A 70,643-nucleotide genomic window follows, 5' to 3' on the forward strand; every position below is an offset into this window, starting at 1 on the left:
TGTGCCCAAGTCTGTTTCTCCCTTGGTCTGAGTGTCAAGCTTACGTATCTTAGTCCTCGTCTCCATATTTGTTGTGTTTCCTGTTTAATTTGATAGTCATATGTCCTGTGTTAAGTGTAACCAGTTTTGCATTAGTGATTGAACCACTCTCAGTAGCTTTAAAAATGGTGAAAGGATTAGGAGGGATTGATAGATGGGGTATAAAACATCAGGTGTCGCTCTATGCAGATGGTTTGCTTCTTTATGTGAATGATCCTCTACTAAATATCCCACACATTTTATCAGTATTAAATTCTTTCTGATATTTATCGGGATATAAGCTTAACATCTCCAAAAGCGAATACTTTCCAGTTAATCAAATGGCTGCAGACATACCTACATCAACTATACCCTTTCAAATGGCTAATTCGGGGTTTAATTATCTCAGAATTGCAATTTCACGATCTCTGAGATTAATGCGGGAACAGAATATTACTTTACTTACAATGAAAGTTAAGTCTGATCTTCAAAGATGGAACTACCTACCGCTGTCTTTAGCTGGTAGGATTCAAATTATTAAAATTAATGTATTACCTAGATATCTATATGTATTTCAAAGTTTGCCCATTTGTCTGCCTAATTATTTCAGAACTATAAATGACGCTATTTCATTATTTATTTGGGCCGGTAAACGTCCAAGGGGTAGTCGGTCGCTTCTTTATGGGGATAGATCAGCTGGAGGTGTCATGATCCTGGGCCATGTTGGCCCAGCATTCTTAGTTTCATGTATTTTTGTATTTTGTTCCTTATTTGACTTCCCCTTGTGACTTTTACCCCCTGTGTGCCCCTCTGTGTATCTGTGAGCCCTCGTTTCCCCTCTGGTTTTATTCCATGTTTTCCCCAGCCCGTTATGTCTGTGCTCTCCCCGTGCTCCCTGTCTCCTCCTGTCTGCGCCTCTGTGTACTTCCTGTTTTACTTTGACAGTCTCCCGTCAGTATGCGTCATGTTGTGTTGCTCCTGCCCTTTCTTGTTATGATTATCTGTGTCAGCTGTGTTCCCCGTGTGCTCCCACCTCCCTCGTTAAACCTCTGTGTATTTATGTCCACGTCTCCCTCTGTTATGGCCGTGTGTTTCTCTGTGTGCTAGTGTATTGCTTCCCAGTGTAGTTTCTTATCAGTTTGTTTCGCCGTTTCCCTCCAGCAATAAAGCTGTGTTTTGAGTTCATTCCTGCCTCTGTGAGCTTGCGTTTGGGTCCACTTCCTGCCTGCCACACAGCCGAATCATGACAGGAGGATTAGGATTGCTTAATTTAATTGGGTATTATTGGGCATCTAACATGTATAATACATTATTGTGGTATACGTCTCCCTATACTAATTGGTGCCAGAGTGAAGCAGCCTCCTGTTCCTCGTCATTACTTGCTTTAGCATGTGATACCTCACAATCATCCCTATTAAACCGGTCTTCCAACCCAGTTGTTACTGAAACATTAAAAATTTGGTCACAAATAAGATGACACTTTGTTTGGCTCACCCTCCCTCTTGCAAACCCGATCTGCAACAATCACTTATTTGTTCCAGCAAAGATGGACTTAAGATTCTCTGTTTTAGAACATAAAGGACTTGGTACTGATGATCTATACGTAAATGAGGTTTTTGCAATTTTTAACAAACTAGTTACTCGCTTTAATTTCAATAAATCCGATTTTATTCGGTACTTCCAGGTGCAAAATTTTGCAAAGAAATGTTCAACCTTTATTTCCACAAATCCCAACTTCCAGTGGAATAGACTTGGTTCTCAGAGCCAAAACTTTGTTAAAGGGTCATATTTCTTACCTTTATAAACTAGCTTCTCCACCTAGTGAATCTCTTTTAAACAGTACCAAGATGAAATGGGAGTCAGAACTCCATATGAGTTGTTGTGGGAGGGAGTGGAAGGGGCCATTAATTTGTCTTGTAGTTGTGCCAGACTTTCATTAATACAATTTAAAATTTTCCACAGATTACACTACAGTAAAGAAAAACTGTCAAAATTTTACCCAGATAAATTTGATGATAAATGTAACAGATGCTCACAGATACCTTGCAATCTTACTCATATGTCCTGGGCGTGCCCTAGGTTGTCTGAATTTTGGCATCAATTCTTCAAAATAATTTCGGATATAAAATTGATTCCGACTCCACATATTGCTATATTTGGCAAACCACCAAATAACCTTCATACTACAGCTATTCAAAATAACCTTATTGCCTTTGCTTCTCTCATCGCTAGAAAAATAATTTTGTTGTTGTGGAAATCATCTCAGCCACCATTAATTAAAGTCTGGTTACAGGATATCTTAGGACTCTTAAAATTGGAGAAGATAAAATTCTCCATCAGAGGCCAATCCGATAGATTTTTTACTCACTGGAAACCATTACTTAAATACTTAGAAAAGTAGAACTCTCTCTGTAGTCCACCATATGACAGTGTACAAATTGTTCTGCTATTCCCGGCAGTGGCTGTTCTACCTTATAAGAATACTTTATTTAAAGATATTCCAGCATTATTAATTTGTTTCAACCGCTGTGCAAGTAATCACTAATATTAATATTAATATTGTTACTACTGTTAATATTTGTTAAGATTTATATCAATATTTATTAATGTTAATATTAAACTATAAGGATACGCACTACTATCTTATTGTTGATTTCTTGTTCTTGCTTCTTTTTTTTTTTTTGTATATTTTGTATGGGTTAATTCAGTTCCTCTGTAACATATTCATTTTTACATTATTGGCAGGGAGTGGGGGTATTCAGGTACTCATCCCATTTATGGTTTTTTTGTATGCTATAAAAAAGAAAAAGGAAAATATTATTATTTCTATATGTACCTATGTGTATTATGACAGTTTGGTATTGAAAAATAAAAGAAAACAAAAAGTGTAACCAGTTTTCCTTCCTCCGTGTCTGGCCATGACTGATTAGTCCCAGCTGTGTTCACACCTGTTATCCATCTCCTCGTTATCCTTCATGTGTGCCCTCTGTTCTTTGTCATGTTCTCCATAGTAGCTGTGCCATAGAGTGTCTTTCATGTTCTCTCAGTTATGTCTGGTTATGAGTGCTTCAGTTGCCAAGATCTGAGTTCAAGTTTAGGTTTTGTTTGCTTCTTTTAGTGTTTTGTCTTGTACTTTGCTTTATGTAATTACTACATCACAAAAAGCTGCCTCTTTAAGTTAATATTTTGTCTCAGAGTCCTGTATTTGGGCCCTACTCTAGCCTCCAGCACAGCTTACCATGACACTTAAACTGTGTTTTGTCTGCTGAGCTGATCTTGAATGATCAACTCTCACAACCAATTTGGTCTTTTATAATTACAACAAAACAAAAGTCCTGCCAATGTCACATAAAAGGAGGGAGCGATACCTGATAAAAATCAGTTCTTCCCAAATTTCATCACAACATTGACTTTGCGACAAGAGGGGACAACATGTTAGACCTTGTTTACTCAAACATTCAGCATACAAGGCTTCACCCCTCCCCCAGATTGGACAATCTTAAATACACCACTGATCTATGCATCAAAACTACAAAAATCACCCCAGTGATTAAGAAGTGTCACTGTTTCCTGCCTCAATGACTACCGGCCGGTGACACTTACACCCATCATCACAAAGTGCTTTGAGAGGCTGGTATTGAGGCACATGAAAACTCACCTTCCACTGAATCTGGACCTGCTACAGTTTGCCTACCGCCCAAAATGCTCCAGAAATCATGCCATCTCGTCTGCTGTTCACCTTTCTCTCTCCCATCTCAACAAAAAGGACACTTATGTCAGATAGCTGTTTAATGACTTCAGCTCAGCATTCAGCACTGTCATTCCCCAGAGGCTGGTAAAGAAGTTGGACCTACTGGGAATAAACATCACTCTCTGCAACTGGATCTTGAACTTCCTAACTGACAGGTCCCAGTCTGTCTCCATAGGAAATAACACTTCCAAAGTCCTCAGACTGAGTACACCCATATGGAAAAGATATATATAAATCTTATAAGGTTTTTATCTGTCTTGTGTGAAACTTGTATGAAAAATATATAAGACTGAAAATACATATAAGATCCTTTGAAAAATTATATAAATGAAACTTGCATGTTTTGGATACTTCTTAAAAAATATATGACATTAACCCAACACATATTATCCTAAGAAGAAAAATGTAATATCATACTTATATGAGTTAGACAATCATGAGTGAAACTAAACTATTGTAAGTTTTATATAGAGAGCAAAAGATTTACTTGTGTTATCACAAACGGGAAACAACGTTTTTCTTTTTTTTTTTTTTAAAACACTTTATTTAAAGTATACAAATTTACATATATAATTTACATACAATTACATATACAAAAACATGATCACATACTACGCATTAAGGAAAAAGGAAAACAAGGAGGAAAGTCGAGCATCTGAGTTCACAAAACACTTTTAAAACTTACAGTTTCAATACATTCCAGGGGAAAACACTTCCAAGTTTCAGGTCCATTGTTCTCCTTCTCCGCAGATCTGTAATGATATGTTTACTCACCACATCACTACGTATCATCCTTTGTTCTATCACTCCTTTGGTACGGGTTTTCCAAATATGGGTGTTTATTACACACATTATTAACCAAAAGAGCCTCCTTTTGTCATCACCCATTTTTCTTTAAACAAACCATATTTAACTGCTTTAATGTTAGCATCAACATCATAACCAATTTCTGTCATCTTCTGCCTTATCTCAGTTGTCCTATAACAGTCCAATAGAAGATGTTCCAAAGTCTCATCTTCATCACAGTCTACCATAGGGCATTTCATAGTGGTGACAAAACAACTCCACTGAACCACTGCCCTCACGGGGAGGCGCCCGAGCGAGATGAGCCATACCACATCTCTTATGCTTTCGGACAATAATTTGTCTTGTATATTTTTAACTCTCGAAGGATTCTCGTCTTTATCTACATACTTATATTGAATCATACCTTCATTTTTAATTCCATTAATTTGTTTATAAATATTTTTCGTATTATCTTGAAGAATATTTAGACTATAATGTTCCCATTGGCTTGATAAGTCTCCATACATAAGTCTGTGGTATGGTACGCCCGCTCTGGCCCTGCTTCTTTTTTTATGCCACAATTCCTCCCTCCCTCGAACCCACGGGGCACCCCGAGAAATTGCACTGTGGGTATTTTTAATAAAAGGGATTCGCAAAACAATCTCCAAGTCTGGGGCTCCCAATCCTCCGTGCTTCTTACTCTTGTACATAAATTTTCTCTTAGTCACTTCGCGATTGGATCCCCAGATAAATTTAATGCACATTTTACTTATTTTCATTACGGTTTTCCTCGGAGGAGGAAGTATTGTGGCAAGGAAAAGAAGTTTTGAAATTATGTGTGATTTTACAATATTAATACGTGTTTTATAATTTGTATCTTTATTTTCCCATTTCATAATTTCCATTCTGATTTCATTTTCTTTCTTATTCCAATTTAGTAAACTAGAGTCAGTATTGTCAATCCATATTCCCAAAATTTTAATCTCCCTACATAAGGAGATTGTCATTTTAGGTTGTCTGGTCTGATGTCCAAGCCACACCCCTTCAGTTTTATTTTGATTTAGCTTGGCACCTGATGCCTGTTCGTAGTGGTGTAATATCTCCATAACTGAAGACAGTTCACTTTGATTCCTAATTAACACCGTCACATCATCTGCATATGCCAAAGCTGCGATTTTATGGGATTTATCAAGGATGTATCCCTTAATCCGTTTATCATTATTTATCCTTTTCAATAAGGGATTAATTGCAAGGACATATAACGCAGCACTCAAAGGACATCCTTGTTTAACCCCGCACTCAGCACTAAAAGGGGATGAGAGCTTTCCATTTACCTTAACTTGCACTAGGGACTTTTTATAAATTAATTGAATAATGGAAATAAATTGATCCGGGAAATTATAAGCTTTCATTACTTGCCATAAATAGGAATGGGAAACAGAATCAAAAGCCCTCCTTTGATCTAAGCCTAGGATGCAGAGCTCTGAATCCTTTCCATTATAAATAATTTCTCTTAACATACATAAATTATCCCACATCGGTCGTCCCTTAATTGCGCATGTTTGTTCTTTTTCAATGATAATATCTAATACATCCTCTTGTCTAGTCATAATTATTTTGGCAAAGATTTTATAGTCTACATTCATTATTGTCAATTGCCTATAATTATTAATGTCTTCTCTATCGCCTTTCTTATATAGTAAACACATAACTCCTTCGTAAAATGATTTACCCATTGTTCCTCTTTCTATTCCTTCATTAAAATACTGAGTTAATAATTCAGACAGTTCTTTGCTCACAAGTTTGTAAAATTCAGAGGGGAGTCCATCCAGACAAGGTGTTTTATCGGTACTAGGTTGGTTAATTACTGACTCTACTTCCTCTCTTTTAATTTTTCCAAGCAAAGTTTCATAAATGACAGAATCTAATGGTTCGACCTCACTCAAAAAATTGTTAATAGCATCACTGTTTGTATCTATGGATGAAAACATCTCCGAACAATAGTCCCTAATAACTTGTCTTTTTCCTTCTTCTTTAAAAACTGACTTTCCATGTTTATCTTTAATTGAGACAATAAAATCATTCCGACCTTTCTTTTGATTATTTAGAATCATAAAATCACTGTTCCCGTGAAAGTCAGTACGTCTCAACATATTAAATAAAACTTCTCTATTAACTCGATCAATGTTCTCTTTAAGAGACGTCATTTGATTTTCCTCCTCTTCTTCTTTCTCCTTCTTATTTCTTAAGTATATATATTTACTCACATCTTCGTTATATTTTATATTCTTTGCATGATTTAATTCTCTCGCCTTAAATTTAAAAAAATGACACATACATCGTTTAAGGAGCTCCCAAAGTTCAGAGAAAGAAGTAGTAAAAATCTTAAGATGCAATATTTTCTTAATTTCAGATTTAACTTCAGGCACAATCAACCCGTCTGTTAGCAAGGATGTATTCAATTTCCAGTATTTCAGAAATTCGTGGGTGCAACACGATACTGTCGCCATAACCACCATATGATCAGAGAAATCCGTTAATAGTGTGTCATATTTCCGACCTTGAACATTGGATGATAAGTAAATTCTATCAATCCTTGTTTTAGTTAATGATTCAAATCTAGTATAATGTATAGTATGGGGATGCAACAGCCTGTATAAATCATGAAGTGCTGCTTCCTTACAAATTTTAACCAACAATTTACTTTCTCGCAGCTCTCTAAATTCAACATTGGATATTCTGTCAGTCGCTTCAGTAACAGTATTAAAATCTCCACACAAAATTATATTAAAACCAGTCTCTAACAAATACTTAAGTTTTTTCAATAATTGGATCTTTTTCGTTCGATCAGGTGCATTATATACATTAATAATACGTAACCTTTGCCCGTAATAACAGCAATCAACGAGAAGGAGTCGTCCCGATATTATGTCTCTTCTTTTGATTATATTCACAGTATCTTTTTTAAAGAAAATGCCCACTCCGTCAGAGCTGTCTTCCCCTATCGATATTATTGAATGACCAGTAGTCCACATCTTATTTAGTTCATCTATATCTGCGCGTGTTTTTACACGGGGGGTGATGATGACAAGAACAGAATTAGTAGTGTAAAAGAACCCAATGATCTTAAACAATAGTGCAATGATCCTGCTTTAATCAGTCTTAATATCTAATGGTGCCAGCTTTGAAATTTGCAGACGATGCATGGAGAGGTTCACTACATTGACTACGTTTACATACAGCCAATATTCAGGTTATGGTCGAGTTAGGCTCACTATTCAGGTTTCTGAAACATTCGGAATAACTCATTCACATGCATGAGACGAGAGAGTCACAGAGAGCCAGACGGCACATACACAAAGTTCCTCTACTCAAAAGACCAGGATTCCGTGGGAATAGAACATGTGCAAAACACAAATCCATTTTCATTTTGATGGCGATATGCCGATAGAGGTTTTATATGACCAAATATTTTGGTGAGAAAAGGGTAACTCCAAGACTTATATTCGGATTTTTGCCGGTATTTTAATGCTATGTGTGACCGGGTTATTGCTAACATTCCAGTTTTGAAAGGGTTATCGGCTGCATGTAAACGCAGTCACTGAAATACATCAAATGCAAGAACATTCAGAATGTAAATACTTATCTACCATTATTTGTTACTTTGAAGTTGGACAAACAAAATGCACCATAAAGGAAATGAAACTCCAGAGAAATCTAAGGCCTACAATAGTATGTCATGAAAAGACCATTCATTCATCTGGATATAACTCAAAAAAGATCAACTAGAGTCCTCTATTTGGTGGAGGCCTTTCTTCATCAACAATAATATATGCATAAATGTTAAGAAGATATTCTTCATATGTGTGACCCTTCTTTTTCATTGTTCCTTTGTTATCTTTAAATGCCAGAAGGACAACTGCAAAAACATGCCATAAAAAGCTAAAACCTTACTGTAGATGGCATCCAATTTATTTTTGTCGAGCGGTAGACGTGCATCTGCTCTGCCTCGTTTTCCCCCTCGAAGATTGCTCACTAGCAGTATTTCCACAGGGAAGACTGCTGTGAGCAGGTGCCTCACAAAGGTTGTAGCTGAATTAGCATTAGTAGCAAAGGCCCAGGCCAGTTTCTCTACCATGACTCCAGTCCCAGGATAAATCTCCACCTGTTCCAACAAAAAGACATTTTGATCAATGTAAGAGACTTAAAGAACAACTACATACCTTTCCAGACTTAAAACTCTGTTTCTCGTCTAGTTTTGAAGGCAGTGACATTTATGTATATTCCCGGAGCCGTTGTTCACCTGCAATGTCCGGATGCTAAGCTACTGGATTTCAAAACTTTTTTCTGCATCACTTGTTACTCGCACAGGCATTCGCATGCAAAAGTGAAGCTTTTGTAGAAAAATTGTAGTTTGCCTCTGCTCCACCAGTGGCTGGCTCTAAAACAGAGTCAATCCCCATAGACTCCTTTGTTAAGAAGGGAAACTTCACAGCAGAAATACAGTCAATGAATTTAACACTTGAATTAGATCCATCATACTTCTAAGTAGAGTACCAATTTAAAAGTTTGGACATATTTTCCCATTAAGTCTAATAGGAAAGTCTGTCCAAACTTTTACTGGTACTGTGTTCAAGGTTCGATCAACTGTAAGTAGAAAGACAGTAGATCCAATTTATGCACGTCATCCATTTATTCTTTAAAATTCCATTACCTTTGATGACTGGGATTCCTTTGTTGATAGAATGACAGATGCTGGTGTTGAGAAGGATGAAGTAGATTTGGGAGGGGGCAGCAGCGAACCATCTGATGATGAACTGGGCGTGGACTGCGGAGAAATCTGGGGAAGCTCCAAACTGGATCTCTTAAGAGGTTCAGCCAAATTAATCACCTTTTTCATCGTCTTCATAAGTTCTGGCACATCTATATATAGTAAATTAATAAAAAATGATTACCAGAATGGTTTATACATAGGCTAGAGTGACTTTTTCAAATATATTGGCTGTTTAATTGTTAAATTAGTGATAGGAAGTGATACCTTGGACAAGCAACTCCTTCAGTTTATCATTCTCTTTTTTCAGGTCTTGGATCTTCCGCTTTAGATCAACTACTGTCTTTTTTGGACTTTTTTCACCATAAGCGACTGAAGGTGGTGAATGACTGTACATTGCAAGGAATTCCTGTGCAGGGTCTTTCTTTGAAGGAGCCTTTGACTTCTGGACATGAAAAAAGATAGCGAGAGAGAAGAGGAATTTACATAAAACAGTCAAAGCTGCCATAAAAGTTATGAATCTAAAGTGTAAAGACAACAGATTCAATAGCTGTGCCCCAACGTGTAGGGTGCATACTTCAAAGAGCTGATTTCTTAGCCACATACAGTACCAGTCAAAAGTTTGTACAATTTTACAATTAAATATAATGGGAAAGTGTGTCCAAACTTTTAACTGGTACTGCACATCACAGAACTGCAACTAGGCCTGTTCGAAAGATTGGGCTCATTTGAATACAGTTTAAAAAAAAAAAAGTTTACCATTCTTCAATTTAGGAGGCTACAAGTGATTTTTTCCTTTAACAAATCCTGACAATCATTGTATACAAATGACCTTTGTGTGCAGTAGAATAGGGGGACCACTGGTGGAGTTCCTTTTCTTAAATGTAAATACGTTTCAGTTTTAAAATTATATCTGATCTGAAAAAGGTAAAAATCAGTAAAATATATATATTTTTTAGGGAAAGAGCAGTACTACAGTCATTGCTTGGTGACAGAAATGGTGTGTAACATAATAGAAAAATGGTGAGGATGTTCAGACATAACCAGGAAATGCTACTTGCAGGCTACACTGTCCCGTTTCATAAGGCTGTAGCCTGCATAGACTCCATCCAATGGTAGATGTACAATACAATAGTGTCAACTTTTTAAAGGAGCCATCACCTAAAATGTTTTATTTTCCACATGAAAACATGTATATAATGGTTTCCTAATGATTGACACTAGCCTAGAAGCCAATATTTAAAGATGGAGTGTTTAGATAACACGGATACTACAAAACGGTTCCAAGTGAAATGTCACCTTGAGTTGCAATGGCTGCGACAGAATCTGAGTCTCATTTGGATCGGAGTCATCAGAATCATCCTGATAGTTTTCAGGATGGACAGATACCCTCTTGGTCAGGTCCGCTGGTTCATTTTCCTTCAGCAGTGCATTAATTTTCCGAGCTGCCTCAAAACAAGTAGCTAGAGCACAAAGGAGGAAACAAAAAGACATTACAACAATCTGCTTATTACTCCACAGGTGTTTTTTTTTTAAATCACCAGACTATGTTGTGTTTTCAGGTAATTGCAGTAATGAGTGTTATTTTTTACTGCTGACTAAAAACGCAACTGAACACTGGAATGGTTCTTCGACCTGTGTGAAAGAGAGAGCTAACAAAGAAAAGAGAACATTTGTATATGGGCTAGAGAAAGAGAAGAAGAAGACCGCAGTAACAGTGCCTAGTTTTGTGTTGAGTTGTGATTCACATAGTGCAGTTAGCAAAAAAAACAAACAATTCCTATTTCACAGAATTTCCATCCATGTGAAACATAAAATATACAACTATTCAACATCTAAAAGCAACCATCTCATTAGTCAGGGGTTAGGGTTAAAAGGAGTAGGAGCCACGTTTAGGAGATTTACTGTGTTAATATGTAAACCTTTACTTAGAACAGAGTAAAGACGAGTGATAAAATACAAAACTGTTGCGACTTTTTAAGATTAACAAAGCATCATGTATATTAAGTAAACATGTAGTACAGTCTTCAGCTCCCTGGCCAAATGAAGTAAGCACATGACTTGAAAGCGTGAATTCAGTTTTTCTTTAGAGAACTACTTTCAAGTAGAGAAGGACATTCTACATTTCAAATCATATTAACAATTACTTACCAGAGACAAAAACAACAGTGCCCCTGTAGTGTGGCCACCCTCCTCGTTGTTTCTTCCCATGGCGCCATTCAATAACGGCCGAGTAAGTGGAAATGGGATTCCCATGTATGGAATCAGAACGATGCCACCTTGAAACGAAACCGAAAAAAATATTGAAACCGAAAAAAAATATTGTAACTGAAATAAATGTACTGAAAATTCTTGTATTGAAACCGAAAAAAAAATTGACAGCGAAAAACAATTAATTGAAACTGTAATTATTTTGTTTTCGCTTACAATTTTTTTTTTTCAGTTTCAATCCATTTTTTTTCGGTTTCAATCCATGTTTCGGTTTCAATCCATGTTTCGGTTTCAATCCATTTTTCGGTTTCAAACCATTTTTCGGTTTCAATCTGCTGGCACTGTTTTGGCGTCCGGAGGCGCGCTTGAGGGGGCGGGGATTCCGACCCGCATAAATTTGCATACATTATAGAGTCCGTTGCTGTGCTGACCAAGCGGCCATTTTTCTCTTTTTGCCTCTTTCAATAATGGCTGCATCAAGTTCAAGTGGACCCTCTAAACCGCAGGTAAGTAATCATTTTCCGTCGTCTTTCTTTGCTATTTCACTCGACTGGACATAGGTGTAGTTTTTATTAGCTAAATCTGGTGAATTTGTGGTAAAATGCCAACATTAGCCTATTCGTTGTAGCAAGCTAGCTGGCAGCTAAAATTTGCTAAATTCAGTGATGCCCCTGTCTCTTTTGTAAATAAACAAACACTTTAACTTTGAAATGGATTCTGCTGTACAGGGATTTGACGTTCAAACTGCGAAAGTATCTACAAGGATGCCAGAGCCTTACTCCTGATGGCCAGTGGTGATGATAACTTATTAAGCAATGGCAGATTCCAGACACATAACGGTAAGATAAGTGTAGGGTTGGAAGTAATGTCTTTATGGCAGTGTTGCAGGTCACCTGTTTTTTTTTATACATCTTTGCTTGCCGTACTCTTTAAAACAAAATAGTTGCCTGTCTGTCAGTGTAAAAAGGGTGCTGTGCCAAGCCATTTGTAACTAAATTAATTTTAAATATGAATATTCTGCTCCAATCTGGACAAAAAGTTTTCACATATTTTGCATTTTTAAATCACAAATGTATTTTAAACTAAAATTCATTAAAAGTCTTATGAAATGGACGTACTTGTTTATGTAAATGATTTAGTTTGTTTATCTTCCTGTTGCGTTCATGTACGTATGCATAGATTATTATGTCATTAGTGCACAATTAGCAAATGTATCAATTTCTGTTCCAGGTACCATTAATAAGGAGGCAGTTCTATGAAAGATTGCTAACAAAGCTTCATGGAGCTCTACAACGCAGACCTGTAGATATGGACTATTTGCATTATGTCATCAGTCATGAATTGAGACTTATACGGTCATTTGGTAATATTTTAGCAGTACCACAAGATATTCTTAATGCCTTATCCAATCTTTTGAGACTGATAAATTTTCAAGACGGAGAGAGACACCCACATTCTTCTCTTGTTGATGTTGTATACACAGCGAGAGGACAACGTAAACTTAGTATATCAGAAGAATGTTTGCAAAGCCTCATCAACATGAAATTTTCCATTCCCTGTATAGCTCGGCTTCTGGGTGTCAGCAAAAGGACATTATTTCGTCGGATGCAAGAATATGGACTTTCAGTGCATGCATCATACAGCAGTGTCACAGATAATGAGCTGGACAGCCTTGTTAGATCAGTTAAAATGAGACTGCCACACATCGGCTATCGAATGATGATGGGGGAACTGCAGGCCATGGGATACCGTGTCAAATGGGTGCAAGTGTCTGCATCGATGCATAGGGTAGATGCTGCAGGAATCCTAGAAAGGATGGCATCTGTCGGCTGTGTTGCAAGAAGAGTGTACTCTGTAAAAGGTCCCCTCTCATTGGTCCATGTAGATACAAACCACAAACTCATCAGGTTTGTGTACAGTATGTGTTTGTATGTTCAGTACTCTGGATACACTGTAACTATTTTCATTTCTGATTTGAGCATAAGGCATTTTACGTTAACAGTTAGAGGATCCAGGTAAATTTCTATTTCTACAAAGTAAAAAAATTCCTGTTTAGTAAGCAAAGAAACAAACAAGTTGATAAATTCTGACTTGTGGACAAATGTTATACTTGGACGTGTGCGTGTTTCATATTTTGCTTTTTTTTTTTTAGATATGGCATAGTTATATTTGCTGGGATTGATGGCTATTCGCGAAAGGTAAACAATATTCCATTGCAATCACAATTTCTTTCCTCAAAATTAATTAACTACCCTATAGAGAGAAAGTGGCGTATTCTTCTTCCACTCCTTTGACAAGAAATTTACGTTCATTAGCGTTGAGTTGTCTTTATCTTACTTTAAGAAAGTATATAACTGTCAGGTGTTCTTAGTTTGTTAGATATTGTATTTGTTTCTTCAAAACAAAATCATTTATTCATAAATTATTTTCCAGATAATGTACCTTGGTGCTGGAAATAATAACAAGGCATCAACTGCATTAGGCTTCTTTGTGAGCTCTGTTGAACAGTTTGGCTTTCCTTTAAGGTAATGTACAACCTTGATACATGCTATATTATTAGTCAACCTTCTGAAAACTTGTTTGTATTCTATTTTGTCATGCAGAGTTAGAGGAGACCAGGGTGTCGAAAATGTTGGCATTGCCCACTGCATGTTTACTGTTCGTGGTTGTGGCAGAGCAAGCTACATTTCAGGAAAAAGTGTTCACAATCAAAGGTAAGTTATATACAGGACTTAGCATATATATATATATATATATATATCTTGTAAACCCAAATCATCACATTCACCAGCGTTTTATTCAATATTTATTTATTTATTTTTAAATACATGGGTCTTTTATCATTAGTAACTCAAAAACAGGTACAAGTCTGGATTTGTAAACTACTGTGTTCTTTTGATATTTTTTATGTTGTAGAGTTGAGCGCATGTGGCGTGATGTCTGGATGGCTGTAACCAGTGTTTATTATGAGCTACTTCACAACCTTGAGGAAGACTGCCTGCTCGACCCCTCCAACAGCCTCCACCTGTTCTGTGCTCAGTACATCTTTGTGGAACGTCTGCAGAAGGACCTTGACACTTTCAAGAACGGGTGGGATAATCATGCCCTGCGAACAGAACAAAATCTTACGCCTAATCAACTTTGGACTATTGGACTTCTTCAAAATCCTGTGGCTGCACCAGAAAACACTGAGGTACGACTATAAAATGTGCTATTACAGATGTTTTATAACGCTTATGTTTTTGTACCTTGAAATTCATGACATGCATATATTTAACATGTGCACCTGTCTTTGTTTTTAAAGACTTTAACATACCTTTGCAATTGCTGCATACTATAGTTATACTGTTCATAACAAAAGCAATTGAATTTTCAGGACATTCAAGAACATTTCTCTTTGGACCTTGACTGTTCGAGACCAGAGAGTGGTGGTGTAGTTCTTCCACCAATACAGTGTCCTCTGGGGCCTGAGGAGATGGCAGGACTGAGGGCAGCCATTCATCCTCTTAGTCCCTCCTTTGACAACGGAAGAGACCTTTATGAGAGAGTGCTGAACTACATCATAGTTCATTCAGTAACACAACAGAACCCACTCAGTTAGCCTTTCTCATAGCATTTGACCACATTATTTGTATTGTAATGACAGAATAGCAAATCAATCAATCTTAAGATGTATTTTCAGATTATTTGATGAATGTATCTTTTTTAATTGCATCAAATACTGTTTTTACTGTTTTATAACTTAATGTTTAAAGTAGCCACATTCAGTTAAGCATCTCATGTCTGATGTTTTTGTAACTGGGTTGATTAAATTTGTTTAACATGTCATGTCAATAAATACTCTAAACAATTAAATTATATCATTTTAATGACTGAAAAAACAATTCATCAAGTGTAAGAATATTTATTTTCAGCAAAACAGTTGCGATATCACTAAATTTACAATTCACAGTGGAAAACTTTTCAGTAACAAAATAGTACTACATACAGAAAATATATTTAAACAAAATTCACTTAAACTTCTTCAGACTTACAGAATTTAATTTGCGAACAAGTTGAATCTTAGACTCAAGTTTTTATGAATGCAGTTTTCTGAATGGGCTCCTCCGTTTTGTGAACATAGTTTTTAACATTATAAGAACAAAAAGTGAAACAACGTGGAAAAATAATCTAACTGTAAATATTTTTTCTTTTTTTACTGTGTTCCAAGAACTGAAATAGGTTTAAAGGGTTAGACAAATAGTAGAAATGCAGTGCAATACTGCATAACTTGTGATGGCATGCTATTTGAGTGTCAACTACACACGGCTGAAATCTCTCCCCATTGTGACAGCTGTTGTCATAACTTCTGTGAACTCGGTGTATGAGTTCATGTGTGCCACAGGAAAGATGATTGTGTTTGTGCAGGCACTTACAAGTGGGTAACATATGTAGTGTCCAGGCATCGTATCTTTGCATTGATGCTCAAATCTTACATGTATTTTAAAACTTGCCCTTTCTGAAGGAAGGCATGGTTTGTGTCTTTGTCCAGTTAACCACTGCATAATCGCTGGGACAGACATTCTCGGTGGTTGGTGTTTGGAAATCCAGTATTCTTCCTGGTCCTGGTCCTGGTCCTGTAGGACTTGGATCCCATACTCACAGCTCTTTTTGTCTTTATCCTGATCTGAAGAAGCAGATTCGACTTACTTTAAATCTTTAACTGTCATACCACCAAATTTATTAATATGCAAAACCAATTTTGTCATTTAGACCTGTGGTAGATTGTATAAAACATCAAAACATATAAACAAATCTTTACAGAGATTTCAGTTCCGTGATGACAATTTTGCAGAGTACAGTACGTTTGAAAGAAATGTTACAACACTGTATTTGTAACAGCTGTTGTGTTAATGTTGTTTTGATGATAATACCAGTAACTGGCCGACGGCACAAACCTGAGCTTTCAAGGTTCTCCAGGAAGTCTTGGAAGAAGTTGATGATGGCATTTTCTTTGGCATGCCTTGGACTTCCCCTCTCACTCAGGTCAGGCTCAAGGATGCTCATTATGTAATCAGCATCCGGCTAAAGAGATTTGGGGGGGTGGGGGGGTGTTACGTGTTGTGATTTCAAATAAACAATAACAAATATAGATTTTCTTCAATAGTCATTAATCTGAGCAACCTAAATAAAGGCTGAAACAAAAAAGTCCTCACAGGGCTATTACTACATCACATGTATTTTTAGAATCTGTTGTAAAAACTAAACAACTGAAATAAATAAAGACATATTTACCGCTGTATCATCATTCTCATCTCTGGGAACAAACAGGTTTGAACAGAGACTTTCGTGCCTTCCAATCACCTCCAGAAGGTTGTAGATCTTCATGCCATTTCTGATTTGCTGTAGCATTGGAGTCAGACGCACCGTAGCATGCACAACAATTGATCTATTTAGAAAAGCAAACACAGTCATTAGTGAAACTGATGGGGTATGGTGGTCTAAACCAGGGTTTTAACTTACAAAATATTACTTTCAAATGTTTCTGGTTGGTATATTGTCTATTAAAATATACTACCTTATTATACTGTCCCGTTTGTCCAACTTCACAAGTCCTCTGTAACCACAGCTCACAATGTCTTCAGTGAGGTCTGTCAGGTTGTCTGCCACTTCCACCTGAAAACATACAAAAACAAAACAATAAATGATTTCAAGTTTTTGAAATTATGTAACTATACACACAGTATTGGGAAGGTTACTTTTAAAATGTATTCCACTACAGATTATACAGCTTCTCCCAAAGACAAGAACCAACAGACTTAAAAACTCCTTTGTCCCACACGCCATCAGACTGTTTAACTCCTCTCTGGAGGGGAAACAGGAGGACAAAGGAGGGGGGAACAACTAAGCTGTAGTGCCTCTTCACTTCACTTCACTGTGCAATACCTTTTGTGCAATACTTTTTGTTAATAATCAGCGGTGCAATAGACTCCATACTTGAAATGTGCAATTCACTTGTATTTTTATTTTTATTCCTATTTATTCTATTTAACCCCTTTGTATATTTTATCTATCTATCTATATATATATATATATATATATATATATATATATTAGGGGTGCAACGATACTCGTATCGATATCGAACCGTTCGATACAGTGCTTTCGGTTCGGTACGCATATGTATCGAACGATACAACATTTTTAATTTATTTTATCAACTTTCCTTCTGACGATGCTGTCTGTGTTGAGCGCTCAGTGGATCTGCGCTCGACAGTGCAGCCTAGGCGGAGTAGTCGAACACAGATTCACTGAGCGCAGGGCAAGCTAGCTAGACAGAAGTTAAGCTCGTTGCAACATGGCAAATTGAACCTCCCCCACCCTCATTCAGATCTGGCGTTTGGAACTATTTTGGTTTTCATGTGACGTATGACCCTGAAGGTAAGCGTGTCATGGACAAAAGTAAAACAGTATGTTGGATGTGCCAGCAATGCTCAATTGGTGGGAACTAGTGTGTTAGCGCAGTTAGCTCGTTAATGTGTTGCCGTCTTCCAGCCCCACTCATGAGGCGATCCGCGGTAGCTCGTTAACGGAGATTTGCCGTGTTGTGACCTTAACGTCATTTCAGATTAACGCTGACAGCACTAGTGGGAACACAACCAATATGACTGCACATTTACTCCGACATCATCCTAGTGCAAAGACAAGTGGAAGCAGACAAAAACAAGCACGCATGCTACAAACTTTACCCGAGTCATTTAGACAGCCGTTAGCACATGATTCTCCTTATGGGGACCTGATATGTTTAATATGCTGCTGAGAATATAGCCCAGAAGAAGCGTATAGTATAGCTTTTATTTTGGAAAGAGACATTTCTCCATAATAAACTCTCTTTTCCAAAGATGAGTGATTCCTCAATCAGATACAGGGCTCGCAAAATCGCTAGCCCGACGTCCTAGGGCTTTTTTCCAGTCGGGCTACCAAAATCTATCTCTGCCCTGCCCGTCGGCCTATCGTAGGAAGGAAAAATATATGTCAATGCTTTTGCATTCTTTCGGAAATGTAGCTGGGTAATTATGTCATTGGCATCGGCCACTGTCAATATGTGACATACTGAAATCGCGTTTGAGTTTGCGCTTGTTTTTTGCTTTCACTTTGCAATCGCGTGAACTGTGTATAGAGAGCGACAGTACTGATTGGTGAGTGATGATAATTTGCGCACCAATTCCTCTGACATCGTCTTATCAATCGTTAGCTTACTATGCAAACATGACAAGTGAAATCTCCTGCAGCTTAAACATGTGAGAGGTTGATCGCGCAGAGAATCGCTGAGCGTTATGTTAGTGCGTGTGTAAAAGCAGCAGGATATATATTTTAGTTCTGCTGAGCCAAATAAGACAGGTCAGGGTGAAGAAGTGACAAAACGGAAAGGTTATGACAAATCAGACTATAAGGCAAAAAGAAAGTGCAGCTTTATGGTTTCATGGACAAAAGAATTTCTGTGGCTGCAATATGACGAGCTAAATAACCAGGGCTGCACATAAGTGGTCCGCAGGTGCGCATTCGCTGTCAAAATAAAAACCCGCACAAGATAAGAAGTTGCAACGCGTGTTTGCGTACATAAGATTTTAAGGAAGAGGACAGACATTTGTTTAGAACTTTTAAAGATGTCGAAGAAGCTCCTTTAAACAATTACTGTGATGTTCCTCCACCTCCAAAGAAATGTCAGAAGGAGTCCGAACCACAAAAGAAGCACGTATTCTCGGAAAAGTGTTTGCAGGAGGTGAGCTGGCTTCAAACAAATGATGAACGCACAGAGATGTGGTGCAGAATGTGCCGTGAAAATTTAATAAATGACAAATTAATAAAAAGGCATGAACATTTTTTTTGTATCGAAAAAATATCGAACCGTGACACCAAAGTATCGAACCGAACCGAACCGTGAATTTTGTTGTATCGTTGCACCCCTAATATATATATATATATATATATATATAATATTCTGTAACTCTGTAACTTCTGTCGGTGCTGTGCTTTTTTGGAAACCAAATTTCCCAGAGGAACCCACCCGAGGGATTAATAAAGTTTTATCTTATCTTATCTTATCTTATTACATGCCCCAAACTGTATTTTTTAACATATTCCGTTACGTTACTGAATGAGAGTAATGTATTCTGAATACTTTGGATTACTTAATATATTATCATGCTGTTTACAACTACATAAATGTGATTTATTACTCTTACTGAAGGTCCGCGGCTCCGAACCATAGTAAAGGGACCTCTGGCTAATATGTCAGGTTCTGTGTCGGGCTCGTAGCAAAAAACTAGCTTTACTTTGTTGTCTGGGTCAAATTTGCTAGTGAGAGACAGAGAGAGGCGCTGAAAGGCTGCTGCAAAGGAACTTATTGTTTCAAAACACAAACACAGCGTACAGTCGTGTCTTAATAGCTTACTTACAACTGGGCTCGTCAGGCACTCTTTTTGGCTGCAGTGGTTATTATTATATTTACATGCTTCCAGCTCCCGTTTCTGCTCGATGACAGCTCATACTTTTCCACTCTCCTTTTTTCTCCCTCCTCACTCTCACAGACACATAACGAATATGGCAGTCCATTCTCCCTGCAGCACGGACTACACTGCCCATGAGGCTACATTCTTTAGGGCTATGACTGTAACACTCTGCCTATTAGCGTAGCACAACAACAACAACAAAAAGGCCTCTCTCACCCAGGAAACACACAGTCGCAGAGAGAGCACGCGTCACCCTGTAACCATGGCAACCATAACACTGCTGCTGTGTAATTCATTTATTTCAACAAAGTAACTGTATTCTAAATACCACCTTTTTAAACGGTAACTGTAACGGAATACAATTACTCATATTTTGTATTTTAAATACGTAACGCCGGTACATGTCTTACGTTGCTCCCCAACATTGTATACACACACAAACAATCAGCATTTTTGCACTAGTCTGTACAAACACAGCTCACCTTTTCGATTAGAGACCTATATTCAGTGTCATCCACATCATCTTTGGTCAGCTGAAGAACATCAAAGTTTCCTGTTGCAAGAAACTGATAACACCAGCTTCTCAGGAAGCATGGTGGTGGACCTCCCTGTGCAAGGCTCACTGAAAACACTTCTCCTGCAGTTCTGCAAGATACAAAGAAAAATTTAACATGCTTCATATGCTACATAATCCTGTGAAATGTATAAAAACAGACAAACCTGTAGAAACTATTTTCTAAATCACTGATAGAGTAGACAGGACTCTTTCCCTTCTTGCCACTGCCTTCAAACAGACGAGTCTCAATACCATGCATCATTTCTACATAGAGATACAGAAAGACAAAATAATTTAAAGGGTTAACCTTATACTGTATCTTAATTTGATTTGGCCATATTCAATATCTGAACTGTAAGTACAATGTACATAGCTATACCAGTCAAAAATTCTTTGCTTAATGCACCAGTATCAATTCCTGCTTCTCCGATAAAAGTCACGTGGAGTTTGTTGACAGGGGAAGCCTTCTTCTGTCGTTGCCACTGAATGAAGCCTCGTTGAACAAGATCATTGCGAGTGATGCAAATCCTAAAGTCTTTGCTGGTATCCACCTGACTTGAAAGCCACTGTAGCACATCTGCTTCACTGAGAATATATATAAAATGATTATCGTTTCTTAAAATGAAAGCAAATGTATTATAAACAAAACCAGATAATCTGAAAGGGCAAAGAATATAAATCATACCTGACTAAATCAGTCAAAGGATCTGTTCTGTTGCTTGGCACACTGCACTCAGAGTCAGTACTGACATAAACGTCTGTCATGTGAGTGGAAGTGTCCTCAGGTCTAAAAATTATGAACAATTGCAAAAATATATGTGATGTAACTTATGATGTCTTTTAACTGATTTTACTGGCATTTAAATTGGGTCCTGAGCTTAATAGGTACGGTGTTTACATTGTGTGTTTCAAATATACTGTAAGCATTAAAATGTGGACCAAGTAAGTATTTACTGTAACTACATACTGAGCTGAAAACTGTAATGGCTTAAAAATTTTAAAAAGGAATCCAATGTAAACATAGGAAAATGTGTTTAATATGTATAAATTTGAACGAACCTTTCACCACACAGGCTTGCATGCTGGGCAATCTCATTCACTGGAAAGCAGCAAAGACAGATTGGGCATTCTTTCATGTCCTAGAGAAAAAAAATATTGTTAAAACGTAAAAGAAACAATGATTTGTAAATATGTGGATTCAACATTATCACCTGCTTCATGTCAAGAGGCTCTCTACAAAAACTTGGTGAATTCATGACAGACAGAAGCTGGACATCCGTCTATAAAGTACAATTGTAATTACTACAATGTATTGTACATTAACAAAAACAGAATAGTCACACACACAAAAAAAGCCTTCTATAATTACGTGCACAAATATCCCAAATATTTATAGACTGTTAATAAGGCAATATTCCACAATATAACATAAATTCACCTCATCTTCCTCTTCTGTTGACTGAGACACACAATTGTTGACATGGAGTGCTAGGATATGCAGAGGCATACTTTCCTTGCACACCTGGCAAGAAGCCTTTGGCATGGTTTGAAATTCAGCTGCATCTGATGGAAGAGGAGTAAGATCAAGGTCCTGCTGCAGCGGAACAACATACAAGAGGGTCTTTCCTGCACTGGAAACGTTGCGGATCAGTCTTCCTGTGTAGCCATTTACATCAGGAGGAATTGCTACAAGTTTCCTCCTACCTTGACCACCTAAATACACAGATTGATAGAAAAAACATTGTACAATTTTCAACTTTCACCAGCATCTAAAAAAAAAATTTTCAAAGAGGAAAATTATGCACCTGATGACTTGTGCAACAACCATCCTTGCACTCCATCCATTTTCGGATATTCTTGAGTGATCATTTTATTAATCTAAAACAGTACATAAGGGGACACAATTGGTAAAACTACATAATTAAGAAATATTTTTATCAGTGCTAATATATGACCCAAACCAACTATCATTTGCATGTCTATCATTATGATTTGATATAGAACATGTTTTTTTTTATGTAAATGCATTTCTCTTATTTAAGTTTAACTACATTACCATTGTATGGCTCATATCATCAGTCACGATGAGGGATCTCTTTCCCAGCCCTGCTTGGCTCAGCTGCAGCTCCTCAGTAGCAGAAGGAGTGTTGGTGCAGCCTTTATTCACTAGATATATATATACACTGAATGGCTTGCTGGACTTAGGCCGCAGCGCGCTACTTTGGAGTGGGGAAAAGCGATTTTTCCCCCTTTTTTTGGTAAAAAATCCTGGAAATGACCTATATGTGAGAAGAAGAAATAATTTTCAACATGCAGGGATTTTTTTTTTTTTACTAATCCAAAATATTAAAAGTATAATGGTTCAATACAATTTCTAACCTTGCCATCTCCGCCTGCACTGTATCTTTTGGGGTCTGGGCTTGTCCAGACTCGTGCTCATGAGAGTGCTCAGCATTTGGTATACATGTGGTATTAGGTTGCTGAAGACTTTGAGCTAACCTGTTAATTATATCTTGTGCCGCCGTTATAACACGGGCCTCTAACTCCTAAAAGAGACAGGGGCATCACTGAATTTAGCAAATTTTAGCTGCCAGCTAGCTTGCTACAACGAATAGGCTAATGTTGGCATTTTACCACAAATTCACCAGATTTAGCTAATAAAAACTACACCTATGTCCAGTCGAGTGAAATAGCAAAGAAAGACGACGGAAAATGATTACTTACCTGCGGTTTAGAGGGTCCACTTGAACTTGATGCAGCCATTATTGAAAGAGGCAAAAAGAGAAAAATGGCCGCTTGGTCAGCACGAGCAACGGACTCTATAATGTATGCAAATTTATGCGGGTCGGAATCCCCGCCCCCTCAAGCGCGCCTCCGGACGCCAAAACAGTGCCAGCAGATTGAAACCGAAAAATGGTTTGAAACCGAAAAATGGATTGAAACCGAAACATGGATTGAAACCGAAACATGGATTGAAACCGAAAAAAAAAAATTGTAAGCGAAAACAAAATAATTACAGTTTCAATTAATTGTTTTTCGCTGTCAATTTTTTTTTCGGTTTCAATACAAGAATTTTCAGTACATTTATTTCAGTTACAATATTTTTTTTCGGTTTCAATATTTTTTTCGGTTTCGTTTCAAGGTGGCATCGTTCTGATTCCATACCCATGCTGGTCCATCTTGGAGTCATCATACCCCCGTATGTTAACAGTTTTTACTTCACTAAGCTTTCCATAGTCCTCCCCTTCACTCCACTGCACCACTGCAAACTTCCTCTCCTTGTGTTCTGTAGTAAATGAAGGGGGGGAGGAAAAAAATAATTGCTATTTCCTAGCTAGAATGCTACGGGCTATATGCCAATAAAGGCTTTTTCTTATCAAAAAATATTCTATTTGACATGGTTTCTATAGGCATACTTTTCCCGTTTGAACCATTTTAATGCCACCAAGTGCTATGTCGCATGCATAATTCTCTGAAGAGAGCATTTCCACGTTGGTCACTTGTTTCTATGTGACCCGTAAAACATCAAACCACTTTTAGCAAGCCATTAGCTTAAGCTAAATCATTCAAATTCGAAAACATTTAGGCGACTTGCCTCTGATATTAGTTTTATTCGTCTCCGTAGTCTCCATTTTTGCAAGACACACTTTATTAGACCGATTTCACGCTTGTTGTTAAATTACGTAATGAAGCCGTTACCTGATGAGGACCGTGTGAGGTCTCGCGGTGAAAGCTGGCCACCTGTACGCTGCAGCATGGCCCGCCCTACTTTGCCTTTGATTGGTGTATCCTCATATTTGACCTTACACTTAACCAATCATGGCAGTCACAGCTGAAAACAGTTTGAGTTCATGCTCTACGTCAGTATTTCCTCACAAGTGAAATTGACTGGATGCGGAAAAACGTTCCTTCACGTACTTTGACCAGATGGAAAAAACGGTATATGCACCTTTGCCAATAAGTTAATACAGTTGTCAGTTTCTGTCATTGTTATGAAAGCTACAAGAATTTATTTCTTTTTTTAGAAAAATTGACAGAGCTTTGACTGACATCGGACAGCACAACCCACAACAACAAGTAAGTGAATGTATATCATTAATGTCTTATCAGCTACCATAGTAGCACTTGATACAAAGTGTTTGGGTTTTAATAGTTTGGTTAAGTGGAACCTTTCAGTTCTAATTTGACACCCATAACGTGGCTTATATTTTTGTGTTGTGTGTACTAAGCAGGTTAACAAACGAATAATTCCCTACACTTACATAGATATTTATTTTAAATGATAAGTTATGCAACATAATTTATTGTGTTTGCCAAATGACTGATGAATTCTGTTTAGGTTAGTTATGATAAGAAGTATTTGAGAATCTAGACTATATTCATAATGTTTCTGCATGGAAAGTAATCTGAAGTGCTACTTAAGTAATTGTGAGATGATAAATATAATAAAAAAAATTAGTTTTTTACTTAGAAGCCAACCTCTTTCATTGTGTTTATTTAAAGGTCAATAAAAACATTAAGAATAATAACAATGATAATAATAACAACATGGAAATTTCATCCCGACTGTTTTCAAGGGAGCTGTGAAAAATGTATCTTAAACAAGTTGTTCATTTGTATCATTTCAAGGACAACGGTGAAGATGACAGCCAGAGAGAAGGAACTTTCACAGTTCCAATGGTAAATAAAAATACATTATTATAGTCTCTCTCTCTCTCTTTCTCTCTCCTTTTAAAAGCAACATACAGAAAAAAGGCCACAATAAAGCATTACTTTCATTCTTATGTCTCTTCTAAGCTACTCCATCACATTGTAAAAGTGAAAAGTACATCTCACCATTAAGCTGTTTAAATATGTCAGTGACAGACTCACTACTTGTTTTGGAATATATCATTCGGATATTTAATTCATTTATATATTCAATACTTGGGTTGTATTCCTCACAGGAAAGTGAAGATGCTGCCCAAAGAGATGAGCAGATACCAGAACCACAAACGGTTTCACTGGTAAGAAACAAATGCAAGATGTGTTCCCCTTCTATGGCTCTCTTTAGAGTAGTTAATTTGAAACTTCTCAGGGAAACAATGAAGATGCCACCCAAAGACAGGAGGAAAGAATAGAAATGGTCACAATGGTGCAGGTAAGACTTGCGGTTAATTGCATTTTTAACTATGACAAATGACAAATGCGTCTAGCGAACCTCGCACCGTCTGTTTCCTTTTACGTCCGCCGAGCACACATAATAAGACGGCTCCGTCGGGTTGAACATCATTCGGCTTTGCTCGTTCAAAGAAGAAACTGTAACCATGAGTGGAAGGGGCAAGGGTGGCAACGTTGCCTGAGTTTATCCCTTCCCTTCTGCTTGTAGCCCTTGTGTGTTTAAACATGCCCCCTTATGTCCCTTTACCCTATGCCTCTAAATTTGGCAACCTATGGGTAAGGTTGAAATACGGTGGAGGCAACGATCCACCCTCTCGCGATTATGTGGCGGAGGAACTCCTTTTCCAATCTTCTTGGGTAAACCCGCAGGACATCTATTCTTTCATTTCGTTACCCAATAGAAGAGAGTTTGAGTTGTGCTTCCTTCAAGAAGCCCCCTTACGACGGTTTTTGGAAATTCACCATACCAACTTAAATCACCCTAAGTGGAAGGAATGGTCTGTAGAATCTCCAGTCCAGCTAGAAGTCACAACAATTGTGGTGAAATTTTGGACAGGAAGAGTTCCAGACCAGGATATTGAGCTCTATCTACAAAGGTACTGTGAAGTCTTACAACCTCCTATTAAGCCGGTTGACAAATTCGGCCTATGGTACGGAGTAAGAAAATTCAAAGTACGAATGCGGAGAGATGAAGCAGGTCATATCGTTTCCATCCCTAACTCCATCTCTCTGGGCCCTTTTAATGGGCGTATCATATATCCTGGACAGGCAAACAGATGTTTTGTCTGCCAAGCTCTAGACCATCAAGTAAGAGACTGTCCTACCTGTAAGTGCTGGAAATGCGGGGAGTTGGGTCATAAAGCAAAAGAATGCCAAAATGACAGCGAGTGTTCCCTGTGCGGACTGAAGGGACACACCTTCTTTAAATGTCCCAAATCTTTTGCAAATATAACTAAAGCCTCCCAGCAGCCCTCCACGAGTGCTTTTCGCACAAACCTTTTATCCACCTCAGCGCTGCCAATAGCTTCAAATCCAACCCCGCTACAAGAAAGGCTCACATATGGAAATGTGTCCTTAATAAATCCATTGGCTGTCCCTGAAGATGTTTCAGGACAAGAACCTAGTAATTGTACCACAACAAATCTTCCAGGAGTAATAGAGCCGCAGACAGACAACAACAACATAGGGGAGGATTTGATGCTCTCAGGACAACTCGAAGAAAGAACAGTAAAAAGTGGAGAAGAACCGGAAGACCAATCCTTCTCACAAACCTCTGATGTGGAGTGTGAGAGCGATGACGAGCGAAGGGAAAGCGAGGAAGACAATTCATCAGAAAGCTACCTAAGTGCCAGTGATAGTGAAGAATCACCCATTTCGACTCCTGTGGAGCTTTCTTCTACGGATAATTCAGCAAGACGAGATGATGCGGATCCACAAACAGGGATTTTTCTAAATAAACAGCATCCCGCAATGGAGGAATTGGTCAACAAAACAACGAAAGGAGGTAGGAAAAGAAGTGTCTCGATGACGTCTTATAGCAGAGATAAGAGAAAAGACGATCGATCCAGCCCTTCGCAAGGTAATGTTGAATCTACAATGTTCCCCCTCTCTACTGAATAACCTCCTACTACATAAAAAAAAATGTGTATTTTTAAAATAATAACATGGAATGTTAGAGGGTTACAATCAGAAAGATATAGAAAAAAGAAAGTTGATTATTTATTAAAGCTAAATTATGATATTCTATGTCTACAAGAGATGAGACTGAAAAGTGACAATGATATATCTGCACTAACTCAAATGTGGTGTCCGGGGCACTCAATAATTTCAATCGGAGAGGATAGTGCAGATGGAGTTGGTATCTTTTTTAAAGACTCAAATGTGAACATAATAAAACGAAGAGACATTATCCCTGGAAGACTTCTTTTAGTTGACTGTTTTTATCATGGAGAGAAGATGCGGATCATCAATGTTTATACTGCACCTGAAAGGACAAAGAAAATGAGGCTGTTAAAAAAAATAAAGCAGCTCCTGGAAGTAGGTTTTAATTTAATAATATGTGGCGATTTTAATATTGTAACGGAAGAAAGTGATAGAGTTGCTACAACGCCTTTTAAGATCAGTCGTGAAGGTAAATTTTTAGCGCAAGTTTGTACAGATGCTTCCCTTAGAGATCTTTATAGAGTACTACATCCCACAAAGATTCATTATACTAGATTTGACACAAATGTCAAAACTAGAATAGATAGGATCTATATTTCTTCTTCAATACGCGCTCTTAATTATGACACCTTTATGACTGATCTATCTGATCATATGATTGTTAAAGCTACAATGCAGTGTGGTCTTGACTATCATAAAAGCTATTGGAAATTAAATACGGCATGTTTGAGGAATCTAGTGCTAATACAAGAACTAAAATGTGAAATTAAAAAAATATTGCAATTAAGAGTTCTGGTAAGTTCTGAGATAGAACTGTGGGATTTGCTTAAAAGCCGATTGAAAGATTTCTTCAAATTCAAATGTCGGGAGTTAAATCATGCCAAGAATATGAAATATAATGAAGATGTAAAAACATATATACGTCTAAAATCTAAAAAAAGAAACGAAGAAGAGGAACATCAGATGGATGAGTTGAAAAAAGAAATAGAATTGGTAAATAATGAGTTATTATTTAATATGCAGATAACAGCAGGGTGTGATAGAAATGGAAACACTGACTTTGCGATTGTCTCTGGTCAGAGGAGACGTGGTAGCAACTTTATCCCCTCTATTAGGGATGGAAGCGGAAAATTAACCGTCAATGAGAGCGAGAAAAGACATGCTGTCAGAGAACAATGCTCATCCATGTTTTCTGCATTACCTTCAGACAGTAATGCTTTACGATCATTGTTAAATGTTATTGAACCTCTTGAACCTTCTGTTTTTGATCCACTGCTTGGGGTGATAAGAAAAGAAGAGGTTGCAGCTGCTATCGAGCAACTGAATAACAATAAAACTCCAGGGCTAGATGGTCTCCCAGCTGAGTTTTACAAGTTGGGTATAGAGGAAGTAAATGAGCTTTTGACCTCAGCTTTGAATTCAGGGCTTGAAAAAGGAGTATTATGTGACTCTTTCTATGTTGGTCTGATGTGTTTATTATATAAAAAAGGAGATAAAAGTGATATAAATAATTATAGACAATTAACAATAATGAACGCTGATTACAAAATATTAGCTAAAATAATAATGAACAGATTAGAAGATATATTAGACAAAATTATTGTGAAGGAACAGACATGTGCTATAAAGGGTCGCCAGATGTGGGATAATCTGTGCACCCTGAGAGAGGTAATATACTCCAGAAGAGACTCTGACTTTTTTATTCTTGGCTTAGATCAAAAGAAAGCATTTGATTATCTCTCCCATTCGTATATATGGGCAGTTATGAAAGCCTACGGGATGCCGGACAGTTTTATCGCCATGGTAAAATTGTTATACAAAAAATCCATCATACAAGTCAAGGTAAATGGAAGTTTGACTGAACAATTCCATGCGTCGTGTGGAGTGAAACAGGGATGTCCGCTAAGCGCTGCTTTGTATGTTTTAGCCATCAATCCTTTATTGAAACTAATTAATAAAGACACTAATATTAAAGGATACTGTTTTAACGATGGCTATAGAGTGACAGCTATGGCTTATGCCGATGATGTTACGGTTATCATTAGGAACCAGGACGAGTTGGACAGGTTACTTTTTCACCTCAAACAATATGAATTAGCATCAGGGGCAAAATTAAACCCAGAAAAAACAGAAAGCGTGTGGTTTGGTTCCTCATTACAAAAGCCGAAAATAAACATACAAGTTAATGATGAAATGAAAGTCTTGGGAATTTGGATCAACAAAGGGGACCCCTGTTTGTTAAACTGGTCTAAAAAGGAATGTGAAATTAAAGAAGAAGTAGCTAAATGGGAAAATAAAAATACTAACTATAAAGCGCGAGTTAATATAGTTAAAACCCATATAGTATCCAAACTTCTTTTCCTTGCCACCGTTTTTCCTCCTCCTCATAAATCACTTTTACTTTTAAACAAATTGTGTGTTAAATTAATATGGGGAACAAACCGTGAGGTAACGAAACGAACCTTGATGTACAAAAGCAAAGAGTGTGGTGGATTGGGTGCTCCAGATCTCCGCATCACTTTGAGAATTCCGTTTATTAAAAATGTTTTTAGCGCTCTTAATAGGGGAACTCCGTGGATTAGAGGGAATGTAGCACAATGGGAAAAATTAAAAGGTAGGGCTAGATCAAATATACCTTATTATAAGCTTGTTTTTGGTGATGCTACAGAACAATGGAAAGATTTTAACATTAACTGGACACAAGTATGCACTAAACAAGTATATAATACAATTAACAGTAAAAATAATGAAGGACAGATAAAATATAAGGGCGTGGGCGTAGAAGAATACCCGTTAATAGTCAAAAACATCTATGACAAATTAATATCTGAAAATATGAGAGATACGGTGTGGTTGATCTCGGTTGGACGCCTCCCCGTTAGAGCGGTGGTTCAGTGGAGCTGTTACGTTACCACCAAAGAATGTCCAATGTCACGATGTGCCGAAGATGAAACCCTTGAACATTTACTGTTATCCTGTTATAGAACAGTAGAGATTAGACAACAGATGACTAAAGTGGGGTTTGAAATTGAAAACAACATACAAGCTATAAAATATGGTCTGTTTAAAGAAAAAATGTACGACAGTAAAAGACGCCTCTTTTGGCTCATCATGTGTGTCATTAACACCCACATTTGGAAAACCAGAGCCAAGGTGGTCATTGAGCAAAAAATGATAGATAGTGTGGCTGTGTGTAAAAATATTCTTGCAGACCTGAGAAGGAGGAAAACTTTAGAGCAAAAAAAGAATAGCCCTTTACCTTGGGATCTTTTAAAAATATAATTAATGTTAAAATGTTTGAGTACTTTGGGGGGGGGGGGGTAAGTTAACTTTTGTATTAATGTATCTATTGTAAATTATTATGTGTATTGCCAAATATTTTGATGCAAAGTTTTTATGTATTTTTGCTTGTGAATTTGCCATGAATTTTGAAAATAAAGGCTTTAAAAAAAAAAAAAAAAAAAAAAAAAAAGCAAGGGTGGCAAAGGACTCGGTAAAGGAGGCACCAAGCGTCACCGTAAAGTTCTCCGTGATAACATCCAGGGTATCACCAAACCCGCTATCCGTCGTCTAGCTCGTCGTGGCGGAGTGAAACGTATTTCTGGTCTGATCTACAAGGAGACCCGCGGTGTGCTCAAGGTGTTTCTGGAGAATGTCATCCGTGATGCCGTCACCTACACTGAGCACGCCAAGAGGAAGACTGTGACCGCCATGGATGTGGTGTACGCTCTCAAGAGGCAGGGCTGCACTCTGTACGGCTTCGGTGGTTAAACTCATTCGCCATAATCCAACAAAAGGCTCTTTTAAGAGCCACCCACTTCACTTTGAGAGCTTTATTCTGTGGTGGTGGTGTTGTTATTCTCACGGCTTGGACGAAAAACCTGAAAACATTAGTAAAATACTTGCCAGCATTTCCCCACCAACCTGAAGTAGTATGTTATAACATAAAGAATTACCAACTGAGATTCCTAACATATTACCCTCTTCAGTTAGCTAAAGGCTGTAAGATTGAGCTTTTTGTAATGCGTGATTTTCTTCACGACATTACAATAACTGAAATGACCACAACCTGAACTTAAGGGGTTAAAGACCTATTCAACACCACGGTTTAATACTCACTGAGAAAAGTCATAGACCAAACAAAAAGGATAGAAATTACTTATTCATCGGTTTATTTGTAAATGTCTTCCTGCCAGAAATCCGCTTGAAGCAGAAGTGCTGATTTAGTAGGTGTGTTGTGTTGTGGGTTTTTTTTTTTTTTTTTGTGACTGCATGTATTTGGAAGGTCTCACTGTTATTTATCAGGTGACAGAGGCAGCTCTGCCATGTTGTAGCTCGGACAGAGGTGAAGAGGCAGGTCACAGGTGACTGACTGATGATTTAGATTAACTAGTATTTATTATAATTGTCCGGCGATTTTAGTCATCCCAGTATCCTCTGCTGAGGCTGAAAGAAGCTTCAGTGCTCTCACAAAATATTTTAGCGTTACACATTTTAACCGCCTCTGTAAACTAATATCCTGGCCTGCTCGAGGCTGCCGTTTTCTGACAGTTTCAAAATTAGAAATGCTACTCTGAGAGAACTAATAGTGCTGCCTGTTGTGCAGGTTTCCAAAACGTTATTCATGGTTACATACAATTTTAGACTGATGTGGGCCAAAGCCTAGCATGTAACGTTATTATGACGGACACATTTTGAGTTTACTTGACTTTCAGTGACTTACAGGTTTCTTTGAAAAATACTATAATAAATATAAATTTTGTAACAGCAGTCAGTGAATTCCATGTTGATGCTAACTGTAATTTCTGGAATAGAAACAGCATGAATATTGAAGTGAGCATAAGATTCAATTATAAAAACAATACTAATAAAAAAATAATAAAGGAGCGATCTCTTGGTTTGAGTGAGGTGGCTCTTAAAAGAGCCGTTGTTGGTAGGAGAGCGTGTAGCGCAGTTAAGCTCTCTCTCCGCGGATGCGGCGAGCCAGCTGTATGTCTTTGGGCATGATGGTGACCCTTTTGGCGTGGATGGCGCACAGGTTGGTGTCCTCGAAGAGTCCGACCAGGTAAGCCTCGCTAGCCTCCTGCAGAGCCATGACGGCAGAGCTCTGGAAGCGCAGGTCGGTCTTGAAGTCCTGAGCGATCTCGCGGACCAGGCGCTGGAAGGGCAGCTTGCGGATGAGCAGCTCAGTAGATTTCTGGTAACGGCGGATCTCTCGCAGAGCCACGGTACCGGGCCTATAACGGTGAGGTTTCTTGACGCCTCCGGTGGCCGGGGCGCTCTTACGAGCAGCCTTGGTGGCCAGCTGCTTCCTGGGGGCTTTGCCGCCGGTAGACTTGCGAGCGGTCTGCTTGGTTCTTGCCATTATTCCTCACTTTTCTTTCCCTGTGATAAGAGCAGAAAATGTAGCAAACAGAGGAGACTCGCTGCTCTTAAAGTGTGTGACGGGCTATGACGCGGTGCCGCTCCGGCTCGTGATTGGTGACGGGCTCCACGTGGTGCTCAGCAGCGTTCAGAGGAGCACCGCCCCGCCTCGGTGTGTGCTGCTCATTGGAGAAAAGTGCATTGATGTGCGCGCTGCCGCAAGCCTCTCTGCGATTGGTGCGTGCTGAAGCTGCCCGCGCTCTGCGGAAATATAAGCGAGGCTTTGAGCTGATCGGACCACATTTCCTTTTAGTCTCGATACTACGAAAAGAAGTATCTGTCAAGATGAGTGGTCGCGGAAAAACCGGAGGTAAAGCCAGAGCTAAGGCTAAGACCCGCTCATCTCGTGCCGGGCTTCAGTTCCCCGTGGGTCGTGTCCACAGACTGCTGCGCAAAGGCAACTATGCGGAGCGCGTGGGAGCCGGCGCCCCCGTGTACCTGGCAGCTGTGCTTGAGTACCTGACCGCTGAGATCCTGGAGCTGGCTGGAAACGCAGCCCGCGACAACAAGAAGACTCGTATCATCCCACGTCACCTGCAGCTGGCTGTGCGCAACGACGAGGAGCTCAACAAGCTCCTGGGTGGAGTCACCATCGCTCAGGGTGGCGTGCTGCCCAACATCCAGGCTGTGCTGCTGCCCAAGAAGACAGAGAAGCCCGCCAAGGCCAAGTAAACGCCAACCGCTCAGGTTCACTAAAAACAAAGGCTCTTTTAAGAGCCACACACTTCTCTCGAAGCAAACATCCTTCTGTCTGTTACTGTGTCTGTAACAACTTGTGTACAGGGAAATGTAGATTATGCATCTTGATTTATTATCAAATGTACATTCATTCATGTCATCTTACATAATCAAATCCACCTTCAAAATATACTATCATGAGTGCTTAAGCAGTGTCTTTTATTCACAAGACAAAAATAGAGGGTCTTAATATAAACTCAAAATAAAACAAGCTCTCATTCTCTCCTGCTGTGTGGTTAAGGCTCGTGCCTTGTTCAACCTCATTGCTCATCTTACTATTTTAGAATAAATAGGATATCACAAATGATTAGTTTCATAACTATGACTGTAGACTGTCATCATGGTACACCTGCTTGATAATTAAAGCAGTTTCTACGCTCATGGAAACAGAACACGTGGTACATGACACATGTGGCAAGATCACAAACCTTGTCAAACACAATAGGAAATCATAACAACATGATGAGGAGGAGAGGGACAGGTGGAGTTCTTTGGTGCTGCAGGAACTATCCAGGTACAGAGGGAGGAAAATGTGGAGCTGTTAGCAACATGTTCAGCAGCACTGCTGCTAAATTTGGGACATTTTGCAAAGTCACTTACATCTACGCTTAGTCAACCCCTGTTTTAAGGACAGTAGTGGGTTTGAGCAGGATTCGAACCTGGGCCTCCTGGTCTCAAGGCAGCTATTCATCCCATTGTGTTCTCAAAGCATTTCATGCGACCTTAAAGCTCTCAAGAATTACATTAAGTTGCTGAACCCTGACCTCTGACGTGGAAAATTAGTTGGTTTAGCTATAAACTTTGGTGTGTAACTCTGTATGGAGGGAAGAAAGTATTGACAGTGGGGGTCTGCCTGTCGTAAAATGAGTAAAAGCTGCCTCAGCCAGATAAACAGGGAGCCACAGTTACTAGCCTGGGGAGAGGACCCCCCCACCCCCAGACTAAACAATAGAATTAGAGGAAAACTACTGAGGAGGGGGACACAGGGCAGCCCCGGACTCTCCTCCGGCTGGGATATCCAAAGAATTGGTGAGGTCAAGAAGTAAACCTCGAGTCTATATTTTGAAAAAAAGGAATTCCCAGCATCCTTAACTCTACAGAGCTCCATTAGTTTAAATGTACACAAATCAAATTGGTTATGAAATCAGTAATGAAATCAATACATGCTAAAATAAATAGCTGTATGGGTTCAGCTTGGAGTAAAATGTGTCCTTGAAATCACCTAATATCAGCTCACTTGGCCTAGATTTAGTCAGGTAAGGTTGAGTATTTTTAGTGGATTATATTGGCTAGGTATCATTAACCTATACAGTGTACTTCCACTAAAACAGCCAGTGTAGGCTTTCAAAATATAAAAAATGGAACTCAATATTTCATACAGAGATAATAACATGCAACTATAAATGTAATACTTTCAGTCGTATTTGTTGTTTTTTGAATATAATTTTTTAAAATGTAGGTGATAACTTTTAAAGGTGTATTTCTTTTCTTTCTTTTCTTTTTTACCAAGAAAAATCTTCTTTAAAAAATTGTGGAGGAAAAGCATCCCGAGGGAAACCTGTGGGCTTAATATAGTGAACCACATCCTCTAAAGCAGAGAACGTCACAAGTTCAAACTGAATAAAAACAGCAGTGGAAGGGACAGAGGCAGAGGGGTCAGAGTCAGGAGTTGTGATAAGAGCCCTGGTGGTGACAACCTTTTCAATAAAAAAGTTCAGAAAATCATTGCAGATATCAGGAGAAACTTCCAAAAAGACATTCAATGGAGTATTAAGAACCAATGTCAATGGTCCTAAAGAACACACGTGGGTTATGACTGTTGCAAGAAATAATATTTGCAAAATATTCATTTTTTGCCTCTTTAACAGTGTTCTGGTAGCGATGCCAGCAGTCTTTTAGAATTTGAAATGATACATGCAGTTTATCTTTTTTCCACCTCCGTTCTGCTTGACGACATTTCCTCTTAACAGCACGAGTGCTCTCATTAAACCAAGGCTCAGGTTTAGCTTTGGGCTGCCTAGTTTTTGAATATATCTATCTATCTCTATATCTATCTCTATATCTATCTCTCTATCTCTCTCTCTATACATATAGAGATATATATCGAGAGAGAGAGAGAGAGAGAGAGAGAGAGAGAGAGAGAGAGAGAGAGAGAGAGAGAGAGAGGTCTAAATACATATGTTTTCAATTGTGTTATTGAAGTGATCTAGGCAGATTTTTTGGAAGTTCAGTTATATATATATATATATATATATATATATATATATATATATATATATATATATATATATATATATATATATATATATATATATATATATATATATATATATATATATATATATATATATATATATATATAAACATAAATAAACCATTTTTTAACATTAGTAACTCCTTGTGCATAATCTTTGTTAATAAATTAATCAAAGCAACAAAACAAGCTGGAAAGTCGGTTGGGAGCCGAAAGAGCCGGCTCTTTTTAGTGAGCTGAGCAGAATCTCTGAAAAAGCCGGAAATCCCATCACCAATTAACACCACCCAGTGACGACCACATCCGCGATTCAAGTAGTTCACTACATAATAAATCAAATGTTGGACAGTAGAAAGTGTGCTCGTTAGTTTAGTGTGTGGCTCTGAAAAGAGCCGTTGGATTTGACATCTGATAGCCAGTTTATTTGGAGCTCGTGTACTTGGTGACGGCCTTGGTGCCTTCAGACACGGCGTGCTTGGCCAGCTCACCGGGGAGGAGCAGGCGCACTGCGGTCTGGATCTCCCTGGAGGTGATGGTGGAGCGTTTGTTGTAGTGCGCCAGGCGAGATGCCTCGGCAGCGATGCGCTCGAAGATGTCGTTGACAAACGAGTTCATGATGCTCATGGCTTTGGAGGAGATCCCGGTGTCGGGGTGGACCTGCTTCAGCACCTTGTACACGTAGATGGCGTAGCTCTCCTTCCTGGTCTTTCTCTTCTTCTTGCCCCCCTTGCCGGCGGTCTTGGTCACGGCTTTCTTGGAGCCCTTCTTGGGCGCGGACTTGGCGGGTTCAGGCATTTTCTCTCCTCGATACTTTGCAGCAACGAATGAGCTCAGTGACCGAGAGCAGCGCTTTTTATACAGGCTGTATGCTAATACCACTGCGCGGGCCCTCGGATCTCATTGGTGGAGCCGCACAGTGGGCCGGACGTTGTGTTGGAGGGAATTTGTGAACTTTGCTGAAACAAGCGCGCATCTAACAAAGACAGTGTGATTGTTTGATTGTGTCCTCGTTTGCTGACAGTCATTTGTTCTAAATGAGCAGTAAATGTAGAGCTCTGTGTGGCAGATATGGATGTGTTAGTATCAGTATTATCTTCAGCCAACAATGAAATCATTTTAATTACAATTCCGCCTGATTTTGTGTCTCTGTGTTTTTCTCTAGCACCCATGTAACGTGATAGTCAGCACACAGCTTTAAAACTTCACTGAGTTTTAGCTCTCAGTGGAGGTTAATTTACTTCACTGTTTTATTTACAACTAACTTGAATTTAAATTAACATTAAAATACTTTTTTATACACGGAGTAAAGATGGTGGAAATGTGCAGGACGTAGGATCAGTGTCTGAAGCAGCATGTTGTTTGGTATATTGAAAACTCCAGCCTCCAGAAATGATTACATCATCTGTTTTTTTTATATATATATATATATATATATATGTATTTATTCAACTTGGGGGTGCATGTGCAGATTTCCGAGGACACAGCCACGTCAGACAATTCTTTTGTAATGGAAACATAAACACTCATATCGCCGGTAAGTTATCGCAGTCCTAAATTCACAGCAGCTTCTGCAGTAACCTTGGTAACCACAGACCCTGAGCGGATGGATTAACACAGGTCAGACTTTGTGAAATACCCTTCATGTCTCTTCATGTGTTGATGATGTCTGCCTGGGTGTTACCCTGATGACCATCAGTAATACAGTCATACACGCAACTTTATTCCTTTTTCATGTTGGCTAAAAAACAATTTTACATAAATGATATTTTAAAAGAACAGAGACACTCTAATTGCTGACCTCAAATGTGTACGTAGAGTCTGTGTTTGAAGTTTGTTTTTCTGCCTAGTCTTTGCTCTCAAACCTTTAAACAGCAGCGTGTTTGCAGCTGAGATAACAAAAACTCAAACTGTCAGAGCAGGTTTGATCATTTCGGTTATGCATCAGCTGGAATCGCCACGTTTTCACTCAGTGTTATACAGCATGTATTGAAATATTTGTAACTATGATGTGATAAATACATTTAACAGAGTAACACATTAAACAGTCACATTATTACATTACTGAAACATGTAATGTGATTACAGTCTGACTGCTGGAACAGAAGAGTTTAAATATGAGAGAAACACTGCTTTGCTCTTGTCCTGCTCTGAGTCACAGTTTGATTTGAACTGTTGATCCATGAAATGTCGTTGCTTACAGTCAAGGGCCACCATCAGCCTGCAGGCCACACTTTGAGAGCTTTAACTGTCACACATGGAGCTTTAATGTTTTGTTGTTAAGATTAAACTTTGCTACAGTGTAATCACATTTTTATATCCTTATATTTTATGTTTATGTCAGTATTTAGTTGTGTCTTTAAACAGTGATTCAGTGTCAGTTTCATTGTTCTCTATGGAGTTCAGTATTGTGAATAAATGTCCTGGTGGGGATTTGCTCCTACATTATAGATACAATAATGCACAGGTTTACATGTGCAGTATTACAGAGGAGAGGCATCACAGCTACAAAAGCCTCACCAAATACAGGAAATTACAGGATGTCAGAGAAATTAAATCGAGATGAATAAAGTTCCTTTTTAAGAAATTCTACAGGGTGGGCCATTTATATGGATACACCGTAATAACATGGGAACGGTTGGTGATATTAAAGTCCTGTTTGTGGCACATTAGTAAATGTGAGGGGACAAACTCCTCAAGATGGGTGATGACCGTGGTGGCCATTGCACTTTAGTGATTTTAGTTACCGCCTGAATATCAAAACCTTGAGAAGCTGTTTTGTCTTTGATGGTGTAGAAATGTTTACGTCATGTTTATCGTCACACGATGGCGCCACTTTATCAGTAAACTAAAGGGAAAACCCTGATGTTGGTTAAACCACATTGTTTTAAACATTTATAATTATTGTCATGTTTACAGCGTGTAGAAGATTAGTTAGTTAAAATGCTATGATAACATTTCATAACTTTATTAATATATTAACTTAACGAAACTCTCAGCAAGGTAACAAATGGATTTCAGAAACCACTCCACGTTTGAGCTTCACTCAGATAAAAAACGAGACACTCACAGTCATTACTATCTGTCTGTCTGCTCCAACCACCTTTCTGTAGTGAGTAAAAGAGAAAGCTGTTTAAATTTTGAGATTTCGGTTTTTTATCACGGCTGTGCAATGCTTAAAGGTGTCATGTCACTGCAACTCTAACGCAGAAAGTAATGTGCTCAATTACTTATTTATTTCACTTTAGGAGGGGGGGGGTTTATTGGAATCGTCACTTTGTGTAGATAACTCAAACATGTGAGAGTAGTTCCAACATTTGTCTCTGGCCTAAAACTCTTCACTCAGTCCTCTCACTGAAACTGATCGGTGTCGTAGGTTTAATTGGTGCATTAGATTTACAATTATTTTAAACTGGTTTGTTAAAACGGATGTTTTTTATTGTGTGATGTATTGTTTTTTGTTTATTCTTTGATCATTATGGTTGTGTTTTGAAGCTGTTGTTGAACTTTTATTTTTTTCATGTAGTTGCAGTTTGCCTAGTTTGCCCATTCTTTCAGGCTAATAGATGTACACGACCCGGAGGGCATCACGTGAAGAGGACTCTTATTTTATTTTATTTTATTTTATTTTATTTTATTTTATTTTATTTTATTTTATTTTATTTTATTTTATTTTATTTTATTTTATTTTATTTTATTTTATTTTATTACTGAGACCTGGTTTATTTGCAGTGTGTGGCACGCATGCGAACTGACTGTAGTGTTTCTGAAACAGGGTGTGACTATTTGCAGTGCAGTGCAACAGTTTTTCATTGTTGAAAGCAGGGCAGGGGTAGGTCAGTAGGTAGAGTGGTGGCCCCATGATCAGAAGGTCGAATCCACTGAACAGCTACCCTAAGGTACCCCTGAGCAAGGTACCGTCCCGTCACACCGCTCCCCGGGCAGAAATGATTAATGAATATTGCCACTGTACATAACGCCTCTGCTCTGAGCCATAATGCAATGAATGTCAAAAAACAGACGGCCTCTGAAAAAGACACATTCATAACTGTATAACTCTGTCAAACAGGTACAAACACACATAGCCGGTGTTTGCTTTGAAAAATTGGCCCCTGTTTAGTGGTTAGAAAGTTATTCAGTTTCAGTGCAGAATGAAACTGAATAACTGCAGAGACTGAATCTTGTTCCAGATCATGCTAAACACAGAAAACAACAAATGATCCTTTTTTTAAATTTAAATTCTTATGTATGGTCATAGGAATCTGAAATTGATCGGCAATAAAGAGACTATTCATTAATTTTACACAAAAACAGTTTCAAGTTTGTTCCAGTGATGTGATCTGTATTTCTTCTACAGCTCCTGTGAGAAGACAGAAAACATCCAATGGCTGTTGTTTGTCCTTTCTATAAAGATTTGAAAACAGTTCAGAATATTAGAATGTAATAATGCCACTAATATTATAGTTATAATAAGTTATAATAGTTATACTAATAATATATAACCCCTCTTCTGTTGCATTGTTCCAAACGAGGGTGTGTTACTTTTCATCCTGAAAAGGAGACCTAGACATGTCTCTTTATTCTTATACAGTTTTCGTTAGTAAAGTTTTACAGTGTTATATTAATATATACATATATAAAAAAATTGTTCTTCGTACATTAATCTTTTTTTTTAATTCCCCAACTACTATTTGGCATAAATAACATTTCACTTTATTTTGTGTGTGTTATTCTGTGCCAGATCTGTCTGGTTCAAAACCTAACGTCATGTGCACATGGAGGAGGAGCTTATATGTATATCAATATAGGGAGATAGTTATGCTTTTAAAGTTATGCTTTTATGCAGTTTAAAGGTTCAGTCTCTTCATTAAAATACTCTCTTGTTACAATTTCTTCTTTTTTCTGCTCCTTTTTACAGACTTATTGTGTCCTGAGTTGTTCTTAATCTTCAATCAGTGATTTCCGGGTTCATCACAACCACATCGACATACAACCCCATTGTTTATCTAACAGTGCTCTCCTGAACTAGATTCACTCTTGCTAATCTAAATGAGACTGCCACTGCATTATTAAGTGCTGTCAGGCAACATTCAGTCTTACTAGGTCTAACTAGATGACAGTGTTTCTTTTTAACTTGCAATCGCTTTGCCTTTTATTCCAGTTTAGTTTTAGCTGGTTCGTTATGTTTAAAAATCAAATGTAGAGTAGATTTTGGTAGATATCAGTTTCATCAGTTTCCACAATGACACATTCATGTTCCAAGCACTCGTTTAAAATGGTGGCTCCTCTCTTCCTGTTTCTGCCATGGTGATTTGTGGTATCAGTTTCATTGATGGCATTCTTTCTCATGCACAACGTTAACTCAGGGTGAAGATATTCAGAGTAGATTAAACTAAAGTTGATTAGCTTTTCCGAAGTCAAAAACATACTGCAGGTCTTTAAGGTGGCTGTAATAAACAATTTTTAAAAAATCTCTTGACCCAGCTTAAAACGTGCCATAGGAATTAAAGGTCTGAATTGTACAGTCCAATTTCTTCGTGTAGTCTTCACAAAATAAGGTTAATTATGGAGTCCTACATGGTTTCAACAAGTAATTATGTCTCTGTAATCTGTGTGTTGCAGGGGATTTGTGCACACACACATAAGGTTCTGTAAGAGAGTGAAAAGAAAGTCACGAATATGTTTAGACATATGTTTGCACAGGAAATAAAAATCGTCAGATTTGTAAAGGTAAACTTAAAAAACTTTTGATTAAATCACAATTCAGGTTTGGATGTACACATTTGTAAAATAGTTTTCAGTGTGGACAAATTGCTTTGTATTGTATTGTATAGTATATATGTGTCATGAAATGTTACACACACTGTACACATTTGTGCATATTAGCTTATGAATAGAATAACAAATTACTTCCTCCTGGGAGTAATGAAGTAATGTACTGCATTACTTATAAGAAAAGTGTTCTGTATAATACATTACTTTTTTTGAGTAATGACCCCAACACTGATCAAAGAGGGGAAATATCTCTAACGGAAACATTTAACTACTCAACATGCAATTAATTTGCATGAATGTAATGAGTTTGATATGCTGTTTAGAGATTGTGGTGACAGTGAGCCAATGAGAATTGATAAGAAATCACATCGATAAGTGATATCGATAATGGAATAGGAATTGTTAAATTCCTATTAATTCCCATTGCTGGCTATCAGGTCCTGGAGGGATGAACTGGTTAGCTTGTGGCAGGTCGTAGGAGGGAAGGTGGTTTTGGGACAAGATTTCTGGGAGGAAGAGAGAAGAGAGATTCTTTGGGCCCCTTGGAAAACAGATTTAAGAAAGACCAGAAACACCATATGGCAAACAGAAACAAACCCCTTTAAACTAGGAAGCACACTAGGAGAGCCATGATTACTAATTGGCTAAGCAGACGCTTTGGCGAAGAGAGGATTCCTGAACTGGTTCTTATGAACTGGCAGAAATCCTTTCACTGACTGCTGCAGGTGGATTGGAGTTAGATCATACACTGGCCAATATGAACTTAGCTGAGAGCAGCAGGCTGTGTAAAAATGCGTTTCCATGTTTGCAGTCAGGTGATTTGTATTTGGGCTTTAAGCATTTTCAAACTGTGAAGAAAGGAAACACTTCAAACTAAAATGTAAATAATCACATTTTGATATCCAAATATTGCAAGGCTTGTCAATACTAGCCAAGTTTGATCATTTACCTGCTGTCTTCATCCTTAAAGGAAAGGTATCCACATCAATCAAACATTTGAACAAACAATCTTGAACAAATACTGAATGTTCAGTGTTCGTCATTGTAAACACAGCAAAAAAATTCACACAAAATACCTAACAACAAATTAATAATGAAACTATTAGTTGGCACTATTGGTTTTGAAAAACAGTGAGAGACGGTGAGTCAGGTAAAAACTAACTTCTCAAACTAAATGTCCCTCCTGCTGATGCAGCCTTGAAGACTGCTTCTCTGTCAGTTTCATGTTTAAATCTCACTAATGTCTTCCCCTCGGTAAACACCAAAGCAGACACATTTTGTTCAAATGCTTTGAAAATAGGCCAGATTTGTATCTGATGTTATGAGATGCAATTATAGGTTGTGTTTAGGACATGCACACTTTAGAAGTAAGTTGTTTGTCTTAGACGCTATTGGACGAGCGGTGTTAAGTTTATTTATAATCAAACTGTCTTCAGTGGTAAATGACTTAATTTGCTCTTTTATTTTTTACTGTATGCATATAATTGAAATGCATTTACATTTATAATATTAAAGCAGTAAACACAAAGTATATTTTATTAAAGCAATAATAAACAAGTTAATCTACATAGAAAGGTCATTCAGTTCAGTTCAATTCAGTCAACTTAAGACATTTCACACTTTACGGTGAAGACCCTAAAATACTGGAGACAAAACTTCAACCCTCAGCAGCCTGAGACTATCACGGCATAACTAAGGTTCACGGTCAGCTGATCTAATGAAAATAGCAATGAAAATGTATGCATGCCTCCTAATGATATTACCCAAGGGAAGCATGTATAATGTATATAGAACTTATTCAATCAGTTTGCAGCCAGAATGGAAGAAGTGCAGCTGAGAAAGGTCTTTTCACATCTGGTGTAACAGATCAACCAGTTAATCCAGTTAATCCAAAGACACAAAAGGAACACATGAATTAGTCAGGCATCAGATATTTTGTTTTCTTTATGTTCATCCTCACTGTAAATCTGTTTCAAACTTACCAATGCACCAAATTTAACTTTTGAAAACATATTAACTTATTACTTATTATTCTCCTTCACAGTGAACGTGTTAATTATTTTGTTCATATTTTCAGAGTTTTTGGTCTCTGATGAAAAGAATTATATGCAAAAAAGTAAAAGTGCTTTGAAATGGATATAAATATATACACAGTAACATTAGAAAACTGTTCAGAAGACCAATTTGGGTAGGCAGGTTTGTGTGTGTGGGTAGGTGTGTTTGTAGGGGGGAAATGTAAAAATGACACCTAGTGTGTTTGAAAATGTAAAACCAAACAACAAATTTAACGTCAAAATCTAAAAAAAATATGTTTCAGTCAGAATTGAGAACTTGACATAAACAAATGGTCATATAAAATAAACTTACATTGTATTGTAAGTCTATTGTAGCTAAATACTTAAACATATTGTTTTAAGAGTTTGTATTTAGTGTGTTTAAAAACATATGTGTCGCTTATTCACTATGTAAGCTTTGTATGGTTTTAAGGATTTTGTAAAAAAACAAAACAAAAAACTTTAAAGGATACGTATTCTGGTCATTTCCAGCTTCATAATGTTAATTTTAATTTCAATTCAATTTTATTTGTATTGCACCAAATTAACAGTCAACAGGCAAGATCTGAAAACTGCTGTTCACAAACGATGCCCATCTAATCTGACTGAGCTGGAGCTGTTTTGCAAAGAAGAATGGGCAAGGATTTCAGTCTCTAGATGTGCAAAGCTGGTAGAGACATACCCTAAAAGACTGGCAGCTGTAATTGCAGCAAAAGGTTGATCTACAAAGTATTGACTCAGGGGGCTGAATAATTACCCACACCCCACTTTGCAGTTATTTATTTGTAAAAAATCTTTGGAATCATGTATGATTTTTGTTCCACTTCTCACGTGTACACCACTTTGTGTTGGTCTTTCACCTGGAATTCCAATAAAATTGATTCATCTTTGTGGCTGTAATGTGACAAAATGTGGAAAAGTTCAAGGGGGCGAATACTTTTGCAAGCCACTGTACGTTTGTCTTGTAACCGTTTCTCTCTTGTATAATGACACACTGAGATCATTACACATATAAATTTAGTTAGCTCTCATGTTTTCACAAGTTTATTTATTTGGTCTTCATCTTGTATTTTTAAAGTGGCTCTATTTTGTTTTTCCTTATATAATGTTGTAGTGATGGAATTTCATGTTAGACATGGCCAAAGTTTCAGAAAATGTGGTCAGTATAAGTATAAATAAAGTAAGACTGACCAACCCACCTACTGTTTAAATACTTTTACAAGCCACTGTAAATCAGAGAATAACGCTTTTGGCACACAGACTCTGATATCGATAGTGTTTTTCAAACTGTATATTTGAGGTTTTCACCTTTAGTGCTTTGTAACATAGTCATGAAAATGATACGTGTTAATACGCACCAAAAGAGTTTTTCTCCTCTTCATTAGTAAATAACAGAGTTCCTCCTGGCTCAGATTTTGCATTTGGATGGTGACTACATGCATAAGGAGACAGTCTTATCCAACCAAAGTTAAAAGAAACTAATTCTCACTATTTGGTGAACAGAATTTGTACTTGAGTAAAAACTGTTTCCACATAGTTTCAATACAAATTGTTTGATTTTTTTCTTGGCTCTGAGAAGAGAGAAAAAAAATGTGCACAACCCCGCACTAACACAAACACTAAGAAAATCAGTGCGCTATCAGTCTATCCACTTTATAGTGCATCCACATCATCTCCACACCCCAACAAAATTGATGACAGATCAGGTGTCAGTGAGTAACGTTGATGCATTTTATTTAAAAATAACAATTAAACAGACAGCTTAGGCTAAGGTATGTTTAGGTAAACCTCCACAAAAATGTGGATTTTTCAATTCCCATGTAGTGCATTGCTGTTAAACCTTGCCTCCAGTTTTGCTGGTAAACATACATCAGTGAGTTAATGAGAGGTGATGGAATAAAGGCCTCACAGTGAAACAACAAACAGATCTAACACTGGAATTAAGACCTGAGAGATATAATATGGACCAGGTTCAAGATAACCTGACTTTCTTTATGTTAGCTTGTTTAACAAAATCTAAAACCCCAGTCAGAGACAAAAATGTTTATTTTGAGTTATTAACGACAACAAATAAGGTAAGAGAGCATCTCTTTGGTTAGTCTTGTGAATTCTTGAATTAATATATTAATTTATTCAGTCCTGCGGTTTATTTCTAAATGAAACTTTAAACTGAATGCTCTTAATCATGAATACGTTCAAATATGACACTGTCTCATATCTAATAAGGAGACTAAAAACATTAAAAACTTTTAATAAAAAAAATAATTTACTGATTCAGGATCCAGATTAATAACCCACAAAAAGAAGAAGTTGTACTTCCTCCAGGGAAAATGATTTTGTGTTTAGCTTAGCTCCCTTTGATAAAGCACGAGGTAAAACATATTCTACTAACTCAATCCCACTTCATTGGACCTCTCTGGTCACAAAAACAACTTTAAAAAAAAATCTTCATTTGACAGAGTCTGGTGGAGCTTTGACTGCTGGCCAGGAAATCCCAGTTAATATTAACACCAGCCTCATTACAGAAAGAGCTGAACTGTAATGGATGACTGTTTTAAACGAATGCAAACGGAATAATATGAGGTAGAAACAAGTCAAGGGAAAAAAAGAACATTCATCAAATTACTGATTCCAATCAAGTCTTTGTCATGAGCTGCTGAGCAAAGTGCATTCTTCTTAAGATCAATGATGGATAAACACTGATTGGTGAACTTCATAACACTAGTTTGCATTAATGACAAACACCAAACTATTTTGACCATGTTGAGCTTTGAAGCAGAGCTGCAAACCTTTATAAAGTCTAAACTGTGCTATAGAAGAAAGTGGTTTGCAAACAGAAACTGATACAAAAACACTTCTATGTAAACTGAATGAGCTCCAATGAGCACCAGAGTTAATTAGCAGCATATTTTTTACTCCTTCAGTACAAAAACGTAAACTATACGTAGTTAGTATTAAAACTGTAACAAAGCAGCTGCTTCCCCTATTAATTTCAGTTTATGGTTAGCATTTGTGCTAACCACACATGGTACCAATGAATAACAATCCACCTAGGATGAACTAACATGTTTCAGATTTGGGATAAATAATGTTTTTGGTAAGGTGATGATTAAACTTGAGTTTTCCACATGTTTTAGTCTAAACATAACAATATGGGATGCAGCAGGTCAGGATGGAAAAATAATGGAAAAATCATTGAAAAAAAACCCCCAAAAAACTTGGGAATAAAGGTGCAAAAGTTCTACTTAAATACGGGAGAACTCAGGATGATGTAAGTGTGCACTGCTCTGTGGTACAGCTCTGAGAAATTTCAACAATACTTTAAAAACAGTCAGCAGCCTCATTATGGTCAGAGGTGACCTCAGGAGTGATCTGTAATGAGGCTGCTACTTCACATAAATACAATTTATATATATATAAAAACAAATGATTTTACAAATACAAATTGATTATTTACAATACGTTAAAATCAAGTAATGCAGGGGAAGTGCAAGAATCACCGCTACAAATAAACCCAGAGCTAAATAGAGACTGATCCTCTGACGGCTCTCTGGTTTCAGTGTTTCTGTCTTCGGTTTTTCAACAGCAGCTGTAAGGATATTGAACAAGTATGAGTTACAGGATCATTAAATGCAAATTTCTGAGAACAAGAAAGTGTTATTAATGAAGGTGAAGTGTTTAGTAGCTTAAAAAAAAATTGGTTTGAAGAAGCAGATCAAGCACTGGACTTCCACAACTCCACGTGAATTTTAGCTTTACTCTGTTTCCTTGTTGTGTCAAAACAATTTCCCAAAACCACCAACTGGCCGCTTTGTTCATTACGTCTTGCGGACGGCCCCTTCCTGTTCCAATATGACTGCACACCAGTAAACAAAACAAGGTCCATAAACACATGGATGAGGAAGTTACTGATCTTACGGCCGCTGATCTTAAGTGGGCGGGGTGAGCGAAATTACACTTTTACTAAAAAGCCATTTAACCACACAAGGCAGGAGTTATCCCTCTCCATCATCAAAGCTTTCATTACTGTAGGAGCCATATGAGTTGTTCCCTTTTTAGATTAAGAGGGTTGGTTTAAATGCACACACTGTATTGGTGCACAGGTGTGTTAGGTGATAAATGTGGTTGCACTCACCTGTTCACCTCACATGATGTTGATGAGCAGAAAGGTAGGGTGAGCATGAGGGGCTGCAGCTTGAGTCATTTTGATGCATTTTTTGTATGCAACTTTTAGATTAATGCACTAATTAATGTCATAGCCAGATGTTGTAGTTTGGCATAATAATTGGTGTAATGTTTGTGGGTTGCATTCATTTTTGTTTGTGCAGTCTGTGCATTTGTATCATGTTTTGATCCCACATACTGATTTTGTACAGTGGACAGTACAATGTGAAATTAAGTTTGCACCTTACTTGTAATGACATAATTGTAACTGTAATGTGACTACTAAACATGCTACATTAATACATTATTGAACAATATAAACGTATCACGTTACTTTGTGTTATAGCCAAGAGATGCAAAATTGTCCCTGACTGAAAAGACACACACTGATTTAGTATCCCTTAATTATCCAAGGCTTAATATTTGTTTACTATTTAGTTATTGTGTTGGATACCAACAGTGATGTCATCTTACCTGTAACATTGAGGTCACATGTTTTGGAACTAACTTCTTTGTTAAGGACAACGATGCAGTGATACGTCCCCGTGTCATTGAGCCTGAGATCAGTTAAGACACATTCAAGTCGTCCTTTCCTGGCGAGCTGTGGATCACACTGCAGTCGTCCTCTGTAGTGCTCATCTGGATACACCTCAGTGCCAGTCTTACTGTTATAGAAGAAAACCCGTGTTTTCCTTTTCAGATTCATTAGGTCTATTTGTAGGAGGTCAGGAGGCCTGTTGGTGTCGAAATGGAGCAGCCATGTTATTGTGATGTTACTGTTTTCTTCTGCTTTGTAGACCTTCTGTTCTTCACTCATCGTGAAGTTACTTTGACCTGCAGGAGGAAACAGACACAAAGTAAGTGAGGAATTATAAAAGAGCCCAAAAGAACTCAATAAATGAGTACAGAAACAAATAATGGACAAATTAAGCCCACTGACAAGCTCAGGATATAGACTGCTTTAAATGCTCAGGTTCAGCTCAGTGTTTAAAGCATTTTTTTAAAAAATCCTAACTCCACTTCTGAAAGGGTTTATCTTTACAAGGTGAGCGGGAGGCCCATTATAACACAAATTCACTTCTAAAAAAGAAAAATTGGAAATAAATTTTTAAAAATGTATGTAAAAAGCTACAATGTTATCACCAGAAGATGCCTCACGGAGAAGAGACAAAAAAGGATGATAATTAGCAGCTTACAAAAAAAACCCAGTGTCAAAAAATACAAACAAGGAGATAGAAGGCAGCATAGTTCCACTTCTGCTATTCAAGCTGCAATACTTTATTCTAAACATGATGAATGGTACTAGAGTAAATCTTCTGTAATAAATAAATAAAAGAAAATAAGATTTTTTCTAATGATTCTTATAAGTATAAGAACATTTCTGTTGACATAAAATACAAAATGTACAGTTTTGATGCCACATATCATATTTTCTGTAGCAGAAAGCCTTTAAAATTCATTTTAATGACTGTATTAAATACTATTATTTTAATATGTATATAGTAAACAGAAACATTAGCAGCTACTCACCGACTACAGCACAGTAGAGAGTCACTGTTAATGCGGTGAGGAAGAGAGCTGTGCAGCCTGGCATTCTTCATTGAGCCCTAAAGTGTGAAACCGCAGAACGAGAACATTGAACTACATCATTATTTAGAACATTTATTAACTGAGACAATTAACTCATCACAGCTGCAGTAGATAATTTAGATAATCGATTTTCTCGATCTACTGCAGCTCAGATTATCAGCTGTTGTCTGAATAATTCATTCTGACACGTGTTTTTTTTTTTTCTATGAGTAGAAAATAATGTAGGCTTATACTGCTACAAATGTAATACTACTACTACTACTAGTAGTCTTGGTTTATCTTAGAAACGTGTAAGTTGTTTGAGGAGTCACTTGAGTAGCTTATATTTCTGTCATAAGTTTCATGTTTAATAATGCTGCTTTGTTGCACGGTTTCTGTTTGGAGACGTCTGGCAGAACAAACAACAAACCGATAAAGCTCGTATTTTAAGTTTCCTGTTTTACCACCATGCGAAGGGACTTTACCTCGTTGGTGCTGCTGTGTGTGTGTGTGTGTGTGTGTGTGTGCAGGTGTGCGTGGGTCGCGGGGGAGGGGTACTATGTGTTGCAACGAATGACTATGATGTAAGTGTACAAAGTGTGTCAGTCTTGTCAGCCCACTAGCCCAGACACCGACCAAACGGCTAGCCCCTGCCCCAGATGGCGAACAGAGAACGGGGGTGTGTGAAGACCCCACGCCTCACTCCTCCTCACTTATTGTTACTGCTAATGCAAATTAGCGCAAATCGAGAAATGCAAACCACTATTTCTTTAGTTGTGTAGATGTTTTCGTGTTCCAGCCGAATCTGCTTCAGAAATTATTTAGTGCGTTTGAAGTCTAATATGGATTTAATTCGGCTGAATGTTGTCGATGTGTTTCTGTTTTTATGCAGCAGCCCGGACCAAAACTAAAAACTGTGAACAAACATGTTGGACCTATTTCTGATCTGAAGATGAGTGCGGGGAAAATAAGGAGATCGCATAACACTGAATGATGCAACAAACCTCTGCAAAAATGTACTTACTGCCGTGTCTTTCTTTCCGCAGAACCAACGCGGTCTCAAATACAAAAACAAAACAAAACTTTGATCTCTCTCCCAAAAGGTTTTAACCGGATATCTGCGGTAGAATCCACATTCCTTCATCTCCAGAGCTCAGACTGCACGTCAAGTTGCACATGGCTCCAAACGCGGAAGAAATCAAAGGAAAAAAAAAAATACGCGGGTTATGGATGAGAATAGAATGACGCAAAGGACACCGCTTCCTCGTTTCTCTATTGTCAAGTCAAGTCATCTTTATAGCACAGTTAAAAGACATCAAGTGTCGTTCAAAGTGCTGGACAGAGGGATAATATAATAAAAACAATATAGATAAGATGAAAACATTGTAGAAAAATTGTAAGACATCCATATGTGTACATGCAAATATGCACTGTTATCTTTTACAAGTAAAGCACCGTCTCATGAAAGCTTTTCGTCGTTGTTTCCTTAAAAAAATGTTTATATTTGTGACAAAAGTGTGCAAAATGCCCAACACACGCAATCAAACACGATCTGTGCAGCGTGATGAACGTCCTCTGTTTTAAATGTATTAACTGAACAATCTGCAACAGAGTTTGACAATATTTTAAATAATTCTTTATTTTTTGAAAAGTGTTTTATGTGCTACATTTACAGCTCACCTTTATGATGCTCCGCAACAGAACAGACTAATAAACACATTATTCAAATCAAATTGTTCTCCTGGTCCATTTTAGATAAAATCTAAAAGTTAACAAGTAATTAATTTTATTCAATTTGTATTTGTCACATAGACAATCATACATAGTACGGCATGCAGTGAAATGCTTGTTGCTGTGCAATGCCAGACCATACAAAAACGAAACGAAACTAGCAATAAATGTATATAATATACAAATGTAATACTAATACAAATAATAATAATCTTGGTTTGTCTTCGAAACTTGTAAGTTGTTTGAGGAGTCACATGAGTGGCCTATATTTCTGCCATAGGTTTCATGTTTAATAATGCTGCTTTGTTGCTCACGGTTTCTGTTTGGAGTCGTCTGGCAGAACAAACAAACCGATAAAGCTCGTATTTTAAGTTTCCTGTTTTACCACGATGCGAAGGGACTTTACCTCGTTGGTGCTGCTGTGTGTGTGTGTGCAGGTGTGCGTGGGTCGCGGGGGAGGGGTAGGGGAGACCGGGGATAGTTGTAACATTTTTGACATTTCTGTCTGTAAATTGGAGCTCTTTTAAGGTAGTGGATTCAAAATGTAATGCAAAGTATTTACATGTCTCGGCTATTAAATAGTGCAGCTATTTTCTCTGCAGCACAATTACCCATTGCATGGTATGGTCTCAAACACAAAGAGTGAAATGTTACAATTAACCCCATAGTCTGGGTTAGTTGTAACATATCCTGGGGTGAAATGTAACACAATGAAATAAGTGTACTAACAAAACATTAACATGTAATCTTTGTTTATTCAACACATGAATGCACTTAGAGCCATTTATGTAGCTATGTGTGTGTGTGTGTGTGACAGAATGCAGAAATCTAGCTTTTGAACATATTCCAACCCCCCAAAAAAGACAAATTATGGAATTTTCTGCAACTGAATATTTCATTAATTTTGGTTGGTCTTCCTTGAGTTTGGCCTCATTGGCTGAGTGGGCATTATAACCTACAACTCTTGCACCAATTTTGAACATAACAATGAAGCTGAAAAAATGTAGTTGTTCACCAGCATCGCAATTCCATTACTTTTTATCATGGCTTTCCTTGGTGTGGTTTGCAAAGTGCTTCAGAAAGATGAGGAAATCTGTTTCTTGCACCCTCCTGATTTATTTCCATTACCAATACTTCCTACTGGTCCATCTCTGACACAGTGGTCTGCATATGTATGTGTGGGAACACAAACAGTGGAGGAATTTTGTTGCCAATGGCATTAACCGCATATACAAAAGCGACCAGTGAACCTCTCTCTGCTGATGTCGTTGCCCCAACCTGTTGTACAACTTACCACACTATTACTTTAACTTATATTAATAAGTTAAAGTAATAGTGTGGTAAGTTGTAACATCTGCATTATTGTTACAACTAACCCAGACTGTTGCTGTTACAACTGACCCAGACTCCTATAGCCATGAACTAGCTAACATTACAGCCAACGGCTAAAACATTAGCACTAAAGACCTACACAGAATATATCCCCGTAGACATACAAATAACATAATTTAGGTTTGATGAGTTTAACTGCAAAGCAGATAATGCTATTAGAAATTGAAATAAAGTAGAAAAACTTACTTTTTGGCATACAAATTACTTTTTTTCATGTAAAATTGTCTGTGTTTGAAAAAATGTGCTGATTTTTCACATGTGATAGCAGTTCTGAATTGGGCATGCACAGGATGAGTCACATCATTTGAAACTTAGCCCTGATTGGAGAAATTGGAAGTGTTACAACTGACCCACGTTACAACTATCCCCGGTCTCCCCTACTATGTGTTGTAACCAATGACTATGATGTAACTGTACAAAGTGTGTCAGTCTTGTCAGCACACTAGACTAGACACCGACCAAACGGCTAGCCCCTGCCCCAGATGGCGAACAGAGAACAGGGGTGTGTGAAGACCCCACGCCTCACTTCTCCCGCTCACTTATTGTGTTGATGCATGCACTGACCAGTGGTCTTTGATCAGTGGGTTTTGGTCAGTGGTTGTTGATCAATGGTCATGAGACTTTGCATAATTAAGATTAAGGAACTGACCTCCCAGCCCATTGTTCCTTCAGTGGGCTGGTTTCAGTCATTATGCAAATGTACTGTTTATAACATTTGGGGAAACCTGCAGTCAGCTGAGACTGAAGAAGTCACTTGGATGAGTGACGAAACGTTTCTCCCACAAAACGCTACATCCAGATGAACAGAATCAACTTTTGGAGATTTACTTTCCTGGATGATTGAGAATGCATCAAGACGATGCATGCTATTCTAACGTACATTTAAAACATGGGAGGGGCATGGTGCCATGCCTGAGGCTCAAACACTGGTGAATAAATTTGTTTATTATTTATTCAAATTCAGTTAATTCCATTTTTTTAAGACTCGGGTTTAGTGTATATTGTCAGGATTATCTATGTACAGCTGACCAGAATCCATCAGATTCTGCAAACACAAAGATGGTGTTGTGGCGATCGGGAGCTTAAAGCTTTACAGTCACAGGGGAAACCCTGACTACGCCAACCTGGGAGTTTCTCACAGACAGTATCTATAGATACTATGTACTATGCAAATGAACAATTTCTTGTTCATTTACATAGTTTCTAAGGTTTGTAACACTTGAGCCAGAGCCGTGGTTGGGAGTAAAATAACGAATTTATTGACAGCTATTTAAAACAGACATCAAAAGAGCATTGCATGTATTTGCACATGTACTGTTAACTGATTCAGAGCCTGGATTACCAGTGGGCGAATGCATAAATAATGACGAACCACGGGATTTCCCACCACCAGGGCACCCAGTCACCTCTACTTTAGGCCTTCAGAGTAAAAACACAACTTATCAATAGACCCGTAACGGGAAATCCCAAAAGTCACATTTACACAGCATACAGCAGAGTCAAGTACACTTGATGTGTGGACTTTATAACAGTTTTTAAATTGTGTTGATAGGCCACGTGAAACCAGAGTTATGATAAAAATATATATATGCAATGTTTGTTTCTTTTTTTTCCTGAATACTGTCATTGTTTGTATTTATATTTACTGCAGGAAGAAACGGTAAAAACTGCGTTTTATAAGGAAAGCTCTCTCTCCGCCTGTGAGCAAAACCAAAACCAAAAATAACCCTACCCTTTCTTATTGTTGGAAAAATGTACTATGTCGAACAATAAAAAAAAATGATATGGCAACATGGCATTTAGATGTTTAGGAAGGGGGGAGGTTTTAGAAGTGACGGTGGTGTTTTGAGATGTGAGAGATTTGCAACGTTCAGCATGTTTGGAGTCTAAAGTTAGTGTGTTGTTTTGGAGTGGCACAAATAATTTGTGTGGCATCAAATTTGATGCAGAACACCGGATTGTTCTGTAAATAGTTTGAAATGTTTATTTAAAAAATGCCTTGGCTGCATTTTTAGATAAACAGCTGCAAAAAACTTTGTTTGCAAAACTCAGTAACTTTTTTGAAGAAGTAACTATGTAATTAATTGCCCAACATTGGTCATTATAAACTGTATTTGCAGACAGAGAGTTACAGGACTCTCTCCCAGACCACAGACTCATAATACAAGTCAGAGCTTTATAAAAAAAAAAAAAAAAGAAAGTTGTGTTTTGAAAATTGGAGTTCAAGTTATTTTTACTTCCAATAGTGTTAACATACTACACAGGTCATGAACAAGATTTTCTTTTTAATTTTCATTGTAAGTGGGCTAAAGCAGTTAGTCTAACATAAATGTAAATGCTGTAATTTGATTATTTTAATAAACCATGTAACTTGGATGGATTAGATGCTGGCGTGACCACAGTGCACACGTCTGCTGTTGCTCACGGTGGTCCAAGGGATCGCTCATGGAGTTTGTGTGTTCGCTCAGACACATGAAAAATTAGAGGGAACATTGGTGGCAATACTAAACGGCTCATAACAGGCCAAAGCGTTGGTATCATCTGTGTGCAGTTTACAACACCCCCAATGTGACTAATTGGCGCTCAACAGTTTAAGCGATACATTTAAACATCCGTGCATCTCACATTGAAAGTGTTGAAAATATCTGAGCAGTCATTCATCAGGGACACATGTGTGAATAATCGTGGTTCAAAACCATGTTTTTAATCCAAGTTGGGGCATGAAATTGTAAGAATGTTCAGGGGTATTTAGCTCAATAATGTAGTGCTGCTGTGTTTGTGTTCTTTATTCTAACTTGGTAGTTAGAAATAAATAAAGAATGTGTGATAGCTTGTCATAGGTACTACTGACACCTCATTTTGAATAATCCAGCTTTGCACCAAGTTCGTGAAGCACACAATTATTTCAAAAACGAAAGCTAGGGATAGTATTTAATGCATTTTGAGACGTTTGTATGTTTGAATTTGGCAGTGGGTGTTGTGAAGCCTGCCTTTTTCGACAGCACACTTACCCTTTTATTTCACTGCATCTAATCCACTGCAAACGCTGATGCTTCTCTTTCTCAGAAAAACTGTTCAGGCCAAAGAGCAGAAAGAGTCAAACAAATTTCTCTTTGTGTGAGACGAGACGGTTTCACTAAAAAATGGGTTATGCTGAGAGAGGATTTTGTTAAAGGTGCCAGCATGTGACTAAAAGCGTCACAGGAAGAAAGAAATTCACAAAAACTCAGTAACTATTAGTGTTTTAAATGTGTGTGTTCACATGATATTGGTTTATGTTGCTGATTTTTCGTTTTCGCTTTGGTTTGTAGTTTTGCAGTCAGCCATCAGTGAGGTGTGAGCTGACAGCAGCTTTCTGACACTGTGAGGAAGGTCGACACTGCCCTGACTGCTGCAACGGAAGAGGTTAAATAGAAATGTTGTTCTGCACTGAGTCAGAGTTTAACTTGAACTGTTGATCAATGAAATGCCTCTGGTTACCGTCGAGGGCCACCATCAGCCTGCAGGGCTGCACTTTGAGAGCTTTAATTGTTACACATGAAGCTTAAATGTAGTGTGAATTTTTAGATATATTTCGAAATATTTTGTCACATGACTTGATGTTGGCATTTAAAAATGTGAAAAAAAAATGCTGGTTTTAAAATTAGTTTAAAAATGGATACTTCAGCATTTTGTTTTTATTCTGATTTAAAAACTCAGTTTGTGCTCTACAACACAATACAATAAAACTTTATTTATATACCACATTTAAAAAATAGAGGTATGCCAAAGTGCTTCACAGAACCAATTAAGAGCAATAATAGAAACAAATACAAATATACTGACAGGTGGGACGGGTACCTGATGTGAGGCATATAAGACTGCCTACAGCCTCTCTATACATCCTCACATCTCTCATCTTAACAGCATCTTCTTTGTATCACAACCTTTGATTACAGGGAGTTTCTCTGGGTTTACATGTTAAACCTCATCAGTATCTTATTGACATATGTTTCTTTTGACATTGTTATACATCCCTCAGACTGAGTGAAATCAATACCCAGAAAATGCTGAAGTCTGCCCAAGTCTTTCATTTTAAATCGGACTGAAAGCATTTCTTTCACAGCCTTCATTACCTTTTCATTGCCAGCTTCAATTATCCACCCAGGTTGTCCACCCAGATGATCACCTTGCCATGTTCTGCCTCCTTGGTATAAACACACTAGTCTGCTGGGTTTTGCCTGAAACTGTACTCAGTTAGGTAGGTTTAGTTCAGTCTTCATGTTTATTATCTTGTTCCCCAATCAGTCATGTCTTCTTTCACTCCTGTCTCTGTGCTCCGTGTTCCCTTTGTTCAATGTCAAGTCCACATCTTTGTGTTATACTTCCTGTTTTACTTTGACGTTCTCTTGTCTCATGCCAGTGTTTCAAGTTTTGCTTCCCCTTGGTCCCATCAGGTTTCATTTCTCCCAGCTGTGCTCTCCTCCAGTGTCTCATTCCCTCATTATCCCTCAGTACATTTAAGCCCCATGTTTCCCTTGCTGTGTGTTAGGTTATATTATTTCCTAGTGTAGCTCCCATCCAGCAAATAAAGCTGTGTTTTTTTTGTTTTGTTTTGTTTTGTTTACTCTTCGCCTCTGTTAGGCTACGTTCACACTGCAGGTCTTAATGTTCAATTCCAATTTTTTGATCATATCCGATTTTTTTGTCTGCTTGTTCACACTACAAATAAAATGTGACAGCAAACGCGCTCTAGTGTGAACGCTCAAAGCGGCCCGCATGCGCAAAAGAAGACGTCACACACAACGCGCTCTGTTTAGACCCAGAGCAAACAATATTGTTTGAATGATGGCCCTTAAAATAAAGACTTGTTTCGGACTTTACGTTTCCCAATTTTGCTTTAAGTTTAAGTTATTTTGTTATTTACATATGGCCTAATAATTATCCTTATTACTGTTTTAGAGAGGAGCGGTGCTTCAAAGGATAGTTGCAGATTTCTGTCAGATTCTGCAGATTATACAGTACAAATAAAACGTTGTCTTCCCAACAGTTTTACTGACATCTACACGTGATGGCCAAGAAGCGTTCACGATGTCTTTTCGGGCTCTTCTCCGCCGCTGATAATTGGCGTCTGTCTTGTGTCAGTGAAGTAAAAGACGGATTTAAGGTGACATGGCCACTCAAACAGCAGTTGCTTTCTAAAACATTAGATATGTATCGGATTCAGTACCACATACGAAAGTGACCTGGGTCGAATTTGAAAATATTGGATTTGTGCCGTTCACACTGTCATACCATGATCGGATATGGGTCGCATAGGGTTAAAAAAGTTGGATTTGATGCGCTTTCGCCTGCAGTTTGAATGTAGCCAAAGTCTGCATTTGGGTCCTCTAATGCCTGCACACAGCCTGTTCATGACAAATGCAGCACATAACAGCAGAGTGCTGTACACTAGCAGGCATCTACACGGAACGCCATAACCAAGTGGCCGGCATAGTATACAGAAACATCTGTGCTGAGTGTGGCCTGAAAGTCCCGAGGTCAAACTGGGAGAGTTGAAGGTAGTTGAGAATGACCGAGCTAAGATCCTATGGGACTTCTGAATGACAGCAACATCAGGAAGAAGGAACACGAAAAGCTGGAGAAATACCAAGGGCTCAGAGAAGATGTGGAGGGTGAAAGTAACAGTGGTCCCAGTGGTAATCAGAGTGCTTTGTGCAGTGACTCCCAAGCTAGATGAGTGGCTCATGCAGATCCCAGGATCAACATCTCAGATCTATCTAGAACAGCACAGCCCTAGGAACAGCTAAGATACTGCGCAGGACCCTCAAGCTCCCAGGCCTCTGGTAGAGGACCTTAAACGATAGACCGCCCGCAGGGGCGAGAGGGGAATTTTTAATGACCTTGTGTGGGTGTGTCCTGTCAACTCTCCCACCTTGGTGAGCTTTGTCTGGTGGCTGCTTGCTCCTCCTCTGTGAAGTGTGTGTTTTGGTGATTTAGCCGTTTTTAAGTTACTTTTCAGTTTAGTAAAACTAGAAGTGCTAGAAAACCTAAAAGTCAACCAAACACCGTTTTTAGCTCAGTGGAAAACAGCGAATTGAGTTCGAGTCCAACCTGCGGCCCTTTGCTGCATGTCTTCCCCGTCTCCCTCTTCCTCTGCACTTTACTCTTCATTTTCACTATTACTATCCAATAACAGGCAAGGTGCCTTGTTTCTTTGAGGATTTCTCCAAAATGTGATGATCAGAGTTATGGATGGTCTGGTATAATAAGTGGTTTTGTTTGGAGATGTGCAGAACTTGTCTGTGTCACCATTTCAGAGAATATGATCAAGAGGTGACAATAGCAAATTGTCCAGCAGGTGCCACTGTGGACATGTTTTCACATTGTTTTGAATCGTCAATACAAGCACAGACACTTCAAATCTTTCATGAAGCCTTGCTTTGCTCATCATGGTGACACCTTCACTGGAGATCTGTATCTCATCATTGCCATAGTTATGTCACAGTTTAGCTGGAAGCTGAGCCAAAATCCAGATGAAAGGGCAAACTTCATAAATCGCAAAACTGACCTTTATCTTCTGCAGCAGAAAATCCACAGTTATTCCCAACTAAGGGTTTAAATGCACAAAGGGCCAAAATAAGACATAAATAAAACAGGAAACAAACACTGAGACAGAGACTAAGCTGCACAAACCTGACAGGGACAAAAAAGAAAAGAAACATGAAGCTGAAACCAGCTAAACACATGTGACACAGGCTTCATAAGAACAACAGGCAAATTTTTACTCAAACACAAAGTCCCCAGAGAGATTCATGCCTCACTACCACAAACCTATCATCCAGGGGAAGGACAAAGAGCCCAAAACAGTAAGTAGTTTATCTGTAATTCTGTTTTTATGAATTCCTTCACCCTTCTTTTACTTTGTGTTTGTAAGTGAGGCTTTAAAAGTACAATAAAAGTTCTAGTAAGGCTATAATTAGGTAACATGTTCTTATTCTTATGAGATAGGCCTGATACAGTTTGTTTGCACCATCTACTTTCAAAAAGTTTAAAAAGAAGAAAGATCAGAAACTAACAGAGAGCAGTGGAATTATTTCCTCTCCTCAATCTAATCCACTGACCTTCAGTGTTACTCTAATTTAAAAGCTTTGTGAGCTCCTGATGTCATCTCAGTGTTAGAACTCATAGACACTGTTGTGTCTGACATTTTACTATCAGGTTGAAGAAACCTTTTGTATTTCCCATCAGTTTCAGTGCAGTGTTTTCACACGTAAAGAACAACATGGGGAAATTCTGTAATTCTTCACCAACGTGGCTGATCAGATTACTGGAATAAAGAAATATTTATGGCTTTTTAACTTATTGCATTTATCTTCTGTTATAAAAAATAAAAACATTTAATTGTAAACTGATTTGGTTACTACATATTTGTGTATGAACATATAAACTCTGTCGTTTCTTGCATGGTGAACTTCACAGTCACCATCATTATGTGATGTGTTGGTTTAGTGTGTGACCAGCTCAGTTAGAAGAGACTCCCCCTGTAAGCGATCAGGGCAGCAAACAATACAAACAAACAACAAATCTGCAGAAGCAAAGTCACCAGAACTATTCTGTTAGCAGACATTTATCACAGATGGCTGGTCTTTGACTTTGACCACACTGCAAGGTGTCACCCCTTATTCAACAGAGCATGTCTGTATCAGAGTGTGCAGATCCTCTCTGGAAACCCTAACTGTAAAGCAGGTCTCAGTTTCTTTTTCATAGTAAAAGGAAACCTCAACATCTGTCAGCCTACCAGACCCTCCACAAATTTTTCGGGACTCAGTGAACAAACACCAGAGATTTCTTTTTTCTATTTGTGGACTAGGTAGAGGCACAGGACTCTCTCAGCCAACACGGGACCCCAAACTTGCAAGCTCGACATCAATATTGTATCTAGATCAGCTCTCTCAAGTTACTGAAGTAATTATGTGCTTAAAAATGTATTCTTCGGGTGGCCAGAGAGAAAGGCCAGATTCTATGGCGTGGGGCGAAGATAATGTTTTTTTCCGGATTACTCCCGACGAACCATGACCAGCATGTGTCCTTTAAACAAATCAAGTTGGAGTTGAGGGAAAGAGGAGTGGAATACTCGCTGCTCTTCCCTGCCACTCTAGAAATAAAACATAATGGAGCAAGGCACAGATTTTCTTCACCTGAGGAGGCTTCAAAATTCATTAAGAAAGCTGGCTTTCTTAACTTGAAGAACAGAGGAGTAAGGAGAGAGTGGTGGTGTGGGGATTGGTGTGCGAAGAAAGAATAGGATAACCTCCCTTTGTCTTTGTTTTTTTTGTTTGTTTGTTTGTTTTTGAATTACTTATTTATGTATTTATTTTTCAGTTCTGTTATCAAAGTTTAAAATGAAATAAAAATTGTTGATGACAAAAAAATGTAATTTTTTTCATATTTTTTCTTTTACTTTAATTTTATAAACTAAATATATAAACTTATACATATATAAAATATATAAACTTAAGCTGTAGCTGTGGCTCATGTTTCTGGAGTTTTCAATTCAGAATCTTCATTCTCAGGCTGTAGTGCAGTGAGTGACACCTACCGACAGGTACTAAGTGTGGTTGCTGTCAGCTTTGGTAGCGTACTGTACCTTTGTGCAGAAAAGAGTCACACTGACACATTCAGACAGTTTAAGAAGCGCTTGGAGAAAAATGATTTAAACAAAAATACCTAGCTGTATGCAGTTTTTTTTAAGGATAAATAGTCTACATACATGTCTGAAAGTGATTATTATAAAAGTACTCATTTTATCTGTAGCCACAGTCATGCTTCTAATTATCAGGTGCCCTCTGTACTGCTGTTATACTGCTTAGGTCAAATTGAAACATATAGATATAGACTAATATCAGTGAAAGTGATAAACTTTTCTGTACTTAATCATCAGTCAGTGAAGGACTGAAAGCCAGAGAAAAAGACTTTTATAGTTTCATTTTCTTTATGAGTTGAAACATGGTGCCACCTTGTGGATAAAAATCATTTCTGAAGCTCTGAAGACTTTAAAATGTGAAATATTTTCAGAACAAATTAAAGTGCAGGTTTTTTCTCTGGTTGTTTCTGTTGCAGTGGTTGAAGTTCTTGTAGTTTTGATCAGTCAGTGTTATTATCTGACTGACATTTTCCTTCTTCTATCTGTACTGACAGCCCTTTGACCTCATGTGTTGACGACTCTTCACCTCTGTCTCCTCTCACAGGGAGAAGATGATCTGCAGGATCCTGCTGCTCATCATCCTCACCTCATGTGTCTCTAGTTAGTTTACAGCTTCACTTTATGAACTCCAAATAAAGCTCAACAACAGATTTGTTCCAGTTCTCAGTGTGTCTGCTCCTCTCTTTCCCTCTCTGTCTCCTCAACAGGATCATTTGTAGTCAATGTGACACAGAGCTGCTATCAGGCAGAGGAGAACCACAACATCACACTGGAGTGGACGTTCACCACCAAACCAGACAGATCTCCAAAACTCTCAACATCCTCTGTGAACTCTTTATCAGTGATAAATCCAGGCTCAGGACTGATGACTCGGGTCTGTATCTGTGTGAGGTGAACACTGATTATGTCTTCAGTGTTGGAAAATGTCAACTCAATGTCCCTGGTAAGATGATTATAATTGCTATTTTTATCTTTATTTAAATAAACAAGAAGTGAATGACAGGTGTTAAGAACTGTATTCTTGTACATGGCAATAAACGTCATGAGTTAAAGTCCACATGGTCCTGGGACTGACAGCAGCAGCTCTGTTTGTCTGCTGTCATTATTTTTGTTTTACAAAGGAAAAACATCTCTTACTGTAACGAAAATAAATTATATACAAGGTAATGAAGCCACATATAGGGGAAGTTATATAGATATGTGGATAGATACAGTGCTGACAATGACTGTTGACAGTGTTACAACTACTTGCACTTTCAATTCAGCTTCCACCCGCATGTAAGCTACAAGATCTACAAAACACCGCTTTTGCTTATTATTACTTTCTTTTGGTCGTGTGAAGGGAACCTGCAAAGTAAGAATTTCATTGCTCTGCATAACCATTTGTGTTTTGCGGTGTACATGACAATAAACTTCTTGAATCTTGAACACTTTATTAATCCGAGGTGGGAAATAGTTCTGTTTTAGATGATCAGTTGAATTATGAAAGCTAAAAAATGTAAACATTGGAAATATAAACAAAATAAGTAAAAATAATTCAAATAAAGTGAAATCATAAATTAAATATTTCAAAGTTAAAATAACACCATGAGGAGATTAAGACTCATCATGAAGATCGATCACTCCACAGAGCTGGGACACTCTGAGGACTGGGGTTCACACCATCAGGAAGCTTTCTTCTAATTGGTCAGCAATCAAGGTGACTGTGTGACAGTTCATGTAATCAAAGTTGGGGTAACAGTCAGGTCTCTCTCCTGACACATAAGATTGATGTGGATGAAAGCTTTACCCTTGAAATACACAAAATCTTTACAAAGGATGTAAACATATTACGGTGATTATCACACCAAACATTAAATTAAACAAACCCCAACATCAAAGTTTTGTTTTCCAATCCAGTGAAAGAAATAAACTATGGTAATTATGAGAAAACAAACAAGTGTACAGTGTAAATTGCTTGTTTTGGAGAAATTGTGTAACGGAGGACTGAATATGGATGTTTACTTATTGTCTCCAGTGTGTTTACTGGTTCTATGACCTGCAACTCTGGCACGCTCCCCAACTTCACACCACATGATTTATATCATTATGTTATCAACAAGGCCTCAAATTATCCTGGATGGGATCTGAAGGCCTACAAAAGCTTGGATGCGTCTCAGTATTTTGTGCCATGATGAGAAACACGCTGCACCCACGGTCTCTGTCACTGCTCAGGTATTTATGTGATGACAGAAGAAACTGGCAGAATTAAAGTTGGAATGAGTCTTCTGCTTCTCGCTTTTTCCCCTTATAGACTGTAGACCTGTAGTCAAGACCGCCTAAACCAAGACAATACCAAGACCAGAGGGTATCGAGACCAAGACAACACCAAGACCAAAACAAAGTCGAGACGAGACCGAGACAAAAAAGTCTTTAAACTGCAGCCAGATGCTGCTTCGTTTATGGGTGTCAGACATATTTATGTGTTCTTGCTTTCACACAGCCCTCCTCACTGCTGTCTACTGTCTCACTCACTTACTGAGAGGACAGACGCAATAACAAACATGTTATTGTTTATTAATAAACAGCACACCGTGGTCCCGCTGTTCATCCGTCACTGCCTCGCTTTTTCGCTGATTTTTTTATTGCACAGTACAACTTTCAACAATGTGCATTGCATTCTGCAGCCTGATTGACAAATCTCCTCCATGTCGTGTCTCCTGCGCTTGCCAAATTTGTCATGTTTGGTTTTGATAACCATCACGTCCAATAGAAAAAAACAGCACAAAAACACCCATAACTATGGCCCTCATTCAGAACCTCAATAACACTTTTACGTTTTGCAATCTACAAAGGTTTGCACTTTGAGAATCAACTTGTAAGAACTGTGACTACTGTTCATGTGTGTGGGGAAAACGTTTATAAAGTGCGTGGCGAGGGGCTAGTTATTCTGAGAACCCCTGCTGCAATAAATGAGGGACCACTGTATATACTTTCTCTATGACTATTGTTTTCAACCTGTTAACATTTAATATTGTCTTGATAGAACCAACTGATTCTGGAGCAGAGCATCCCCTGTTGCATCTCCTGGCTCCCCAGTCCCTGGTCCCTGAGCTCCTGCTGCTGCAACCACAGGTATGAAATTGTAGCAACAGATGTCAGCAAGCACTGATCGCTTTTTACTCTGAATCAAATCACTTTTATTCTCACATCACATGTGTAGGTACACTGGTACAGTACATGTGAGTGAAATTCTTGTGTGCGAGCTTCACAAGCAACAGAGGTGTGCAAAAATACAATAACATAAAACAAGCAAAATATAAGAATGGCTAAATCTGAGACTAATAAATATATGTACAATATAAGAGTGTATGCATTACTAGATGTGTATACTAAATATGTTTTTCTATGTGTGTGTGTGTGTGTGTGTGTGTGTATACATATTCTACAAATTAAATAGAGTAAACAATAAAATAAATATATAAAATATACAGAGGTTGGTAGTTGAACATGTGCAAAATAAGTGGCATTTATATACAGTGTGGAGTGCATAATGTTGAAGTTCCAGTAGTGAAGGTGAGGTGTCTATGAAGTGTTCAGCAGTCTGATGGCCTGATGGAAAAAGCTTCTCTCGGTCTGCTGGTACGAGACCAGATGCTGCAGAACCTCCTTCCTGATGGAAGTAGTCCGAACAGTTTATGCTTGGGTGACTGGAGTCCTTGATGATCCTCCCCGCTTTCCTCAGGCACCGCTTCCTGTGGTTCCAGGTGGTGATGCATCCAGTGAGGATGCTCTCAATGGCACAGCGATAGAAGGTCCTGAGGATGCGGGGGCTCATGCCAAATCTTTTCAGTCTCCTGAGAAAGAAGAGGCGCTGCTGCGCCTTCTTCACTGTTTTGTTTGTGTGTACTGACCACGTAAGATCCTCCGCCAGATGTACACCAAGGAACCGGAAGCTGCTCAGTCTCTCCACAGCAGCACCGTTGATGGTGATGGGGGTGTGTACTTCTCTGCACCTCCGGAAGTCCACTATCAACTCCTTTGTCTTTGCGACGTTGAGGGTGAGATGGTTGTCTTGACACCAGTGGGTCAGGGCACTGACCTCCTCCCTGTAGGCCGTCTCATCACCGTTGGTGATAAGACCCACCACTGTAGTGTCGTCAAACTTCACAATGATGTTGGAGTTGTTAGTGGCCGTGCAGTCATAGGTGTAGTACAGGAGAGGGCTCAGTACACACCCCTGTGGAGCGCCAGTGTTCAGTGTGATGGGGGATGAGGTGATGCTGCCCAGTCTGATCACTTGGCGTCTGTCAGACAGGAAGCTAAGGATCCAGCTGCAGAGGGAGCTGCTCAGTCCTAGATCCTGCAGTTTCCTGTCCAGCTTCGAGGGAACGATGGTATTGAATGCTGAGCTGTAATCCACAAACAGCATTCTCACATACGTGTCTCTCTTCTCCAGGTGTGACAGGGCAGTATGTAGTGTCAGGGCTATGGCATCATCAGTGGACCTGTTGTGGCGGTATGCGAATTGTAGAGGGTCCAGTGAGTCGGGTAGTGAAGAGCAAACAAAGTCCCTGACCAGCTTCTCGAAGCATTTGCTCACGATGGATTGTTGGATTCCCTTGTGATTACCTTTACTAAATATCTGTTTATATCCTGTTTTTGGTTTTTTTTTCAATGTTGAAAATGAAAATCTAGTAGCAGCCTTCTCATTTCTTTGTGTTGTTTTGTGTTGTATTTTACAGGCCCACAGAGAAGGACAGCTCCGAGGCGGACGAGGGACAGGTCCCAGGACGGTCCATCAGCAGTGGAGCTGGCCATCCTGGAGTCCCTGAAGAGGCCACGCCAGTCTCCAACGGAGCATTTGCTCCTCAGCCTTGTTCCTGCTCTTGAGAGCAATGCCGCCTCACACGAGAGAATTTGTAAAATTTCAAATTTATAAATTAGTTTTTGAAAACAGCACAGCTGTGTTAAATTTGGAAATATTGAACCCCAGCAATCAGTAGTTTTCTGATGAGGTAGCAGGCTCTCCAGGGCAGAAACAATGTTCTTATTCTTCTCCTCCTTCCCCCTGAGGCTTTTCCACTTTAAGCTGGGTCCTTTTTATTCTTGTCTCTCTGTAAATACTTATATTTTATATATTTATGTTTAATGTTTTTCTGTTTGAGAATTTGAATATTATTTGAAATAAATTTTTGTAATGACTTATGTCTCAGTTCTACTACACAGCAAATATTGGCACACAACTTGACACATGTAGAATTAATTTCATATTATACTAATGAAAAAATACACTACTATATAGGAACATAGTGAAGATCAATTATTTAAGAGAATAAAGAGAGGTTAGTTTATTTTGGAGTAGACCTCCATTTATTAAGAAAAAATTTAAAAGGCAGGGTTGTGGGGAAGTCAATGGGTCTTCAAACAGGCTATTCTTTTGGCTGCAAAGACACTGCTCCCTCCGCCGAAAAGTGGGCCATGGACTTCTTCTTCACCAGGACAGCCTCTCTGGAGGAGTTTTTGGCTGCTACACGACCCAGGCTTTTTTTTGAAAAATTAACCTGTGATAAGACAGCATATCAAGAATTGTTATTATAATATAACTATATAACTATAACTATTATTATTAATTGTTCACAATTTTATCTAGCTCTCAGTTTTAAAAAAGGCTGGTATAGAGTCTGACAGCTGCAGGGATTATATACAAATATTCAACTGGTTCTGTACCAGAATTAAACCAGGTCTAAATAAAAAAAAGAGAAAAAAAAAAGGAGTGAGTATCACCACAAAGATTAACCCACAGTGGTCCTCCTACCAGTTTGATATCAGCAAACACCGAGAGCATACACTGATATGACACCACAGCCATGCTATCATTGCAAACACTGATAACAGCATAAATCAAATTAAATCGGGACTTGATGAGACCTTTCGAGTATCACTAGAAATATTATAAACAGTCGTCTCCATACCACAGTTTGCTATCAGTAAACACCGAGGGCATTCACTGATAGCATACTACATCCATGTCAGCAGTGTATAAACGGATGGTTTAGCATATATTAGCACAGGTATCAATAAAGGACTACCGTATTAAACACTTTTACTAACCTCAGGCAGACGGACAGGTGCTCTGCAAGTGGTGAAACTCACCAAACTGCTCACGCTTCAGGAGGACCGGATGGACCCAGGTACGGCGAGGACGTCCTTAACGCCGCTGCTCTGCTCTCCACAGTAAATAGAGAAGGGAGACTCTCTCTTCAAACGCTAACTCGACAGCTGCCATCTTGCAAACATACCGTCTGGCACAACTTCCTCAGCATAACACACCTGTATGCTATAAATACACTTGTTGTATAAATGTTTACAAAGACACTTTAAAAACATCTTGCTTTCTGTTTTGTCCTCTGTTCCTCCTCTGAACACAGTGTACAGTTTATCCTGATATAAACAGTTTCATTTTATTGTTTTATATAAACATTGCAACACATTAACAGATGAACAGTCCTTTTTCATTTATTTAAAAAAAAAACAGCTGATTTTAAATCCAATTGGAGAATATTTAAAATGACAAAGGTTTAAAGTTAATTACACACATATATACATGGGAGAAGTCAACACACCTCATACACTGACACTGTCTCAGTGTTTGTTTCATATGCAACAAGTCAACAAGAAAAAAAATCCCACTGTTAACATCTTATTTCTTTTATCTTCACCTTCCCTTTTCTGTTACAATTCGGGATTGTATTTTTATACATAGAAACCCCCGGTCCAAAAAAAAAAAAAAATCTAACTCTGAGATTGTAAAACAGTTTCTGATAAGTTGAGAAATATGTCTGTGAAGGTTCTCAGTCATCCAGGTCATCGTAGCCTAAAGAGCTTGGAAAGAAAAGTGTCTGGACTTCTTTAAGTTAACTTAAAGAAGTCCAGACACTTTCCTTTGATCTATAAGTCAGACTTTTTTTTACTGAATATGAAATGAAGAGAGACGTCTCCAAAGCTTCCAGGTACAACCTCCATAAACTGCACTTATATTATTTATAAGTGTTTGAAGCTACATTTGAATCGACACAGATGAATAAAGTGCTTATGAATCCAGAACCATCTGGGAGAAAACTGGTCACATGGTGGTTATATTGCCTTTTTCCAGGAATTACTTGTACTGAATTGTTACTGCATTTGCATAAGAGAGAAAAACACAAATGTATAGTTATGCAATGTAAAAAATTACAAACCCAAAATATTTAAAGCCTGCAGCTCTCCTCCTCACAAGCCCAACAGCGTCTAAAATGTCTTAATTTTCTGTTCCAAAGATTTCATCCATCAGTCTAAACACGATTAAAATATGTATAATGGAACAAATACAGTGTTGGATTATAATGCAACAGATTTTAAAGCAAAGTCCTGTGGGTATTTAAACTGTAACATATTAGTAGAAACTGATAACTGCTCTTGAAAAATAAGCACCTCAGACAATAAGATGATAAAATACATTTTTTCAGGAGAATCTCTGGACTGCAAATCAAACTAATATATGTACTACGTATGAGACAATTTACCTGATAGATTTAACATTTACAATAATTAAGTGCGAAAAAGTATGAAACACCACAGTAAGTCCATTATTCTGAGTCAGCACAGAGGTGGATATTAGAGTCAGGCTTCACTCTAAACCCAGCATATACAGGTTCAGTGAAGGTGGTGTTGAGGGTGTGCAGGTGAATCAGTTTATCAGAGGAGACACTGTAAAAAGACACAGTTCCTGCAGAACAGTCCACATACACTGCTACTTTGTGACAGAGAGGTGAGGAGAGCAGAGGGATGGCTCTTGCTATGTAATTGTGATCTACATAGTAACCCCTGTCATCACTGCAGTAGAGACTCCAGGATTGGTAAGTCCTTCCAAACCTGCTTTCGTCACCGTCTCCTTTCCGGCTGATTTCTCCATAAGCTACAGCAGCATGAACCGCTCCACTCCACTCAACCTCCCAGTAACAGCGACCACTCAGACTGTTGGTACAGAGCAGCTGAGGCCAGTGATCAAACCTATCATCATGATCAGGATACAGCTGGTCTTCTTTCATGTGTGTCACCTCCTTCTTGTCGTCAGACAGTTTGAGGTTCTTGTGTGCTGTGTTTGGATCCAGCGTCAGATCACAGAAATCTAAAAGGGCCAATAAGACACAGTGCATAAACACTTAACTCTAACAACTCATTAGCAAATTATTAATTAAAGCCAACGTGTAACAGTATATGTGGTCCTCATATTTTGTGGTCTGTAGCTTAAACATTCGAGGATGCAGGCAGTGTGATTATGAGTGTAAATGAGAAAAAAGAAAAAATTTATCTTAAAAAACAAAATTATCAACAATAATTATTTGAAAGGGAAGTGAATTAGAATAAATATTAACATTTAAATATAAGCATACAGGCTCTGCATTTACATTCATTTCACATGCATTAACGTCTAAGGTGCACCATCAACACTAAACACAAACATGAAAGCGATGTTATGTGATTTGATTATTTTCATTTTATGTGCACATCAAAATGTGTGTAAATGTGTTGCTAGGCAACCAGGAGTGCCACAGTTGTTTTACATTGATTTCTACACGGTGAAAATATCTCCTGTGGTGATTCTAGATTGAAATGATCATATTTTATTTTTCCCCACACATCCCCAAATTCTCTATATGATGATAGGAGAAGCTGTGATACTGTTGTGGATTTTTATGACATATATATCATACACTGGACATATACTCACATGTACACTGTGCAATCATATATACACGGATTATATATATATATATATATATATATATATATATATATATATATATATATATATATGCACCAGAGTGTTTATATAATGGAATCACTGTTATAAGCCTTTAAAATGCATGTTTAAAATCACAAGAACCACATCTTTAGATCAAATATTATTCACAAGTATATTAATGAAGTTGGTGCTAGTTGTTGAATGAGCATATGTGATCAATACTGTCTGAAATGTATTGATTAGGATCAATAAGTAACCTCTGATTGTATTATGGCCAATGGTATCCAGTACAAACAAAGGGTTAAATCAACTTTGCCCCGCTGAGCTAACGTGTATAGCAGCCCACCCCTGGCAGCAAAACCGACTTAGCTGTAAGGAAGATTAATTGTTTTCTCTTTGCTGTATGTTTGATATCTGGAGTTTTCTGGAGTTTTGGTCATAAAACTGTCAAAAAGTACCCATTAAATATGATTGATGTTGGGAAAAGTGCTCGGAGAGTTATGGAGCAGTGCCAGAAGGTTATGTAAGGCAAGTGTGGGTGATTTAAGAAGAACAAAGTGCAAAATTGACAATTGACTGGGGAAAAGTATTGACAAACATATTATATTGATAATTGGGGTTAATGTTGACATTTGTAGAGTTGAGAAAATACGTATTAGTCTAATTTTTGATATTGAACAGGGAA

General features: G+C 38.1%; 10 protein-coding genes across 10 annotated transcripts in view; 4 read left to right on the forward strand and 6 right to left on the reverse strand.

Annotated features, from left to right (window-relative positions):
• Positions 1-8,435: 8,435 nt before the first annotated feature.
• LOC148103885 (uncharacterized) lies at positions 8,436-24,217 on the reverse strand. The gene is made up of 7 exons (XM_087838232.1): positions 24,181-24,217; positions 23,755-23,871; positions 11,478-11,582; positions 10,626-10,789; positions 9,594-9,771; positions 9,270-9,478; positions 8,436-8,720 (listed from the first exon to the last, which is right to left on the reverse strand). Exons 1-7 carry the CDS (start codon positions 24,215-24,217, stop codon positions 8,436-8,438), a joined length of 1,095 nt encoding a protein of 364 aa, XP_087694358.1.
• LOC102785688 (uncharacterized) lies at positions 11,832-15,415 on the forward strand. Its single transcript, XM_087834865.1, has 8 exons — positions 11,832-12,043; positions 12,266-12,376; positions 12,768-13,444; positions 13,690-13,735; positions 13,971-14,062; positions 14,141-14,251; positions 14,454-14,730; positions 14,914-15,415. The coding sequence occupies exons 2-8, from the start codon at positions 12,353-12,355 to the stop codon at positions 15,136-15,138; spliced, it is 1,452 nt and encodes a 483-aa protein (XP_087690991.1). The 5' UTR covers positions 11,832-12,043; positions 12,266-12,352; the 3' UTR covers positions 15,139-15,415.
• Positions 15,500-23,378, reverse strand: LOC148103886 (uncharacterized). The gene is made up of 15 exons (XM_087834015.1): positions 23,310-23,378; positions 22,965-23,131; positions 22,642-22,864; positions 22,391-22,463; positions 22,024-22,298; positions 21,797-21,865; positions 21,645-21,724; positions 21,271-21,372; positions 20,965-21,170; positions 20,750-20,849; positions 20,512-20,674; positions 17,095-17,192; positions 16,812-16,965; positions 16,475-16,601; positions 15,500-16,203 (listed from the first exon to the last, which is right to left on the reverse strand). Exons 1-15 carry the CDS (start codon positions 23,346-23,348, stop codon positions 15,836-15,838), a joined length of 2,244 nt encoding a protein of 747 aa, XP_087690141.1. The 5' UTR covers positions 23,349-23,378; the 3' UTR covers positions 15,500-15,835.
• Positions 24,218-25,970: 1,753 nt separating the features above from the next.
• LOC148103887 (uncharacterized) lies at positions 25,971-27,365 on the forward strand. The gene has a single exon (XM_087838233.1). It carries the CDS (start codon positions 25,971-25,973, stop codon positions 27,363-27,365), a length of 1,395 nt encoding a protein of 464 aa, XP_087694359.1.
• Positions 27,366-29,417: 2,052 nt separating this feature from the next.
• Positions 29,418-31,178, forward strand: LOC148103888 (histone H4-like). Its single transcript, XM_087830484.1, has 2 exons — positions 29,418-29,473; positions 30,881-31,178. Exons 1-2 carry the CDS (start codon positions 29,418-29,420, stop codon positions 31,176-31,178), a joined length of 354 nt encoding a protein of 117 aa, XP_087686610.1.
• A 402-nt stretch (positions 31,179-31,580) lies between these two features.
• LOC148103889 (histone H3) lies at positions 31,581-32,791 on the reverse strand. Its single transcript, XM_087834745.1, has one exon. It carries the CDS (start codon positions 32,770-32,772, stop codon positions 32,362-32,364), a length of 411 nt encoding a protein of 136 aa, XP_087690871.1. The 5' UTR covers positions 32,773-32,791; the 3' UTR covers positions 31,581-32,361.
• Positions 32,792-33,086: 295 nt separating this feature from the next.
• LOC148103890 (histone H2A) lies at positions 33,087-33,503 on the forward strand. The gene has a single exon (XM_087834841.1). The coding sequence runs from the start codon at positions 33,117-33,119 to the stop codon at positions 33,501-33,503; it is 387 nt and encodes a 128-aa protein (XP_087690967.1). The 5' UTR covers positions 33,087-33,116.
• A 2,734-nt stretch (positions 33,504-36,237) lies between these two features.
• On the reverse strand, positions 36,238-36,633 carry LOC148103891 (histone H2B 1/2). The gene has a single exon (XM_087834784.1). The coding sequence runs from the start codon at positions 36,616-36,618 to the stop codon at positions 36,244-36,246; it is 375 nt and encodes a 124-aa protein (XP_087690910.1). The 5' UTR covers positions 36,619-36,633; the 3' UTR covers positions 36,238-36,243.
• An 8,798-nt stretch (positions 36,634-45,431) lies between these two features.
• On the reverse strand, positions 45,432-49,551 carry LOC148103892 (uncharacterized). Its single transcript, XM_087834637.1, has 3 exons — positions 49,344-49,551; positions 48,288-48,647; positions 45,432-47,238 (listed from the first exon to the last, which is right to left on the reverse strand). Exons 1-3 carry the CDS (start codon positions 49,405-49,407, stop codon positions 47,099-47,101), a joined length of 564 nt encoding a protein of 187 aa, XP_087690763.1. The 5' UTR covers positions 49,408-49,551; the 3' UTR covers positions 45,432-47,098.
• Positions 49,552-68,681: 19,130 nt separating this feature from the next.
• The window catches only part of LOC102790642 (protein NLRC3-like), a 10,810-nt gene continuing 8,848 nt past the window's right edge, over positions 68,682-70,643 (reverse strand). Inside the window, exon 6 of the mRNA XM_087833957.1 lies at positions 68,682-69,340. Coding sequence (XP_087690083.1) covers positions 68,799-69,340 — 542 coding nt within the window. The 3' untranslated portion in view covers positions 68,682-68,798. The remainder of the gene's footprint in view (positions 69,341-70,643) is intronic.

This window comes from Neolamprologus brichardi, chromosome 3, assembly GCF_056152115.1.
Source record: "Neolamprologus brichardi isolate AB-2024 chromosome 3, ASM5615211v1, whole genome shotgun sequence".
In the NCBI taxonomy this organism is placed as follows: domain Eukaryota; kingdom Metazoa; phylum Chordata; class Actinopteri; order Cichliformes; family Cichlidae; genus Neolamprologus; species Neolamprologus brichardi.

Bases quoted from the DNA above. Each gene is read 5' to 3' on its own strand.
- LOC148103887 (XM_087838233.1), top strand. From the start codon at position 25,971: ATGCCCCCTTATGTCCCTTTACCCTATGCCTCTAAATTTGGCAACCTA.
- LOC148103886 (XM_087834015.1), bottom strand. From the start codon at position 23,348: ATGGCTGCATCAAGTTCAAGTGGACCCTCTAAACCGCAG. The intron at 21,866-22,023 runs GTGAATTTATGT...TGTACTTTATAG, and splicing joins CAACAGAAGAGGAAGATGAG to ACGGATGTCCAGCTTCTGTC. The intron at 16,204-16,474 runs GTTTGTGCCGTC...CTGCTTCTTCAG, and splicing joins GGAGAACCTTGAAAGCTCAG to ATCAGGATAAAGACAAAAAG.
- LOC148103888 (XM_087830484.1), top strand. From the start codon at position 29,418: ATGGCTTATGCCGATGATGTTACGGTTATCATTAGGAACCAGGACGAG. The intron at 29,474-30,880 runs GTTACTTTTTCA...AAAAAAAAAAAG, and splicing joins AACCAGGACGAGTTGGACAG to CAAGGGTGGCAAAGGACTCG.
- LOC102785688 (XM_087834865.1), top strand. From the start codon at position 12,353: ATGGCAGATTCCAGACACATAACG. The intron at 13,736-13,970 runs GTAAACAATATT...ATTATTTTCCAG, and splicing joins TTGATGGCTATTCGCGAAAG to ATAATGTACCTTGGTGCTGG. The intron at 14,252-14,453 runs GTAAGTTATATA...TTTATGTTGTAG, and splicing joins AAAAGTGTTCACAATCAAAG to AGTTGAGCGCATGTGGCGTG.
- LOC148103885 (XM_087838232.1), bottom strand. From the start codon at position 24,217: ATGGAGACTACGGAGACGAATAAAACTAATATCAGAG. The intron at 11,583-23,754 runs ATGGGTATGGAA...CTGATTCCATAC, and splicing joins TGACTCCAAGATGGACCAGC to ATGGGAATCCCATTTCCACT. The intron at 10,790-11,477 runs GTAAGTAATTGT...TTTGTGCTCTAG, and splicing joins CACTGTTGTTTTTGTCTCTG to CTACTTGTTTTGAGGCAGCT.
- LOC148103892 (XM_087834637.1), bottom strand. From the start codon at position 49,407: ATGCCAGGCTGCACAGCTCTCTTCCTCACCGCATTAACAGTGACTCTC. The intron at 48,648-49,343 runs GTGAGTAGCTGC...TTCCTCCTGCAG, and splicing joins TCTCTACTGTGCTGTAGTCG to GTCAAAGTAACTTCACGATG. The intron at 47,239-48,287 runs GTAAGATGACAT...ATATCCTTACAG, and splicing joins ATGTGACCTCAATGTTACAG to CTGCTGTTGAAAAACCGAAG.
- LOC148103891 (XM_087834784.1), bottom strand. From the start codon at position 36,618: ATGCCTGAACCCGCCAAGTCCGCGCCCAAGAAGGGCTCCAAGAAAGCC.
- LOC148103889 (XM_087834745.1), bottom strand. From the start codon at position 32,772: ATGGCAAGAACCAAGCAGACCGCTCGCAAGTCTACCGGCGGCAAAGCC.
- LOC148103890 (XM_087834841.1), top strand. From the start codon at position 33,117: ATGAGTGGTCGCGGAAAAACCGGAGGTAAAGCCAGAGCTAAGGCTAAG.